The 72,089-nt window shown below is 34.6% G+C and overlaps 6 protein-coding genes across 7 annotated transcripts; 3 read left to right on the forward strand and 3 right to left on the reverse strand.

Annotated features, from left to right (window-relative positions):
- Positions 1–14,395: 14,395 nt before the first annotated feature.
- On the forward strand, positions 14,396–15,845 carry LOC136234854 (stearoyl-[acyl-carrier-protein] 9-desaturase 6, chloroplastic). The gene is made up of 2 exons (XM_066024343.1): positions 14,396–15,097; positions 15,164–15,845. The coding sequence occupies exons 1-2, from the start codon at positions 14,495–14,497 to the stop codon at positions 15,725–15,727; spliced, it is 1,167 nt and encodes a 388-aa protein (XP_065880415.1). The 5' UTR covers positions 14,396–14,494; the 3' UTR covers positions 15,728–15,845.
- Positions 15,846–22,206: 6,361 nt separating this feature from the next.
- LOC136236067 (cytochrome P450 87A3-like) lies at positions 22,207–24,126 on the forward strand. Its single transcript, XM_066026174.1, has 8 exons — positions 22,207–22,370; positions 22,452–22,782; positions 22,859–23,008; positions 23,079–23,417; positions 23,498–23,573; positions 23,643–23,749; positions 23,810–23,937; positions 24,015–24,126. The coding sequence occupies exons 1-8, from the start codon at positions 22,207–22,209 to the stop codon at positions 24,124–24,126; spliced, it is 1,407 nt and encodes a 468-aa protein (XP_065882246.1).
- Positions 24,127–28,303: 4,177 nt separating this feature from the next.
- On the reverse strand, positions 28,304–31,449 carry LOC136235112 (alcohol dehydrogenase class-P). The gene is made up of 10 exons (XM_066024626.1): positions 31,229–31,449; positions 30,746–30,882; positions 30,203–30,249; positions 29,766–30,091; positions 29,558–29,640; positions 29,396–29,471; positions 29,227–29,288; positions 28,908–29,003; positions 28,669–28,830; positions 28,304–28,580 (listed from the first exon to the last, which is right to left on the reverse strand). Exons 1-10 carry the CDS (start codon positions 31,263–31,265, stop codon positions 28,467–28,469), a joined length of 1,140 nt encoding a protein of 379 aa, XP_065880698.1. The 5' UTR covers positions 31,266–31,449; the 3' UTR covers positions 28,304–28,466.
- A 9,240-nt stretch (positions 31,450–40,689) lies between these two features.
- Positions 40,690–42,716, forward strand: LOC136235110 (pentatricopeptide repeat-containing protein At3g21470). The gene has a single exon (XM_066024624.1). It carries the CDS (start codon positions 40,881–40,883, stop codon positions 42,438–42,440), a length of 1,560 nt encoding a protein of 519 aa, XP_065880696.1. The 5' UTR covers positions 40,690–40,880; the 3' UTR covers positions 42,441–42,716.
- Positions 42,717–42,865: 149 nt separating this feature from the next.
- Positions 42,866–44,382, reverse strand: LOC136235114 (psbP domain-containing protein 4, chloroplastic). 2 transcript variants are annotated; one of them, XM_066024628.1, is made up of 5 exons: positions 43,912–44,379; positions 43,703–43,806; positions 43,490–43,601; positions 43,193–43,420; positions 42,866–43,105 (listed from the first exon to the last, which is right to left on the reverse strand). In XM_066024628.1, exons 1-5 carry the CDS (start codon positions 44,195–44,197, stop codon positions 43,041–43,043), a joined length of 795 nt encoding a protein of 264 aa, XP_065880700.1. In that variant the 5' UTR covers positions 44,198–44,379; the 3' UTR covers positions 42,866–43,040. The 2 variants fall into 2 exon arrangements, with proteins under 2 accessions (XP_065880700.1, XP_065880699.1); XM_066024627.1 differs by having other exon boundaries at positions 43,193–43,601; positions 43,912–44,382.
- Positions 44,383–44,676: 294 nt separating this feature from the next.
- On the reverse strand, positions 44,677–49,711 carry LOC136235111 (probable beta-1,4-xylosyltransferase IRX10). Its single transcript, XM_066024625.1, has 8 exons — positions 48,513–49,711; positions 48,274–48,420; positions 48,128–48,192; positions 47,471–47,540; positions 46,299–46,517; positions 45,470–45,613; positions 45,247–45,382; positions 44,677–45,173 (listed from the first exon to the last, which is right to left on the reverse strand). Exons 1-8 carry the CDS (start codon positions 48,885–48,887, stop codon positions 44,944–44,946), a joined length of 1,386 nt encoding a protein of 461 aa, XP_065880697.1. The 5' UTR covers positions 48,888–49,711; the 3' UTR covers positions 44,677–44,943.
- Positions 49,712–72,089: the final 22,378 nt, after the last annotated feature.

Consider the following 72,089-nt stretch of genomic DNA (forward strand, 5'->3'; position numbering starts at 1 on the left):
AAGAGGAAGGGGAATTTTCCCAATCCTAAACATCCCAAGAAAGGCAAGGGAGCCATACCCACTAGAGCTAAGGGAAAGGAAGTGAAGAAGCCCAAAGGAGAGTGCCACTTCTGTGGTAAAGACGGGCATTGGAGAAGGAACTGCAAGGAGTACCTAGCCTCCCTCAAGAAGGGAAAGGGCGGTGCTTCAACATCTGGTATGTTTTATATTGAAATAAATACAGTTTCACAGTCTGAATCTTGGGTACTTGATACCGGATGTGGATCTCATATTTGTACAAATATGCAGGAACTAAATCGGACTAGGGAATTGAAGAAATGGAGCATAAACTTGCGAGTAGGAAATGGAGCAAGAGTTGCCGCCCTCGCCATTGGAGATTATGCTTTGAGTTTGCCCTCTGGGCTTGTAATAGAATTAGGGAACTGTTTGTATGTTCCTGAAATGTCTCGTAACATTATTTCTATTAGCCATCTTGTTGACGACGGTTTTCATATTTCAATAAAAGACAAACATTACGATTTTTATAGAGATGAGATTTTCTATTTTTCAGGAATATCACAAAATGGGATTTATGTGCTAGATGACAAAATTTCTGTTTTCGCAATTGATACCAAAAGACATAAGCTAGATAATTCAACTTACTTGTGGCATTGTTGTTTAGTCCATATAAACAAAAGACGCATGCTTAAGCTACATCAAGATAGGCTTATAAATTCAATTGATCTTGAATCATTGGAAACATGTGAAACATGTTTAATAGGTAAAATGACAAAGACACCCTTTAGCAATAAAGGTGAGCGTGTATCAGACACTCTAGGATTAATACATTCCGATGTATGTGGTCCTATGTTAGTCCAAGCAAGAGGAGGATTCAGATACTTCATAAGCTTCATAGACGACCATATCCGATATGGTTATATCTACTTGATGAAGCACAAGTCCGAAGCTTTTGAGAAATTCAAATGCTTCAAAAATGAAGTAGAAAATCAATTAGGAAAGAAAATAAAGATACTTCGATCTGATCGAGGTGGCGAATATCTTTCAGATGATTTTCTGAATTATCTAACTGAATGTGGAATATGCTCACAATGGACACCTCCCTATACACCACAACACAATGGTGTATCCGAGAGGAGGAACCGTACCTTACTAGATATGGTACGATCCATGATGAGCATAGCATTACTTCCAAAGACATTCTGGGGCTATGCCTTAGAAACTGCCCTCTTCACCCTAAATCGAGTACCAACTAAATCCGCTAGTTCCACACCATATGAATTGTTCGTTGGTAGGAAACCCACATTCTCATTCATGAGAGTATGGGGTTGTTTAGCATTTGTCAAACGCATAGCGTCAGACAAACTAGATTCTAAATCTGATAAGTGTTTCTTCATTGGATACCCTAAGGAAACTGTGGGATGTTACTTCTATCATCCGGATGATCAGAAAGTAATAGTATCCAAGCACGCAACCTTCTTAGAGAAAGAGTTTCTCGAAGAAACAGAAAAGGGAAGCATGATTGAGCTTGATGAAGTTCAAGAATAAGAAACACCGACTGAAACAACAGAAGTGGTCGAGGAACCCGAAGCAGTCACATTAGATGAGACTCAAGTGCCACCCATTCGTAGATCACAAAGAGTTCGTGAACTCCTAATTCCCGTGTTAGACGACGAACCCGAAAACTACGAAGAGGCTCTTAACAGTCCAAATTCTAAAGCATGGCTCGTAGCCATGGATTCTGAGATGGATTCCATGTACACCAACCAAGTGTGGACTTTGGTTGATCCACCCGAAGGGATAAAACCCATTGGGTGCAGGTGGATCTTCAAAAAAAAGACTGACATGGATGGAAAGGTTAGCACCTACAAAGCTAGGTTAGTAGCGAAAGGATATCGCCAGAAACAAGGAATTGATTATGACGAAACTTTCTCTCCTGTGGCTATGTCCAAATCAATCAGAATAATGCTCGCTATTGTCGCTCACTACGATTACGAGATTTGGCAAATGGATGTGAAAACAGCTTTCCTAAATGGAAACCTGCTTGAGGATGTATATATGATGCAACCTGAAGGTTTCATATCAAAGGATGCAAACAAGGTTTGCAAAATTCAAAGATCCATTTATGGACTCAAGCAAGCATCAAGAAGCTGGAACAAGCGTTTTGACGAAACCATAAAACAATTTGGTTTCGAACAAAATTGCGAAGAAGCTTGCATTTACAAGAAAGCAAGTGGGAGCTCAGTTGCATTTCTGATATTATATGTGGATGATATATTATTAATGGGAAATAACATAGCTCTACTACAGTCGGTAAAAGTATGGTTATCAGGTAACTTCTCCATGAAAGACCTTGGTAAAGCAGCTTATATACTTAGTATAAAGATCTACAGAGATAGATCAAGAAGACTGCTTGGTCTTTCACAGGCTACATACATCGAAAAGGTGCTAAAGCGGTTTAGCATGCTTGAATCGAAACGAGGTAACTTACCCATGGTACATGGAGTAAAGTTAAACAATCATCAATGTCCTAAAATCGAAGATGATAAGAAGTGCATGGCTGTAATCTCGTACGCCAGCGCAATCGGTTCGATTATGTATGCTATGCTTTGCACTAGACCTGACGTAGCGTTCGCGTTAAGTATAACGAGTCGTTACCAAGGTAATATGGGAGACGAGCATTGGAATGCCGTCAAGAACATTCTTAAGTACTTGAGAAGAACTAAAGACATGTTCCTAGTGTACGGAGAAGGGGATCTGAAAATAGAAGGATTTTCAGATGCCAGTCATCTCACAGATGAGAACGATTTTAAATCCCAATCAGGATACCTATTTATCTTGAATGGGGGCGCGGTCAGCTGGAAGAGTTCCAAGCAAGGAAGCGTAGCTTTCTCTACGACCGAGTCAGGGTATATCGCTGCTGCGGAAGCAGCAAAGGAAGCGGTTTGGATTAAGAAGTTCATTACTGAACTTAGTGTGGTGCCTGACATTGTAAATCCCATTACACTGTACTGTGATAACAATGGAGCCATTGCGCAAGCAAAGGAACCACAGTCTCATAATGCATCCAAGTATTACCTGAAGCGATACCACATTATAAGAGAAATTATGGGAAGAGGAAATGTGAGAATAGAAAGAGTACCTACTGAGGACAACGTTGCAGATCCGTTGACAAAGCCCTTAACCCAGAAAGTACATGATCGTCATCTTAGTTATACTGGGATAAGTTGTAGAAACAATTGGCTTTAGTCCAAGTGGGAGTATATTGGGGTTTAGTGTCCTATAGACAATTTTTCTAGGATACAAACTTAATGTAAATGAAGTGTTCTTTATATCATTTGTTTTAATGAGATATGGTTTCATAACTATATAAAGGCAATCATTTTTAAGAACTAAATAAAGTCGAATAAAAGGAAATCCATAAGTTTGTTTAAAGTGATTATAAAGTGTTCATACAAGCATGAAGTGAGACGAAACTTTATAATAAACTAATAAACTTAAAACCACCCCAAGTCAAGTAATATGTTTAGGATTGACATATCACTACTGAGACTTGCATGTAACAATGTCTTCTGTCGAGACAGAAAGCTGATCTCACAAGCTTCATATATACAGATATCTGGACAGTTACGTGGATCCAATGAAAAGGAGTTCATTAGGATTGGGGACCCGACTTGAGATAACAGAATGGGTAGATTCATCCTTGTCACCTGTTCATCTCATTGGTATTAATAGGTATAAGTAATCCTCAGACTCAAAGGAATGTTAATTAGTGATTCTGGATTACGGAATGTGATGCTTTGATCCTGTTGTAACACGATCCATAACAGAGATGACTTTGGGGTGTGAACGGCAGACGTTGGGTATCACAGGAAGTAATTGCAGGATAATTATACATTGGATTGAGCATTTGTCACTCCCGATAAATGGGAGATACGTCCAAGGATCGCTTGTGGAAGACTCGACTCTAAATCCTTGCAAGGTGACTTGAAATACAGATTTCACTTAACCTGTCTAATTGGAGTTGACTCGGCCTGTACAAGTAAAACGAATGTCTCGCTATATGTGACTTGACATTATCCATAGTCATAAGATTCAGTTCAAGGATGTAGTTGATAAAGGATCGAATTATACTGTAACTAATACAGAAAGGTCAACGACAGAATCAACATGTCTTCTTATAGCTCTGGGGGAATGTTTCGGATTTGCTAATCACATTTCGCGTACTCATTCCGTTATGCAAAGATTAAATATAATTCTGTGAAAATTACTTTAATAGTTGCATACGGCTAGAAGCAATAAGAACCTAATGGGTCACACATAAGACTTGGAGCCCAAAAGAGAAACAGATGTTAATTAATTGATGGAAGCCCAACTGAGTCCACTAAGGCCCAGTGGAGAGAGGGGGGCGATTTTATGTATGAAAATACATAAATAATTTAATTTGATTTTAACAATTCTAATTAGATTATGATTGTGAATTAAATTAATAAAAGGATAAATAAGTTAGGAGGTTTAATGAGATTAAAATTACTCCTATTATTATCCTATAAGGTTATTATTATTATCTTTATATTTAGATATATTAATAGATAATAAATAAGAATTATATTCCGAATTAAATTCTTATTCAGTAACCTAATTCTATCTAACTAGGGTTTAGATATAAGAGAGTATTTATACCCCCTCCTATGTAAATTTCGGCCAACCCTAGCCAGAGAGAGAGAGAGAGAATTTCGACCCACAAGTTTGAGGACGAGATTGTCTACCGCTTCCTTCCGTTCAATTTATTTTCATCTCTTTCTTGTATTCCTTGATCTTGTGTTGATTGATTAGAGGCAATCTATTCTTGATTGCTTTTATACGGTTGATATCTAACTTGATTTTGGGTTGTGTTTGTTTTTTGCTCGTGAACTCGAAGTAAGAGTTGAGGGCACTTCCCTTGCAACGGTAGATAGTTCATCAAAAGGTATTTCCTTCTATCCCTCTTTATATGAAATAACGATTAACGGATCTTTGGTTAATGGAAAAAGGTTAAAAAATTTTTATATTTCCGCTGTCATACGTTAGCCTTATATTCCATCAGCGCGAGGTGTGGAGACCCCTATTTTTGAAGGAAAGCTCGGCAACTCAACCACGCGGGGCGTCTCAACTAATACGCGGGGCGCAGGTAGCAGCTTCGAGCGAGAATCCTATCAGGAGGTCAAGTACGCGGGGCGTGCGCCTATGACGTCACGTGTGGATTCCAACCCCCAGGGCTACCAAGTTCAGGAGCTCAACTACGCGGAGCGTAGTCCCGAAGACGCCACGCGTAGAGAACATCATCAAGCGTCCCCAATCCCAGAGACTCAATCACGTGGGGCGTAATCCCTGTGGCGCGGGGCGTACTCGACTGGGAGTATACTTCTCCTCCAAGTTCTTACTAAGGGGGGGACCAATACTGTTACTACTTATTTACTGTTCTGCCATCAACCATTTATTACTAAACTACCATGGACTTTTCCCTTTCCTATTCTATCCTTGCCTAAATGTTTTGCCAAAAACCCTATTCATGGGCTTTTGGTCTTTTATCCTCTTATTTGGGAGAGTATTTAAACTCTCTTCTTTGTAATGTTTGATAACTTTGAATGAATTAAAACTAAAAGCCTCCATTGGAGCTTGGATTATCAATCCTTGGGTTTACTCAACCTTCTAGTTTAGCTAGAGAAGTTTGTATTCTTTGTTGGTTTACGATTAAAACCTTCAGTCGATTTCAATCTACATCAGTTTGTTTCCCAAACAACTCTTTCAGGTGCATGATGATGGAATAGGCATCCATCTCCTCATGTTGCCTTTGCAATTCCGGTGTCATCGATGCAAGTATGATGCATCCCGCGTGATCGTCATCAGCCTTATGCTTCTGGTAAGCATCGATCTCTTCGATGGGAGCATCATCAGCCGGGGTAGGGGTGTATCGATGTATCAAGTACATACCTATCTTATCGAACTTCAAAACAATTTTGAGGTTGCGATACCAGTCGGTGAAGTTTGAACCGTTCAACTTGTTATCAGTAAGTATATTTTGCAGATTGGTTTTAGTCATGATTTTACGAGTGTTTTAATTTAACCTGAGAGTGAGAAAGAGTAAACGTATGTTATTCATTTGCTTTAAAGTATATCAATCTAAAATTATAGGTCTTTTAATTTCATTTTAAATTGTTCCCACTATTTTGCCAAATTAATAGCCCTCCATATTAATTCGAAGAATTTCACAAATCCTTTAGTGAGCTAGGATCCTAACTCCTGAAATTTGACCTTGAGTTTACTCAACAAGCTAGTCTCATTTGTTAGGTAGATTTGTACAATCAATCACATCAACAATGTGATTCCTAGGTTATTGGGTTACTAACCACATTAGTAACTAATATGTTATTCATATTAATCCCAACCATATTGCCCATTAGTTTATGACAACATGAGTTTACCCATCCAATTATCATAATCTAATTTAAGTATTACCCCATATTCATGAAAACGATTTTCGATAATTCAGGTGTTACCATAAGACCCCGAGCTTGAGTTTACTCAACAACCCAAAGGCCCCCAGCACTGTCGGCTGAATTATAATATTAGGGAGGGGCAACCGATTTTAATAACTTGCTTATTTACTTAACTTTTAATTAGTGAGGGATTTTTATTTTAAGTCTCATAATCTAACCTAGTCTTGATTTGCTTTAGCATACATCAGACACATACAATATACATTGGCGTTATGGACATATTATCTAAATTATTCCATTGAGCCAGAAATGGAATAAAAGGTCAAACCTATGGAAATACTAACTATTACATATTTCTCTTTTAGGTCATCCGTCTTCTCCATGGCGCCTTGAAATTACATCAATATTAATTTTTATACTACTAAAGAAAACTTCAATTAATTTGAAGGGAATTAGATGAGAGGAGAAATTACAATAGATAGTAGATAGGCAGGACACGCAGGTCATATTTCCAAAAATACCAAAAGACTAAATAGAGGGTCCAAATATGTCCATAACTCCAACCATGCATGGACTCAATTAAATAAATTTAATTGGTTGATTACATAAAATATTTATGTAATATTTAGGTTAATCACATTAACTTGTCAAATTAACTTTCACCAAATTTTAATTCTATCAGTTTTGTATCTTCTATATCTAATCTAATTAAAATGTAACAATTACATATTAGATTAATACAACTATACAAAATCTTTTGTTATGTATATCCCGGTTATTTTTGTTTTAATTCATTTAACATCTTTGATTTACAAATAAGTAAAACAAACTTTTAAATAAATTCTTTTATTCGATAATCAAAACAGAAAACTATTTATTTCTGAAACTTATATATACATAAATATATTTAAAACTAATTTTATTTTTAAAACAAATACACCATCTGGCAGCAGCTTTGCGTCTGGCCCGTCACTGCCTTGCGGCAGTGGCGGCCAGACGCCCCGGGTTGCTGCCTCGCGGCGCAACCCGAGCTACTGTTCGATATTTTTTTTGTTTTAAATATATATATATATATATATATATATATATATATATATATATATCAGTTTTAAAACGATTTTCAGAATATTAGAAAAACTTTTAAAGATTTTCTGTTTTATCTTTAGAATTAATAAAACTAACTTTTATTAATCTAACTATAAAGCAAATAGATTTTTGTTATAATGATTATCAACCAAAATAATTAGGAACATATGCATAATCAATTTTAATTAACAATTAATTAAAACTTATTTATCTTTAGAATTAATTAATCAAAACAGTTTTGTTAATTATCCTAACAATAAATATTTGTTCAATCTGATTGAAAACCCTTTTAATTTTTATATATGAAATAACGGATTTAACGCAGGCTCTAATACCACTGAAGGAAAATAGGCAAACGTTTAGCAGCGGAAATATAAAATTTTTAACCTATTTCCTTTAACCAAGATCCATTAATCTTTATTTCATATAAAAAGGGATAGAAGGAAATACCTTTTGATGAACTATCTACTGTTGCAAGCGTAGTGCCCTCAACTCTTATTCCGAGTTCACGAGCACAAAATAAAAACACAATTCAAACGAAGTTAGAACTCGACCGTATAATAGCAATCAAAGTAGATTGCCTCTAATTAATCAACACAAGATCAAGGAGTAAAGGAAAGAGATGAAATCAATTGATTCGGAAGCAAGCGGTGAAAGATGATCCACCACAGTAGGGGGTCGAAATTCTCTCTCTCCGGGATTGCCTGGGGTAGCCGAAATTTACAGCTAAGGGGGGTTTATATAGCCTCTTCCATCTAAACCCTAGTCAAATAGAATTAGGTTACTGAATAAGAATTTAATTCAGAATAAAACTCTTATTGTTATTATCTATAATTATATCTAAATATAAAGATAATAATAACTTATTAATAGGATAATAATTAGAAGCAATTTAATCTCATTAAACTTCCTGACTTATTTATCATATAATTAATTTAATCCATATTCATAATCTAATTATAATTGTTAAAATTAAATTAATTTCTTATGTGTCACAACACATAGAAATCGCCCCCCCCCCCCCTTGTTACTGGGCCTTAGTGGACTCAGTTGGGCTTCCGTCAATTAATTAACATTTGTTTCTCTTTTGGGTTCCAAGTCTTATGTGTGACCCATTAGCAATAGGGATTGACATAACACTGTTGAGACTTGCATGTAACAATGTTTTCTGTTGAGACAGAGAGCTGATCTCACCAGCTTCAGATATGGAGATATCTGGACAGTTACGTGAATCTAATGAAAGGGGTTCATTAGGATTAGGGACCCGACTTGAGATAACAGGATGGGTAGATTTATCCTTGTCACATGTTCATCTCATTGGTATTAATAGGTATAAGTAATCCTAAGACTCAAAGGAATGTTAATTAGTGATTCTGGATTATGGAATGTGATGTTTTGATCCTGTTGTAACATGATCCATAACAGGGATGACTCTAGGGTGTGTACGGCAGACGTTGGGTATCACAGGAAGTAATTGCAGGATAGTTAACATTGGATTGAGCATTTGTCACTCCTGATAAATGGGAGATACGTCCAAGGATCACTTGTGGAAGACTTAACTCTAAATCCTTGCAAGGTGATAGCTTAAGACTTGAAATATAGATTTCACTTAACCTATCTAATTGGAGTTAACTCGGCCTGTACAAGTAAAACGAACGTCTCGCTATATATGACTTGACATTATCCATAGTCATAAGATTCTGTTCAAGGATGTAGTTGATGAAGGATCGAATTATACTGTAACTAATACTGAAAGGTCAACGACAGAATCAACTTGTCTTCTTATAGCTCTGGGGGAATGTTTCGGATCTGCCAATCACAGTTCGCGTACTCATTCCGTTATACAAAGATTGAATGTAATTTTAAGAAATTAATTTAATAGTTGTATACGGCTAGAAGTAATAAGACAAAACATATCACTTGACTTGGGGTGGTTTTAAGTTTATTATTTTATTATAATGTTTCGTCTCACTTCATGCTTGTATGAACAGTTTATAATCACTTTAAATAAACTTAGGGATTTCCTTTTATTAGACTTATTTAGTTCTTTAAAAGAGGTTGTCTTTATACAGTTATGAAACCATATCTTATTAAAACAAATGACATAAAGAACAATTCATTTACATTAGGTTTATATCCTGGAACAATTGTCTATAGGACACTAAACCCCAACAATGAGTGTGTCCATCAGCAATTAGAGCAATATCATTTTCAGAGCTGGTGTCACCATCTGCTATAGCAGCAGAACCTGGTTGATTTTCTGATTTCTTCTTTTTCTTCTTTGGACAATCAATTTTCCAATGTCCTTTCTCTTTACAGTAATTACAGGTGTCGTCTAGCTTGGGACCCTTTGAGAACGGCTTCTTAGACATCTTCTTTCCACCGTTTCCCTTTCCCTTATTGTCGTTGGCAAACAGTCTAGAGGCCTGATTATCTGTACTGTATTTTTCGCCTTATAGCGCAACTCCCTGTTATGAAGAGACGACCTAACTTCTTCTAGAGTCACAGTATCTTTACCAACAATAAATGATTGAATAAAATTCTCATATGAAAGCGGTAAAGAGACCAATAAAATCAAAGCAACATCTTCATCTTCAATTTTCACATTAATATTACGTAATTCGAATAATAATGTGTTCAATTGATCTAAATGATCCCTGAGTTGCGTACCTTCCTGCATTCGCAAGCCAAACAGATGTTGTTTCAGAAGAAGTTTGTTTGTTAGAGATTTCGTCATGTATAAGCTATCTAACTTCATCCACAGACCAGCAGCAGTCTCTTCATCTGAGACCTCAGTGATGACATCATCTGTGAGGTACAACATAATTGTCGAATGTGCAGTTTCTTCCAGAATCGCCATCTCATCAGTGACCTCTCCCGTTGTCTTTTTCAACGGCATCCACAGACCTTGTTGTTTTAACAAAGCCCATATTTTAATCTGCCATAGATTGAAACTATTTCTCCCAGTAAACTTTTCGATTTTCATGTTCATAGCAGACATCTTTCTCTCCAGAAAACAAAACATCGATCGAAAACCAAAAGCTCTGATACCAGTTTGTTGTGCGAAATTAACGAAAGATAAATAAGTAAATAATCGAAACAAAGATTTACATGGTTCACCAACATTGTGTTGGGTAGTCCATGGGCAGAAGGAGAATAGTATTGATTAGGAGGCAGAAAAACAGATTACATGATTAGGTTTACATAATGGGGTATTTATAATACCCAATCTAACCTAATCCTACTTGGAACCCATGATCTTAATCCAACTAGGAACCCATGATCCTAATCCAACTAGGAACCTATGATCCCATAATGTCCCCATGATTCCGAATCCAAGTAGAAATCTGAAACACAATACTACTCCGAATAGGAAACAGGAAGTACTAATTCAAGGCATTATGACACTCACATTTATTTCTCAATGAGAAAAGCAAGTGTTTAGGTGGAGATTTTGCCTGGATGAAACTTGAATCCACAAAAAGGAAATTTCGAAGTGTTATATTATCATCAGGCTAAAAATGGTTAGTCCACAATGTTTCCAAAATTAGTTGCAATCCATGCTTGATATCTAACCATATGTAGTTAGCCGAACCTAGAGGTGGGTGGTCCTAGCGAAGTGGCTTTGCCAAGTTTCCCACTCTTGAATGTTTGAACTGTTTCCACCCAAGTTGTCTGAGTTATAAATGGTATATGTTCAGGTCTGTAGGTTCCCATACGAGGGCCACTGTCTACACCCTAAAGTCGAGGAGCTAGTGATTGTGTTGGGGGGGCATGTGCCCTTTGCCACTGGGGGTAGTGAATCACCAGGATGGTGAGGAAATTTGTATTAGTCATATCCTTCCTCTGGTTACATAATTCTTCAGCGAAGGCCGAGTAGGAACTGCTCTCCGGATGATTTGGAAGGAAATGGACCAACGTATGTATACCCCTTTGCAGCCACAAAGCATCGTCTCTAGAGAATTTTATTTTTGGGGGCTGATTGGGACTATGCCTCGTGATTAGAACCACCCGGTGACTCATGTGGGGAAGACATGTCTCTATCATTAATAGAATGACCATAATATTGATGTGTTAGAATTGGAGAGAGATGGATCAATCGATGATGGATCGAGGGATGATCCCGAATCCAAACTATTTTGGGTAAATGGTGGAGCTGTTACATGCTTGGCCTTATGAATTGACGTGTGGTTATGTGAACTGTGTTTGAATTTGTAATGGTTGTAACCATTTTTATTGTAAGGGTGACTATCCTCTTATCTTTTCTTAAAGTGATATGTCAGTTATATCTGTCTATATTATGTGGACTTTGGAGATTATGGATCTCATTTATTACGAGGTACCAAATAGATGTTGATACCATTTTGTATGCATGCTTAGGAGGTTATAATCAATTCAAATTTTACAAAATCTTTAAATATTATTTTATTCAATTAAATATATACTGATATTTTTCTTTACCTTTTATGTAGGGTATTGCTATATACCGCATCTAAATTCCTTATCACCGCACCCATTGGACCATTTTGCCCTTGGCATAAATTTTTTGTCAAAATTGGGAAAAAAAATTTGAGAGAAAATTTAAAATTTAGCCTGAACGGATGCCGCATCCGTTCCCACCATGGTGGGAATGGTATGCCGCATTCGTTTAGTCTAAATTTTGAAATATGAAAAATCGTAAAAATTTTAGTGATAAAAATACTAAATCATTTAATTTTTTGTGACGAAAAATTAAAAATTCTCCTATTTTTTGTGACGAAAAATGCAAAATCGTCATAAAAAATATGTATTATTTTCATGAGTTCTTTGATAAAAAGATGTAAATCTTAATGTTTCCGACTCGTAATCATCCATTTTCGGGGTTCGGATTGTCACATCAATTATTTTCATAATTTCAATTATTGTTGTTCGGGTTTATGCTTTTGGAGAGAGAATTTTCAGTTTTTGATCAAAATTATGAGAATGGCAAAAAAACTCAAAAGTGGCGGTGAAAAGGAATTTGATAGCGGTATTTAACAGCTCACTTTATGTATTAATAAAAATATTTTTGTATATTAATAAAGAATACAGTTCTTTTAGAATTTGATGAAACAACTGACATATTAAATTGTAGGTAAAAAGCAATATAATGTCCCTGATTTATTTGTGTGCATTAACTCTCTGATCTTTTATTTGGATACATTGAGCCTCTAATCTTTTATGTTATCACATTGAACCATTGCTTTATCAAATTGGTTAGTTGTGAATATGTAATGCAGTTAAAAAAGTGTTATTAATTTAATCTGCGTTTGAAATTATATTTTTTACAGCTCGAAATAAAGTTGTTACAATTTTTATATATTCACATTACACATATTAAAAACTATTAAAAATAAAAATCAATCGAGTTTTATATTCAAAACTAACTTTTAAAGAGGCTTAATGTGAGAGAAAATAAAAGATTAAACATTTAATGTATTTAAATAAAAGATCAGAGATCTCAATATGCTTTCTTCCTAAATACTAATTAATTGTTTGCAAGGTAAATATAAAAATTTCTATCTTGCATAAAATTATATTTATTTATTAGTAATTTGCTATTTAAATATTACATATGAATGATTAAAGAAGAAAAAAACATATAGTAAAAAAACTAATGTTATTATTTGTTATTTTACAAAAACAGTTATTAACAATCGGATAAATTTTACTAATTAGGGTAATTAATTTATTAGTCTTTATATTTTGATAAAATACTTTATTTAGAAGCCCTTGTATTTTCAAAAACACATGATAAAGTCTCTAACGTTTTCAGTGAACTGTTTAGTCCCTAACGTTTTTCTCGGTGAACTGTTTAGTCCCTGCCGTTAGACTCTCATGAAGATTCTGTTAGTCAATTTGGATTTGCGTTCTTCTTTTCCTTTATTTTCCTATTCTTTAAACTCTAATGCATCTGAAATCAACTTTGAGTGTTATTCTTCTTTATTTTCTTCTTAATCGTTCAAATTCGTAAGCATTGGGTCTGTTCTTTTTCTTGTTCTCCATACAAATAGCTTCTTCTTCTAATTTGGATTTCCTCTTCGGAAGTTTGAAGGTAAATAGTAAAGGGTAATTTAGTCATTTCCAAAGTCATAAATGGTAAAAAATCTAACAAACAGGAGAGCTGCTTTCGCATCCTCTGGTGATTCTTTTCACCCCTGTCAAAATATAAGGACCAATAAATTAATTACCCTGCTAATTAAGATTGATTTGAGTGATTAAAAACATTAAGTTGCTTAAACTAGATTTCGAGTTCGAGACCTACCATACACCAAAAGCTTTAATTGGGAGAGTATTCATCTAAAGAATATCTGACGAGTCTCAAATTGCTTAAACTAAATCTTAAATTCGAGTTCTACCATACTCTAATAACTAATCGCTAAACTTTATTTGTTAAAATAAACAATATATATTTTTTTGGTAATCGGAGGACCCAAACAAAACAAGGAAAAGAAACTAATTAATGATCTATCTTATGTGAGTGTCGGCCAAGCCGATCCTCATAAAGAATATCCTGGAGGCATACAAGAGACAATATATTATTAAATGGAGACAAAATATTATCTCCCTTTAGGAAAATTTCGATATTACCAAAGGTGTGCATTCAAAAAGTATCTAAAAGAAAAAACCTCTTCTCCAAAAACCCACAGGTTTATTTTTAGTTAAAAAAAACCACTGCACTTCACACCCCTTGTTTTCTACACATTATAAATACAAAAATTAGTAAATATGAAAAAAAGCAAGAGATATATTAAGAACAATTACTATAGTATGCATTCCAAAAAAAAAAATTACTATGGTGTGGAAAATGACATTAATGTAATTTCATATTAGTAGAATTTCTTATATAAATAACTCAGCTTCTCCACTTACAACACTTGTACTACAGAGGAAGCACTAAACCTTGCTCTACCATGCAAGCGTTACACCTGCTATCTAACCATCCATTCCAGTGGATGCCGCCGTCTTCCTTCCGCCGCTTCACACCACCGCCATTTTCCACCCGCCGATCATCATCCATCATGGCCGTAGCAGCTGCACCACATCAGTTAAAGCACCAAAAGACGCACTCAATGCCGCCGGAGAAAATTGAAATATTCAAATCCCTAGAAAATTGGGCAACAGAAAATGTGTTGCCGCTTCTGAAACCTGTAGATAAGTGCTGGCAGCCGCAGGATTTCCTGCCTGACCCGAAATTGCCGATGGAGGATTTCACCGATCAGGTGCGGGCCTTGCGTGATCGGACGGCGGAGCTTCCGGACGAATATTTCGTAGTTCTGGTGGGAGATATGATCACTGAGGATGCATTGCCTACATATCAAACCATGATCAACACGCTGGATGGTGTTAGGGACGAAACTGGGGCCAGCAGTAACCCGTGGGCCTTGTGGACTCGGGGCTGGACCGCTGAAGAGAACCGCCACGGAGATTTGCTCCGAAGTTACCTGTATTTGTCGGGTCGGGTTGATATGCGTATGATTGGGAGGACTGTACAATATTTGATCGGAGCCGGCATGGTAATCATTTTAATATATGGGATTATTGGGTGATCATTTTAATCATTTAAATATTTGATTTTGTAGGATCCGGGTACAGAAAACAATCCGTATTTGGGGTTTGTGTACACGTCATTTCAAGAGCGAGCCACATTTGTGTCACATGGGAATACGGCTCGTTTGGCTAAGGAGGGTGGTGATCCAGTGCTGGCGCGTATATGTGGAACAATAGCATCAGACGAGAAGCGGCACGAGAATGCTTACGGTAGGATCGTGGATAAGTTGCTGGAGGTGGACCCGACAGGTGGAATGGTGAGCATAGCAGATATGATGCGGAAGAAGATCAGGATGCCGGCACACTTGATGTATGATGGGCAGGATCCACACCTGTTTGAGCATTTCTCGGCGGTGGCTCAGAGAATGGGGGTGTACACGGCGGAAGATTATGCAGATATTTTGGAGTTCTTGATCGAACGGTGGAGATTAGAGAAGCTGAAAGGATTAACGGGTGAGGGGAGACGTGCACAGGAATATGTTTGTGGGTTAGCGCCCAGGATTAGGAAATTGCAAGAGCGGGCTGATGAAAGGGCTAAGAAAATGGAGGCGCAAGGTGTAAAGTTTAGTTGGATATTCAACAAGGAGGTCCTGTAAAATAAGTTTAATGAAACTTTTGTTTTCTGCTGAGGAATATTTCCTTCATTTAGCTCTTTGGTTACTTCATATGGCATGAGTTGGGTTGGGCTTCACTGGATACTATATCATTTTGTCTAGGTTCAGTACAGTCCTATTATATTTACAACGAGTTTGGACTGGGTTGGATCAAGTTTATGTCCAATCCATCCAACTAATATATAATATAACTACAACAACAAAAATACAACACAACAATTGATGATTTAGTTAATAAATTCATTAAACTCAATAAACATATTTTATATCAATAAAAAATATTTAACAAAGTAATATTTTAAATCCAAAAAAACAAAGTAATATATATATATATAAAGGACGGGTTGGATTGGGTAGGATTGGATTCGAGTTTTTAGAGGGCTTGCACAGACTAAGCTGGTCATGATCATATCTACTTCTTCGATATGAAATTACTCTAGTTAAATAAACCAAAGTGGTTCGTATACTAACTAAAGTTAATGTTAAACTTTTCGACTTAAAAAACATCAGAGTTGCACATTTTTTGAAATATATGCGCTAAAATGCTTATGTATATAAGGATATTTTTTTCCAAAATTAATTTTTTCATTTGCCTTTTCAACAATTAGAAATATATTTATATACGTACAATAGTGTTCACTATTAGACTAGACTGATTAAATTTAAGACTCATCTAAGTCTTATGATACTTTGAATCTCCATTTTATGATTTTAATCAGCTTAGATCTAACAGTGAATAACTAAATTCACGTGGTTATCAGAGTCCATGTGAACACTACTGTATATATATACACATATAATTCACACTTAAACTTATCAGCTTTTGTCTTTTGACACCTCAACCTTTTAGAGTGATCCTTCACACACTTTAATTTGAAATATATGTTATTCTAATATTCTTAGTTGAAATTTATATTACTCTAATATTCTACTTCGCAGTGCATAGGAGACGAGAGACCCATGAGGGAGCAGATCCTTATTGGCTGGGATACCCATCTCTTTACTGGGTAAAGCTTAATATAGATGGTGTTGTTGAAAGGGTCTTTTTTAAAGCTTATGTTGGAGGTCTGGTCAGGAACCATACTGGAGGATGGTGTTAGGGGATTGCCTTGAACCTGGGCATCTGTTGGATTATGCTGGAAGTTGATAACAAGATGTGTGTGGATCTCATCTCTTAAGACTACTCCCTGCCAAATGAAACCTCTTCCATGGTTACTAAAACTGTCAAGCTCATCCATAGGGATTGGATTGTCTTGCTTAAGCCTGTATATATATAGGGAAATAGAAGTATCGATTGGCTAACGAATTTTGGAAAGCAACTTCCTCTTGGTTTACGTATCTTGAACAACCCACCTTTTGGCTTATGTAAGATTATTGAGCAAGATATCCTATGAGTCTCTCCCCTAGGTTTTGTCAGCTGTAGCTCTTCTACTACATATTTTTCTTATAAAAAAAATAAGTTTAGAATCCTATTTTTTAGGAGTTTCAGTTTAATAAAGTTTACCTATTCTCAAGGGATTTGCAGTTGAGTTTTTTTTTTTTTTTTTGTGAGCCATCTACATGGATTGCTATTTTTTTTCTTTCCTGTTTTGTAAAGGCCATATATAGCCACAAATTGAAGTTCAATAAAAATGCAGACTTTCAGTCCATATCTATTTGTTTATCTTTGACTTACGTTTACATTTGGTATTAGAGCAAAATACCTGATTGTGTGAGGATGAAACACCTGTGAGAGTAGAGTGAAACACGAGAGGTTGTCAATGGAAGGAGAGAAGGACATAACATGTTAATAATTCCTAAATTATGAGCACTAGTCCATGCCCATAGAGATTTTTCTACGTTTAAAAGAGTGGTGGCAGCTGGTGGATACAAGCTACACTAAACCAGAGAGAGGCGGCATTCTGACTAGGCCTCAAAGAGCAGAACTAGTAGATATAAAGCTTAAAGATTTAAAGGTAAAAAATTACCTTTTCCAAGCAATTAACAAGACAACCTTGAAGACTATCACTTAGAAAGGGACGTCCAAACAACTTTGGGACTCTATGAAGACGAGGTTCCAAGGAGATGCGAGGTTCGCAATGCACAATTGCAGGCTATTAGAAGAGAGTTTGAGATCATTGATATGAAAAATGGCGATTCCATCTCTGATTATTTCTCAAGGGTGGTGATGGTATGAAATAATATGAGTAATCTAGGCGAAATCATGAAGGATGCTAGGATTATGGAGAAGATATTGTGTGCACTACCTGAAAGCTGGAATTTTGTTATATGTTCTATTGAAGAATCGAAAGATATTAGTAGTCTTTTGTTGAAGGAATACATGTCAACTGATAGATCTCTTGGTTCCAACTACTTCCATCGTGTCTTAGTTTATGGCGTATCTTTCACGGTTCGGTCCAGATGGTGTGGCATAGTGTTTGAAGGCTCCTTCTTTTTCTTCATTGTTGTATATTTACCCCTGCATTAATTATCATTTAATTCTATATTAATCATGTATTAATCTTCATTAATACTTCTTCTAGAAGGAATAACGATTTGTCATTATTTCTATTAATTTTCCCTTATTCCTCACTCTAGAAAGAATAATTTAGGATGTTACTAGAAGCCCCCCTTAAAAGTATAAAAAGCTTTTTAAGGTTGTCCAGAGCGTGATTTACATTTAATGTTTTTCTATTAAACATATTTCCCCAGACCAGTAGGAGTGGGACACGTCATTTAAGCTTTAAGCATCTTGCTTAACACGAAATGCCTTCTTGTGTTCCATAAGCTAATGAAAATGCTTGGGAGTCTAACTCAAAGAACTCTCCTTTCTCGACTTGTAAAAATATACCAATATATTTGGATTGAACTTGTTAATTTATTATTATCAAGCTTCCTATGTACCCCATCAATTATTTTGAGAATCAAAGCCACGTAGTTCTACCGCCATTCTAGACATGTGCAACTCTAGGCTTTGTTCACCATTTTAAGCTTTATTCGCCCTTCTAGGGCTTTGGCACTCTAGGCACTAGCCTATCTAGCCTTTACTCATTTTCCAAGGTGTCTTTAATTAATATCGTTTTCTACTTTTACTACTTTCCTCTGAATAGTGTTCTAGGCTTATTTTTGGGATTTTTCAACCTTTCCCTTCGCCTCGAAGGGCTTCTGGATCTGGAATACCTTATTGTTGTTGACGGGCTTCAGGTGTGTCACTTGGGCATTCGTGTTGATCGATGACTGGATTCTGTAGTATTATTGAGATGATTCTATATATTCTCCTCAAATTTTCTCAGTTACTCTTTAAACTCTGCCATCTATATCGCATGCGCAACACTTAGGCCATCCATCTCCTTTTTGCATCATTCTCAGATTTTTGCAAAACTGGCAAGAAACCTCATCCACCACCATTTGGTATTGAGGCCCCAGCTGCGGCTGGTGCCTATATTCTTGAGCGAATTCTTCTCTATCGTATCTGTGGACTTTTGACTGGACACAAATTGTTTCTTCCATCTATGAGTTTGCTAAATTTTACGTGTTTTGCTCGAGGTCTACACTCACCATACCAATGATAACCGTGTATCTGATCTTGTGACTGAGAGTCTGAATGTCCAGCTGAATCTTTCAGAATCAACCTGTAAAACAGAACCTAAGGTCAAAGAGAGGTCGGAGTCCGGTGAATCCTCTTCGATACCTCAGTCATAAGGTGCTAAGGAATGGTTGAAGAGTAAGGACTAGTTTGTGGGATAATAGTATTAACATACCCTAGGATATGGCTATATGTGTCTCTTTATATTAAGATTTCTTCTCCTACTAGGAATATGGCTTCAGCAGAAGTCCTCCATGATGTGGAGTCTTCGACCAAGTTGCATGGAGGTTTCCCTTAGAGAGGAAACGTTCCATGGATACTTCTTGACTGATCTGAAGGTTTAATGCCATGTGTCTGATTCTTTTTGTACGATATTAATTAACAGATACTCGAACAACTTATTCCTTAATTTAAGGCAGTAGACATATGATAAAATAAGACAACTAAGGTATAGAGGCATAATTAAAAGTGATTAAATTTAACAATTAGCTTTGATGGTTAAGGCGTTTATTATGCTTTTACTATTTTTCGCATTTTTACTGTTTTTCTCTTGTCATATTTTTTCCGTTTTTCCAATTTTCATATTTTTCTATTTTTCTCGTTTTTCACGTGAAATGTGAAACATATGATCAATAGATATGAGAATGGTAATTTTAAAATTGAAAAAATATATAATTATGGAATAATCTTTCCTAAATTAAATTAAGAAATCCTTATTCCACCAATTATGGAATAGAAATTCTATCTTAGCAGATTCCATGATACAAACGTAGCTAAATGTTCTGGAGCAACGGGTGAAGTAAATGTAAGGATGGAGCACTAATTAATAGCTTTAGGATGGATATGAGGAAGAGTCAAAGGCCTGCCTGGTTGGAAAGGCAGACACTATGGAATGGCCATTTTTAATTACAGGCTCTCTTCTTAGTTAATGCTTCAATGTCTATATAATATAAATGAGCGTTTACTTCCTTTCTTAACATGAATGCATTCATGACCCAAATCAAAATAGTACCTATAGTATGGTGTTAGATGTTAGATAACGATAAAAATAAATTATTCTTCAAGCTTATACTTCTCATCTTCATTTTTTTTTTTTTACTTTAATAATTTATTCAAATGGTTTTAGATTAAATTTCGATCATCTATTAATGAATTTCAACATATGATAGATTTGATATGTATTTTGTACATTAAGCCCAATTAAAATACATTTACTCGATAATAAAAAAAAAAGGAAAAATTATACAGAAATTCATCTTTCAAAAACTATTTACAACTATGTCAAGTCATAATTTTGGATTATGTCAAACTAGTAAAATTAGTACTTTTAATATATTTTAAGGATTAGAATTTGTAAATTAGAAGTCTAGAATATATTTTATGATTTATGAATTGGAGTCTAGATTTTTTAAATCATAGTATAAAATCATAATATATAGAGAATAATGACATATTAAGAATTAAGTTTGATGATATGACTTAGTTGTAATTTTGTACTTAATTATGATATTCATGTATTTGACCCAAAAAAATTATTGTCTATACTAGAATTCAAACTTCAGATGCTTTTAACCACTCAAATTATATCTTTATTTGGATCAAGCATACTTTTTTTTAGTGGTTAAAAGCATCTGAAGTTTGAATTCTAGTATAGACAATAAATTTTAATTGGGCGAGGATCTATACCTATACCTATATATATAACGTTATCAATTAGTTGGGGATCCCTCGTCTCGATGGAGACAGAGAATTCCTGTTTGGGATCCCTATGGGACGGGGATGGTTTGTATATTGTCCTCGACAGTCGGGGATGAGGCGGGAATGGTTATAAGTGTCTCATCTCTGTCCCCGTCCCCATCCCCATCCCCGAATGTCCCCAATGGGTATCCTCAACGGATTCCCGACTAAATACCCGAATATAGAAAAAAAAACTAAAAATATTAATTTATTTTGGACTTGTTTTATTTTATGCTTTGAATCTTAGTTTGTAATTGTTTAGTTAATTTCCTATGTCTAGTAGCTTATGATTTTATATGCCCCTCAAATAGTAGTTTATGACTTTAAAAAAAATTATATACTACAAATTGATGTTTTACAAGAAAAAAGTAAAAAAAATTAAAAACTTAAACGGGGATGGTAGCCAAATTTTTTCCATTTATAATTCGGGGACGATGACAGAAAATCCCCGATAGACCAATGGCCGGGGATGGTTAATGCAATTCCGGCCGCGTTTACAGCTCTGCCTATATACATTTATTAGTTTCATTTGAGAATAAAACTCTAATATAACAATTTCTTGTTGATAATCCATATTTATTAATTAAATTTCAGCACACATATAGAGTTGATATATGTATTGATACACATTTCAAGCTAAAAAAAAAGTATTTATATATATAGATGTTTTTTTTACGATTTGTTCGAGACTCGTCAGTCACTTTTTAGATGGATCATTTTTCAATTGAAGCTTTTTGCGTACATTATAACTTGTATTCGATCATTAATTATAAAATTAATGATTGAGATTTAATTGGAAAATTTTAATATTTAATTATTTTATTAAATAATAAAAAATCAGTCATTGATTTATAATTAATAGTTGAGATGAATGATGAACATGAGGTTGAAATCGTAAATATTTGAGGGTAAATGAGGGATTGAGATATAGTATTGAAAGTGAAATATGTGATGAGAGGAATTAATGTTGAAACTACACTTATCTATAGTCCCATAAATTTGGTAAAGTCCACTTGAGGTTGGCAGTTGGGTTCAATAATTTGTTTCCTTAGATTCTGACTCTTCCTTTACATGTAGTATATATAACTATTGATTTAGGTTCAATTCAGAATTCATAATCTAGAGTATCAAAATGTTGGATGTAGGGATATTTTTGTTTATGATATGTGTTGCGTTTTGGATTTATAAATGGAGGAATCCTATGTGTAAAGGAAGGCTTCCTCCTGGTTCCATGGGTTTACCACTCATTGGAGAGACTCTTCAATTTCTGAGTCCTAGCAATTCTCTAGATATGCCTCCTTTCTTGAAGAATAGAATCAAAAAGTAGGTCTCTGTCTCTATCTCTGTCTAATATATAATTTGATTTGATGAATGTAAACCTAATAGGTCCATATACGAATGCAGATACGGGAGGATATTCAAAACAAGCTTGGCAGGTCGACCTGTTGTGGTATCATCAGATGCAGAATTCAATCACTTTATTCTTCAACAAGAAGCCAAGTTGGTTGAGTTATGGTATCTAGATTCATTTGCTGAACTTCTTGGCCAAAATAGTTCCATTAAACAAGGATTGGCTGGTTATATCCACAAGAATCTTAAGAAATTGATTGCACAACACTTTGGTATCGAGAAACTTAAAGGAAATCTCCTTCCTCAACTTGAGAATATGGTGAATAATACTCTTCATGCTTGGTCATTGCAGGAAAGTGTTGAACTCAAACATCAATCTTCTACAGTAAGTCACTTGATTGCATCTAATATATTTGATTCTATTTGAATATATATGTTTAAGTTTGGATCTTTCTTTACAGATGATATTAGATTTCACATCAAAGCTGATGTTTGGTTATGATGCTGAAAAAGAAGGGAAAAGTTTAAGTGAAATATTTTCAAGTTTCATGGAAGGCCTATTTTCATTTCCATTGAACATACCTGGAACTTCCTTTCACAAGTGCATGCAGGTAGCTTCCTAAATCCTAATCCATTTCTTATTAGAATGATGTAATGTAAGTATATATTTATTAATCTCAGAATCAAAAGAATACAATGAAGATGATAAAGGCAGCAATGAAAGAGAGAGAAGCATATCCTGAAAGAAGAAGAGGAGATTTTCTTGATGGTTTGATTGAAGAAATGAAAACTGAGGAATTAGTAACAGAAGATCTTGTTTGTGGTGTTATTTTTGCACTTCTGATTGCAACATCTGAGACTATCCCTTCCACTTTAACTTTGGCCATTAAGCTTATAACTGATCATCCTCTTATCCTCCAACAATTAAAGATGGAAAATGAAGACCTCATTCGTACCAGAATAAATAAACAAGCTGGCATTACGTGGAAGGAATATAAATCCATGACTTTTACTATGCATGTCAGTTCTTATCTATCTCTTTTCATATTTATGTTTTGGGTTCAAACTTAAAAAAAGAATATGTATATATGTATATATAGGTTATCAATGAAGCCCTTAGACTGAGTGGTTCGGTAGGAATGTTAAGAAGAACAATTCAAGACATCCACATTGATGGTAAATCTCTATTATTATTATTATTTTGATTGGATTTTGAAAGAATGAATAAAATTGAATTGAATCCAGGATATACCATTCCGAAAGGCTGGACAGTTATGGTTGTTCCATCTTCTATTCATATGAATCCAGACACCTATGCAAATCCAATTGCTTTTAATCCATGGAGATGGAAGGTAATATATATTTTAATAAATATGAATATGAATATGAATATTAATATAAAAAATGAACAGGAATTGGAGGCTAATGTTGGTGCAAAGAATTTCATCCCATTTGGTGGGGGAATGAGATCTTGCGGTGGAGCTGAGTTCAGTAAAGTGTTGATGGCAGTATTTGTTCATGTTTTTGTAACTAAATACAGGTCAGATAAAATCATCTCAAAATGAATTGTATTGTATTGTTAGTGATTCTAATAAAAGGTAGGTTATTATTTATCAGGTGGAATAATGTTAAGGTAGGAGAAATTGCAAGAACACCAATGTTACAATTTGGAAAAGGTCATTACATTAAAGTCTTCAAAAATCCAGAGAGCGAGGACATTATATCATAATTAACTCCTTGGTTGCTGTTATTTATTATACAAGTTTTAAAAAAAAAAAAGAATGCAGCTGAAGTTAGCTGTTTTGTTCTTCTTGTAATATTTAAACTTTCAATTATGGAGTGCACTTTTTCTTTTGGATTGTTTTGTATCTAACTAATGTTTGCTTCTCATTCTCATGCATCCTATTATTATTGATACGTTTTTTTTCCCTAAAAATTCCATATAATAAACAAATCAACTCTCTTTACTAAAATAATCTAATTTTCTCAAATATCAATAAAATTATAAATGCAATATAGATTCACTTATAAGAGGTTCATAACATCCCAAATATTGTGTCCAGTTTGATGAAGCAATCTTTTTAGTAAAAAGGTATATTCAGAAGGAATTTTTAGAATTTATTCACCCTAAAGAATAGTTGAATCCTATTCTAATTAATTAGGAATCTTGGATGGATATCATCTTTAGCATTATTTCCTAATTAAATGACATAAAGATAACTCATATTCTGAATAGGATTCTTTGCTCCATGTATATAAGGGTTACTTTGTGTAAAAGTACATTTAGATGTTTCATAAATTTAACTTTTAAGTGCTCCAAAAATAAATATTAAATTTTAGGTGCTCAAAGTATTAAATGACATAAATACTAAAAATAAATATTCAATATAAAAATATTAGTTAAAACTTTCAATTAAATATTATGATTTATAAAAATAAGTAAGTTTTTTTTTTTTTTTTTAAATAATGATAAATTTTATTAACTTAATCAGATGAAAGAATATTGCTAAGAAATGGTAGTGGACATGCTCACGCACCCCGAACAAATACAGAATTGACCACTTTTGCTAAAGTATGGGCAACCGAATTCGTTGAACGCTTAATAAATGAGATAAAGCACATCTCTAAATCTCATAATAAATGAATACAATCAGAAATAATATCAACTAAGTACGAATGACCTTCTAAACTCATTTGAATTGCCTTGACTATGACGAGACAATCTCACTGCATTTAAATTTTCTCACTAGCGCGATACATCTTAATCCAACTTAAAGCTTCTTTGATAGCAATGGTTTCAGCTAGCTGAGGACTGAGATTTCCTTGAAAAGCTTCCATCTTAGCTAAAATGCATTCTCTAGAGTGGTTATTTGATGATGTCATAGATAGAAAAAGAACTTTTGATGCAAGATTTAAAAAGAAAAGAAAAACTTGTCAAAGGACAAGACAAAACCAAACTTGTTTGATGACAAGACTCATATCCGTTATCGGAGATGAAAGAACTCCAAATTCTCATTTTAATCAATATTGTTTAACTCATCTTCTTCTCTGTTAGGCATTATTCTGTTTTTCTCTCATCAACTTAATTCAAAATTTTAAGTTATTAAATCATTACATTTATCAAACACACGTAATGTAAATAAATGTTTAAACTATTAAATTAAATAGTTTTTTAGGTTATGAAATTAAGTATTTTTTTAAGGTGCCTTCTATGGTTACTTTGTTTTTGACAAAATACCATTACTTGGTGTGTTTTCACCATTAGATGATGGAGCATAAAATTAATCTAATGGTGAAAACACACAAAGTAAGACTTACTTTGTAAAAACCAAAGTAACAATAGCCTTTACTTTTTTTAAATATTTATATTATTTTCGAGTTAACATGTAATCTTAATCTTGATTAAGAATTGACAATAGAATATTTTGGAAAGTCCGAATATTGCAAAGCTATTACCTAAGAAATAGTGTTCACATTGATTCCAAATCATCAATTTATTAAGATCATAGGCTGAAAATTTAAACCATCTTAAAAGTTTAAATTTAATAACTCTAAATCTAATTTGTTAATTCACAATACAACTCAACACAAAACCAAAATCCTAATATCTCATCATTAAAATGAGCTCAAAAGTTAAAGGAAGACTAAAACCATCTCCAACCAGGACGGATACAGGGAGGAGCCCGTGAGACTTCGGCCGCCGGAACCACTATGACTACGAGTAATTTCGGCCCTCTCCATCTCCATAAAATTTGAGGATGTAGTTGTTTCGGCCTCCTGTTTTCAAGAAATTTAGGTCGGGTGCTAAATAGGCACCCCAAAATTGGTCCATGTCCTGTTAAGCTCTCTCTAAATCTAAAATTTTAATTTTTTTAGCCTGCTAGGTTCTCTCTAAATCTAAAATTTTAATTTTTTTTAGACTGTTAAGCTTTTTCTAAATCCAAATTTTTTTTTTTTTGCCTGTTAGACCATCTCTAAATCTAAAATTCTAAATTGTTTTTTTTGCATGTTAATCCCTTCTTGAACCAAAATTCTAAATTTTTTCGCCTATTATGCCTTTTTAAATCCAAATTTTTTTGGCCTATTAGACCTAAAACCGATTTTTTCTATTAGACAATTTTTTTACATGTAAGAATCTTATAATATAACTTAATTTTGTGAAGTTTTACATTGGTACTTAAAAATTGGTTTTTGACCACTTAGATTATAACACATATATAAAAAAAAATTGAACATGTTCGTATTAGTATATTTTTTTTTCACACCACGTGTAAATTCGGCCCTCTACCAAACAATCCTGTATTCACCACTGTTTCCAACTATCTACTCTATATTTTCTATTTTGTGTTTACATAAACTTTAACAACCAAATGATTTGATCATTCACTATCTAAACTTATTAAATCTAAGCCTTATGATGTTTTGAATCTTCAAATTAGAATTCTATTAAGCTTAAATGACCAAATACTACATTATTACTAAGGCTCTGTTTGATAACCCCTTTCAGCACTTAAAATTAATACATTAAGTGCTTATTGGATTTAAGTTTGTTTGATAACACAACTTAAATATTTCAGTTAAGTCACCGAATCACTTATTCTGGTAAGTCAAAAGATTTAACTTAAAATTTTAATTTGAACATTATTAATTAATATTTTTAAATTCAATACTTATTTTTAGTATTTATCAAACAATTATATCATTTAATACTTTCAGCATTTATAATATTCAGCGCTTAAAATTCAATACTTATTTTTTCAGCACTTAATTTTAAGTTTTATCAAACGCCACCTAAGATCTATATGATACATTATTACTAAACATGTGATGATTATTTTTTCAGCACTTAATTTTAAGTTTTATCAAACGCCACCTAAGATCTATATGATACATTATTACTAAACATGTGATAAAAATCTCTTTCGCTTTATTCATAACTCTAAAAAACATATTCCCTTTAAAAAATTAATATTTATCATATTTTATTTCATTGATAATAATTAAAATAATAATTTATCTCAATTAAAAAAAATTCAATTGATTGTTATTATTATGTTTTTATCTCCTTAGCAATAATTAAAGTCATAATTTTTAATAACACTAAATAATTAAAATTAAAAAGTTAGCTAAATAGTAGAAGTGGCGTCAATTAAAAACATACAAATAAAAAACACTCACAAATTAAAATACATCAAAGTAATATTTCTTTCTCAAAAAAAAATAAATAATAATATTTGTTTATTATTAAAAATTAATAAACTATTGGTGGGGTCATTCGTGACTGTCATGGGGATTGGGTGGCTGGTTTTTGTCAGAAGATTGGTAAAGGGTCCTCCTATGATGCGGAGCTTTGGGGCCTCTTCTCTGGTATCTCTCTTGCTTCAAATAAGGGCTACCGTTTGATTGAGATTGAATCTGATAATTATAAAATTGTGGATGCTCTTAATGGAGATGGCGTTACTAGTTGCATTGGTCGAAATCTCTTTAAAGATATTAAGCATCTTCTCATGAATTTTGAGGGTGTTCGGGTTCGTCATGTTTTACGGGAGCAGATTGCTGATTTTTTGGCTGGTCTGGCTCATGATTTTGACTTCGGAGTCTCTGTCCTTTCTTTCCCGCCACATGAGATTCGAAAGCTGCTCTTAGACGACCTTTTAGGTGTTAGCTTTCCGAGGATGATTATGCCTTAGTTTTTTTATGTGTTTTCTTTTCATGTTTACCAAAAAAAAATAATAATAATAATAATAAAATATTGGTAAACTTCACTCGAGTAATAAGCATTTTGGTACTTCAGTTCACATACCATCAACCATCAGAGTACTAAAAATGAATTTAGATCCTTTGAGACACATGGTGAACTTTGAAATGACCTTTTTCTTTATTTATTTTAAATAGCAATATTATCGGAAATTAAAATAAATAACTCATATTGCTCTTGGTGTTATTTGTTGAATCAGTCTGAGTCCCCATATAATTTGATTTCATTTCTGATGAATTAACAATCAAGGAAGAAACAAGCAAGAAACAGCACACTTTATTAGATTACAAAAATGAAATCAGAAGATGCAGTTACTCCATGCTTATAATGCACCTCAGAGACTCTCCTTTAAGCATGTACTCAAATGCTTTGTTTATCTCCGAGAAATGGATACTGTGAGTTATGAATTTCTCCACTTCCAGCTCCTGCACATGCACATATCCCATTGTTATTATATGTACTTTATACAATTTCATATCTATGAACACAGACTATCCTATCTATGGGATATACCTTGTTCATGTACTTTTCCACAACAGAAGGAAGATCTGTTCGAGGCTTGTAATTGCCAAAGAATGTTCCCTTAAGAGTTCTCTCATTCAGCAGATTCACTGGATGTGTTTTGAATGCATCATCCTTGTTAGGCACACCTACTAGTACTGCAACCCCCCATCCCTGCCAATTTAACTACATCAATTTACACCCATACTCACTACAATTCAATCACACTTTAATAATACCCAAGTAATTACATCATGAACGCATTCAAATGCTGACATCATGGCTTGGATGCTTCCAGTGCATTCCACACTCCTATCAACCCCTCCGTCCGTCATATCAGCAATCACCTGACCAAATGTAGTATTAAACACCTCCAACTAATTAACAGACTTTATCCTAATAATAAGAATTACACTCTTAAGACTTCTCAAGTCACACAAACAAAATGTAGGACTAATGCATACTTGAATAGGCACTGTTCAATCTCTATAAAGAACCAAACATGTGAAAATGTCAACAGGAAATAATCACATTAAGAACATAAGTATTGCAAGAAGCCTCAGAACCCACCTGTTGAACAGGCCTGTCATAATCTTTTGGATTAACAAACTCAGTAACACCAAATTGCTTCGCTGCATAACACAAGTATTTTAACCATCGTCAATACAATAATGTGCTGCTGGACTCAACATCTCAAAAAAAAAAAAAATACAGTATTCATCCAGCTACAATTTAGTACCTTGTTCAAATCGGCTGGGATTCAAATCCACACCAATGATTCTTGAAGCTCCTGCTATCCTGGCCCCTTCAGCAGCCTAAAAGTTAAAATAAAAAATAATTGTCAGAATAACTCCAGGCAAGTCTCATACACTTAAGAAACAAAACATGGAAACAAACTTACAGCAAGGCCAACAGCACCTAGCCCAAAAATTGCAACAGATTGACCCTTTTTCGGTTTTGCAACATTTAAAGTGGCACCAAGACCTTCAGGAAAAAAGCCCCAAATAGTTGTTAATTAGTAGAAATTCAATCAAGGAAATGCAACAGCACAGTTATTATTATCAATATTTTGTTGTACAGAAGAGGAAGTGTCAAAGTTTTGTTCAAACCTGTAGAGATTCCACAGCTGAGAACACAGACTTTGTCAAGAGGCGCTTCAGGGTTGATCTTGGCAACACAGCCGACATGGACTACAGTGTATTCGCTAAATGTAGAGGTTCCTAAGAAGTGGTAAATAGGCTTCCCATTGATAGAGAACCTTGACTTGCCATCAGTTAACATAACACCCCTATCAGTGTTGATCCTGAGAAGGTCACACATATTGCTCTCTTCTGACTTACAATGGCGGCAATCCCCACATTCCCCAGTAAAGACTGGGAGGACATGGTCACCTGGTCGGAGATCAGTCACTCCAGGACCAACACTCTCCACAATTCTATATTCCAAAAAAAAAAAAAAAAAAGGCCACAGAAATATGTCAATTTAATGAATCAGAAAGTGCAATGCAATTTCTTGTTCACTTCAGAGCTTGTAAAGATGTGCTTACCCACTAGCTTCATGCCCGAATATGCGAGGAAATAATGGTGCTTGTCCCTGAAAGGAAACAGAAGAGAAGATACTTAAATTCAAAGACAATCAGCCCCAGCTCCAACAATCCGATTGCAGAATACACTTGATGTACTAGACATTCAAGCCTGATAAAGGGCAAACTTGGCCCTTCAAATTGGCTCATAGTAACTTCTAATTTAGTTTATAGGCTCGGAAATGAAATGTGTCAGTTGTTTATTAATACATGGAAATTCTAGAGTCAACATGCGTCAATTTGAACTGATTTTATAAAAAAGATCAGACTGAAGAACCAAATTAATACTTCAATTGATTATGGAGCAAATTCAGAGGCTAAATTGACCCTTAATCATATTCAAACCAGTAAAAGTATATAGAATGAATGAATGAATGAAAACATATAATTCAGACCATGTTAGAAAATGCAACGCATTAAACATAATGTTGATCATACTTTTTTCTTTTTCTTTTTGGTGCATGAGTTACAGAAATGCTTTTACATGAGAAATGTGAAATGAGTCACCTTAGCTTCCCAAAAGTAAACGTCAGTGTGGCATAAAGAAGTGAAGAGGATCTTCAAACGAACTTCATTAACCTGCGGTGGTGCCACCTCTACTTGTTCAATGATTAAGGGTTTGCCTGCCTCCCATGCCACGGCAGCTGCAATCCCAGTTGCAACAATATATCAATTAGTCACAACAAGTCATGTATCAAATTAAATCAAGATTTATGTTAACAAATCCCCCCATCTATAAGAGTGCTACGTTTAACAACCATCTAAATTACTCAAAAGCAGAAACTGAGAGATGACCAAAAATATCTAAATTGAAAATAGTGTCTGAAAAAGAAAAGCAAAAATCGCAAGATCAGTTAAGATAGAAGACATAATTTGATCCATATAAAAGAAAAGCCGAAGAAAGTAAAGGAAGAGATTAACCAGAAAAAGAAGATATATCAAGGATGGGATCAAGACTAAAATGATGAAAGCAAGATAAAAGAGAAAGACCTTTGCAGCGAATGACCTGACCAACTGTATCAGACATGGCTTCTCCTCTATTGAGTAAAATGGTTGAATTCTGGAAGGAAGGAAGAAACCTTTGCTATATATTGAGCGAGCGTAGAATGGAAATGCAGTGCTTTTTGGTTACCAGTGGCGCATAAGGTTTTCCTATAAAAGCCACGTAGCTACATTCTACTTTCTTTCTCTGTTGTCGGTTTTCCGGATTCTAATTTCTAAGTTTTTCAACGGAAAATTAAAATTAAATATACAACTCAGAATTCGATTCTTCTCGAATTTTTAGAATTTTTTATTTTCATTTATTACAAGAATAAAACGACTGTAATGTAACTAATCTACAAAATCAAAAGATTAATTTTACCATAGTTTTGCACTACTACAACCGACCAATTAAAATTGTTGGGCGAGTCATTTTATAGAAAATGATTAATGTTTAAAAATTACATGCGATATTATTGTATTCATTAAATGTAATACTTTTAGAATATTTTAATTTTTTCTCAAATGTGATGTCGTTTTCGGAAGATATTTTGCATTGAGTAGGCCATTGTAGAAACTCCTTAATAAAATTGAAAATTGAGGGTGAAAAAAAAATACTGAATTTTAAATATTTAATAGGGTTAAGGGGCAAAAATATCCCTAACGTTTTGGGTCAGAAGCAATTTTACCCCTAACGTCTAAAATGGTGCAATTTTGCCCCTAACGTTGGTAATTTGGGTCAATTTTAGACACTATTATAAAACACAGATATTTTTATTCATTATTTTGCACCAATTGCATATCAATTCATTTAAAAAAAAAGATTTCATGTTTTTTATAATTTAATAATAGAATTGAAAATTAATATTTATAAATTCGGTGAACTTTTTGATTTTTTTTTTCTAATTCGTACCAAAGACAATATATTTTTTTATTTTATTATTATTTTTTCACATCCCAACATATGTTTATGATTTGTTACTGATAAAATGACGCATGTGTGAAGTGTAGATGATAAGATTCATGACCGAGAAGACAGTTTGATGAATTATTTCTGCAATTGACTCAATTTATCAACGTTAGGGGTAAAATTGCTCTTGGCTACAAACGTTAGGGGTAAAATTGCACCATTTTAGACGTTAGGGGTAAAATTGCTCCTGACCCAAAACGTTAGGGGTATTTTTGCACCTTAACCCTATTTAATATAAAAATATTAGTTTTTTTAATAGATAAAAATATTAGTTGATAGTGTTTAATTTTAAATGTTAAGTTAAATATTTTGACTTATTATAAGTGATTTTTAACTTAATTGACTAATTTAAGCGATGGAGAAATCATTCTTATCGAATATACTTAAATTAAATAAATGTTTAACATTTTAATTTAAATGATTAAATAAGTTATCAAACAAGATTTTAGAGTCGAACGCCCTTCATGTGGTTTTCGCCTGCTGCGCTAGGGTTCTACTTGCGAGCTAGGGTTTGGCCGCCTTGTGGTGCAAGTCCCTTTTGTTTTCGTTTTTACTTCAACTCTTTCACTCATTCGTGTTGTTGCCTATCATAGTATCTCATGGCTGAATCCATAGATGCCCTTCTCTGAAAACTTAAGCTTACGGAGGAGGAGGAGGATATTGTCATTGAAATCTCTGCGAATTCCACTTCTTCTGCTACACAACCTCTTAATCTGGCGGGGAAGTTAATTTCTGTGAAGCCTTTGAATATAAAATCCATGGCCAACGCTTTCAACAACATTTGGAAGACGAATAAAGGATTTCACTTTAGTGAATGTGATGATAATGTCTTTATAATTGAATTCCAATCTTTTCGTGACAGATAACGGGTGTTGAAGGACTCTCATTGGCACTATCATAAGAATCTGGTGATTATATGGCAATTGAGGGATTGGATTTACTTTCTGAGTTAGATTTCTCTCACTGATGCTTCTAAGTTTGTATGTATGATGTTCTGCTTTCTTGCCATACGGAGGAGATAGTTTTCAAAATTGTCGATTGTCTATGGGAAATTGTAGTGTCTGATGATAATAAGATGAACGGTTGTGCACATTTTCTACGCGTGAAGGTTAATATGGACATTACTCAGCCTCTTTTATGTAGGGTTAAATTGAGAACATGAAGTGGTCAGGATAAATGGGTTAGTTTCCGATATGAAAAACTGCCAAATTTTTGCTATGCTTGTGGGATCATTAATCATGTCCATAAGGACTGTGAAGCTGAGATTGATTAAAAGGAGGACTTTTTTCACTACGATCCATCTCTTGGTGCCACACCAGTGGAAGTGAGACAGGTTGAATGTGGCGTCAAAATTACAAAGGAGACAGGAAAAGAGGATAGGGAGGGGCAGTAGTGATTATACGGAGGATCGAGTGTTCGTCGTGGCCTATTCTTGGGGGATCGTCAGTGTGCTTCCACTGAGGAGTCAGCTTTAGTTAGTTGCATTCCGGCTACGGGGGAGGTAGGGTTCACCAGGGACATGCAATTATGAGTGAAAATATTTCGAATGGGGAAGTTGCACGATTGGTGCATAATCTACAAGGTACAAAATTATTCGTGGATGAGGTGGACTCTTCCCTTAAAGAGTTACCAGTTGAGAATCGTCTGAAACTACACAGGGTGAAATTGAAACCTCTGACACGAGCTTCTAATCGAGGGACTGTGGGTGTCTCGGCAATGGCAGTCACTCACCAAGCTGAACTAAGTACAAAACACCAATTTGCTGATATGGAGGGGCTTGAACTGGAAACTGGAGGGGACAAATGCATGAGATTTAGTACTTATGACCACCAGAGGATGGAGGCCTATGACAGGCCCTGTCCTATATTATGAAAATATTAAGCTAGAACGTCCAAGATTTGGACAATGCATGGATGTTCTGAGCCCTCAAAAATGTCTTGAGGGTTAATTGTCTGGAAGTGTTCTTTCTCATGGAAACAAGGATGCGAAAGAACGGCATTCATTATTTACAGAATGTTTTTACTGATTTTAATGTATTTTTTTATTGACACCGTCGAGGCAAATGGGGGGGCTTGGGATATATGGCTGGTCGGAAGCTCAATTAAAGAAACATACTTGGGAGCTAATTGGTCATATTGGCAACCTAAACTCTCAACCACTACTTGCTTTTGGGGACTTTAACGAAATTTTGTGGAGCTCGAAGAAATAATGAGGTCGAGTCTATGATAACAGTTCAATGGCTGGATTTCATGAATGTTTGGAGCATTGTATCTCACCATTTTTTACAATGCACAACAGACCTTTACATGGTATAACCGCCAGTCGGTTGACGATGCTATTTGGGAAATTTTGGACCGGTTTCTTAATACACTCGTTTGGCATTAGTTGTACCCAACCACGATAAGAAGTACCCTCTCTCATTTTTGTTTTGATCATAACCCGCTTCTCCTAAATACGAATGAGCCACATTCGAGTATAAATAAATGAAAATCGCATTATCGGTTCGAGAATCTGTGGGTTGGTGACCCAGGATGTCGAAGAATTATTTTGGAAGAGTGGAACTCGACTGCTTCTGTAGGCAAATCTTTCTGCGATAGATAGACAGCGGTGGCTCGGGATTTAGCGGGTTAGAATTGGACGAAGTTTTGATATATTGGGAGGCAGATCAAATTGATCACCAAGTGGCTAGAAGGTTTGCAGCGACAGGCTGACCCGTCAAAGTGTGAGCTAGAATCTGAGTTAGGTATACAATTAAGCAGTCTTTTCGAAAAGGAAAAAATAATATGGAGTCAACGGACGCGGACCGACTGGTTAAAATCAGGTGATCGGAATACCACTTATTTTCATGTTAAAGACTCTACTCGGCACTGTTATAATGTTATTAAACAGATTAAAAATTCAGATGGTGAATGGGTATCTAGCCAAGTAGATATTGCGGCAGTTATTTTCGGTTATTTTGAGGAAATATTCACTCTTCAGGTCCGAATGTGGGTACCGAGTTTATCCAGGCTATTGACGCAGTGCTCTTTTCTGATCAATATAATCTATTATGTAAATCGTTTACCCGTGAGGAGGTGGTCAAGGCACTGCAACATATAAACCTGCCAAAAGCCCTGGGCCCAAATGGTATGTCCTCTTGCTTTTATCAATCTTATTGGGATATTATTGGAGATGATGTTACACAGGTTGTGCTTAATTGCCTTAATTCTAGAATTATGCATGAATTGGTGAATCATAGGATGATTGCATTAATGCCTAAAATTAAGAATCTGGAAGCTGTGAAAGATCTTCATCCAATTGCTCTTTATAATGTGCTTTATAAGTTAATTTCCAAAACATTGGCAAATCGGTTAAAGCGGGTCTTACCAAGTATTAGTCATGGGTCACAATCTGCCTTTGTTCTAAGGAGACTCATTACTAACAATGTTATTATTGCCTTTGAAGCTTTTCATAGTATGAAAGGGCAATTAAAGGGAAAGAAAGGTAATTTTGCTATAAAGCTTGATATGAGCAAAGCATACGATAGGGTTGAGTGGAGTTTTCTTCGACTTATGATGGAACGAATTGGATTCCCTACCAAATTTATTGAGTTAATTATGCTTTGTGCAGTAGTGTTCACATGAACCTTAATGACCACTGTGGATTTGGTCATTCACCGTTAGATGTAGGTTGATTAAAATCCTAAGGTTGAAATTCAAAGCATCCTAAGGCTTAGATTTAATCAGCCAACATCTAATGGTGAATGACCAAATTGACATGGTCATCAAGGTCCATGTGAAAAATACCGATGCTTTTGTGTATCCTCTATTGCAATGTCTATTCGAATTAATGGTTTGCTCTTGAAGATTTTTTGTAGCCAACTCGAGGTCTTAGACGGGGAGATCTTATTTCTCCATATTTATTCCTCATATGTGTAGAAGGTCTTTCTGTTACTATTCGACATGCTGAATTTCAAGGAAAGCTTCATGGCATTAGGCTCGGTCGTAATAACTCTCCAAGTATTTCTCATTTGGTCTTCATTCATGATTCTCTTATTTTTGGCAAAGCTAACCTAGAGGAGGCATAAACAATAGCTACAATCTTACATGACTATGAGAAATCTTTGGGGCAAATGGTTAATTTTGATAAATCAAAAATTTTTTTCAGTAGTGGAGTGCCTGAAGCAATAAGATACCAACTTTTATCAATGCTTCGTGTGAAGGAGACTAGAGGTCTGCCCCGATATCTTGGTCTTCCAACTATTGTGAGGAGGTCTAAGAAGGTTGTTTTTACGACAATTAAGGAAAGGATTTTACGATGTCTTGCAGGTTGGAAGGAGCAACTTTTATCTATTGGTGGTAAGGAGATTCTAATCAAAATAGTGGTCCAAGCTATCCCGCAATATGTGATGTCATGTTTCCTTCTTCCCGATTCTTTTTGCTTGAATATTCAATACCTAATTAGTCGTTTCTGGTGGGGTGGTAACAAAGAAAAATGCCCTTTTGTATTGGCTATCATGGGAAGCAATGTGTCACTCTAAGGAAGATAGATGATTGGGTTTTCGTTGGCTTAAGTGTTTTGATTTGGTCCTAGTTGCTAAGCAATATTGGTGGCTTTTGAAATTTCCTGAGTCTATTTGTGCCTGTGTGATAAAGGCCAAATATTTTCCTCGTTCCTCTTTTTTGGATACACCGCTTAGTGCTAATCCTAGTTTCTTTTGGCGTGGTGTGTGTGCGTCTCATGCTCTATTGTGTAAGGGGATGATGCAGAGGGTGGGAGGCGGTACTCAGATATGGATTTGGGAAGATAACTAGGTGTTCGGACTTAATGCCAAACGTCTACTGATTAATTTGCAGACTCTGTGTTCGACAATGGTAAGTGAGTTAATCCAAACGGACAGATGCAAGTGGAGCTTTGAGGTGTTGGCTAGGTATTTTGTGCTGTCAGAACAGGTGGAGATCAGGAACTGAGTTTTCGACGTCCGATGGACGACCGCTACTGGGGATTGACAAGGACTAGGGAATTCTTGGTTAAATCGACATACTGCCTAGCAAAACAGACCCGTTCTAGCATCGTGGGCAGCGTTTCATCTTCAGGGACAGGTGACAAATCTGTTTGGAAGCATATGTGGGCTTCAAAAATTCCACTGAAGATCCGCCATTTTCTGTGGAAATTGATTAAGAATATATTTCCTACAAATGCCTCGATTGTGAAACGGGGAGTGCGGTGCTTGGAAGCATGTGTATGGTGTCTTTCGTCTTTTAAAGACGGACTCCATACAATTAAGTTATGCAAGGCGAATAAACTTGTATCGAAGAATATTGGTCTGCCATACCTGATTGACAAGTTCGAGGCTCTAGATACATTTTCCTAGGTGCAGATGTGCTTGGAGCGGCTTACTAAGTAGGATTTTGTTCTGGCAGCTTTGTCAGGGAGTGGCAATTGAGCCTTGCTAGTAATCCATGCTGGCCTCCTGACACTTTGATCCTTGACCCTTATAAGATTTGGTATCCATCCCTGCAAGGCATTACTAAAATTAATTGTGATGCCTCGTTATAGGAGAATGGTCTTGTCTCAGGGGTCAGATTAATAGCTTTGGACGGGGAGAGAAAAGTGATAGCATTGGTTGGTATCCCGTTAGTGCCTTGTTTTTTGGTTCAGGCATCGAAACTTTAAGCAATAATGGTGGGGCTAAAGTTGGCTTGGGACTATTTTTTCACTCATATCTATATTGAGTTTGGCGTCCAAATCGTCATTGATACTTTATTGCAGAAATGTATTCCACAAGCATCATTGTGTTTTCTGTATGATGATGTTCTTAATTTTAGTTCGGGTTTTGAATCTTGTACGATTAATTTCACACATAGGGAAGGAAATGTACCGACTCATAGGATGGCAATTTGGGCCAGAGACTTCAATTCTCCTTTTGTGTTAACGGAGGATTGCTCGTCTACTATTTGGGACCTATTTGTAATAATGTTGCGAGGTTTTGATCTATGATAGTTTACATTTTTATTAAAAAAAATATCTTAAAGTCAATAAGAGATGGTGTATAAAATGATGTAAAGGAACTTGAGTGATTATATCATGTGAGGAATCAGGGGATCAAAATCATCATTAAAGTTTATAATCATGATGAATTTAAGTCAATTGAACTTTATGTTGGGAATAAAGTGAAAATATTCCATGAAAATGAGGACGAGCAAAATAATCGATACAAATGATACTGATAATTTAATGTGGTTCACTCTTATGGGATACATCCACGGCCAAGCTCGAGATTAAATTCTTCCACTATAAAATAGTAGGCGTTCTCTAGACAAAAAAAGTTTATAGAGTTACAATAAAATAGTAGCAGTCGGGTGTTTCCCAGAAATGACTCCAAATAATTAGACTACCCTCTCAAGACTCTAAACTCTCCTAATTGGAGACCCTCAAAAACTCACAATAATAAAGATATGATTTCTTTCACTCTATTTTATTTGATTTATATAACCCATTGGGGTTTTATACTACCAAAGAGTCACAACTAACAAGAACAATTATTGTTCTTGTTGATTTAAGTGGGGTGACACTGATAAGTTTTTAATTTTTTAAAAAAATATTTACAAATTAAATAAATGGTCTTTTATTAATTGGGACTATAAACTAACAATTCTCCTCCTTCTGATTACTTGAGGGTCTTTGTTTCCCCTGCAGTTATTCGACAGTATTCGAACTTCTCCCTTGGTAAGATCTTCGTTAACATGTCTGATCCATTTTCATCTGTATGAATCTTATCAAACTGTAATAGCTTCATTTCCAACACATCCCTGATCTAATGATATCTCACATCAATATGCTTTGATCTGGAATAGAAAGAGGGATTCATTCCAAGATTAATAGCACCCCGACTGTCAGAAAATAGCCGGTACTTTTCTTTGTGAAAGGGAAGTTCATTGAAGAATTTTTTCATCTATAACAACTTTTTGCACGCTTCCATTGCTGCGATGAATTCTGCTTCAGTTGTGGAAATTGCTATACACTTATGTAGTCTCGACTGCCATGATACAACTCCTCTTGTAAATGTAATCATGTAACCTAATGTAGACTTCCTTATGTCAGTATCGCTAGCCATATATGCATCTATGTAGCCAACTAGCACATGCTTGGTATCTCCAAAATATAAGCACATTTTGGAAGTACTGTGAAGATAACTGAATATCCATTTGACAGCTTCCCATTGTTCATTTCCTGTATTTGAAAGGAATCTACTCACGACACCAAATGCATGTGCAATATCTAGTCGTATGCATACCATGGCGTACGTTAGACTTCCAATTGCCATATGAAACTTTTCTCATTTCTTCCTTCTCTTTCTCAATAAAAGGGCTCTGTTTGAAACTGAGTTTAAAATGATTAGCAAGATGACAACTAACCATTTTAGTTTTATCCATATTGAACCATTGAAGTACTTTCTCAATGTACTTCTCCTACGATAACTATATCTTCTTGGCGCTTCTGTCTCGAATGGTTCTCATGCCAAGAATCTGTTTTGATGGCCCCAAGTCTTTCATGGAAAAAGACTTGCTCAATTGTTTCTTCAGATTGTTAATTCTGGAAATATTCTTGCCAACAATCAACATGTCGTCCATATAGAGCAATAAAACCATAAAATCATCATCAAAGAATTTTTATGGGGATTAGTGAAGCATGCGAATGTAAATGTGCAGGAAAAATGATGATTTTACTTCGCGAATCGATGTTTTCGCGAAGTCTGCGAGGTCTGAAACGTGACGATCTACGTCGCATATCGATGCTTTCGCGAAGTCTACGAGTGAAATCATGAACTTTTCTACTCGCAGACTTCGCGAACTAATCGATTCGCGAAGTAGATCGACACGTTTCAAGCTCTTTCTCTTCGCAGATCTTCGCGAAATCATCGACTACGCGAAGTGATTTCCTGGAAAAACGCAGAAGAAACAGCAGCTACTTACATTTTTCACGCCTTTCACCCTTAAAAGCAATAATAACAATATGATAAACTGGAAAAAAACGATGGAAATAACGTAGAATAACCATTTCATTGATGGTAATAATAAGAAAGAAACCAAGTAACGAGCAGGAACAGGAAGATGAAGAACCATGGCTTTGTTTTCTAGGATTAGGAAGTTGCAGAATCAAGAGATGAAAAGAGGAAAAAGAGAAATACATTGTGATTTGGAGAAATGGTGCAGATTTCGTGTAATTTAAAGGAAGATAGGAAGATCAAAAGTCTTGGAATCATTAATGGAGGAGCCAACTGTTTTGCGTAACCAAGGAGAAGAGGTGAGCGACCGTTCGCGTTGGAGGAAGTGGGAAGGTTAGGATTATTATGGGAAAGTCATACAAAAACATTTTAGATATGTAGTAGGTTGGGTAAATGGACCTTCCATTTGACCTAGTTTTGTAATTTACCCTTCTCCAAGTGGGATTTGATATCTTTCATTTTCATACCGAGGGTTTCAGATATTTCAATTGTTTGGTGAGTTCAATTTTTTCCTTCAGTTAACAATTTTCACTTGGATTATATTTTGGCATGATAATTACTCTGAAGAGTTGTCAATTTAACTTATTATATTTAGGAAAATTCAAATTGAAAGAGTCGAAATGTTATAAAAAAATCCAATGAACATCTGAAAAAACATTTTATAAAAGAAGTTGGGATAGTAGGGAGTTGTTTGCGAAATTGAGATGAGACCAAATGAACCAAATTGGTATTGGCTTATAAAGAAACATATCTTCCAAGGATCAGTGACAGATGCCTTTCTTGTATATAAGCAAATTCGCTTCAATGGAGTTTACATACTGGGTTTAGTCCCTCTTCTTCTCAAGGCCTGTGCCTCTGCCTCTATTGTTAAACATGGCAACTCTTTGCATGGTGAGGCAATCAAGAATGGGGTTGATTTTGATTTAATCATCGGAACTTCGTTGGTTGACATGTACGCTAAATTCGGGGCTTTGTCTGATTCGCGTAAAATGTTTGATTATATGCCTGAAAGAAATGTTGTTACTTGGAATGCCATGATTCTTGGATGCATTAGAAATGGAGATATGAAATGTGCCTCATTCTTGTTCGACCAAATGCCTCAAAGAACAGAGGTCACTTGGAATCAGATGATTCATGGGTTCGCCAGGACTGGAGATTTCATTTCTGCTAGGTGTATGTTCGACCATGTACCGCCTGACTTGAAGAATGTGGTGACATGGACTGTAATGGTTGATGGCTATGCAACCAAAGGACGCATGTCAGATGCAAGGTTAATTTTTGAAGATATGTCAGAGAGGAACTTCTTTGCTTGGTCATCCATGATTTCTGGCTATTGTAGGATAGGCGATGTGAAGGAGGCCAAGGCCATTTTTGATCGAATTCCAGTTAAAAATTTAGTAAATTGGAATTCTTTGATTTGTGGGTATGCACAAAATGGATTTTGTGAGGAAGCCCTGGAAACATTTGGAAACATGCAAGAAGATGGCTTTGAACCAGATGAAATTACAGCTGTGGGTGTTTTATCTGCTTGTGCTCAACTGGGTCAGTTGAATGTTGGTAAAGATATTCACCAAATGCTGTGTCGTAAAGGGATCAAACTTAATCAGTTCATTGTGAATGCGTTGGTTGACATGTATGCAAAATGTGGTGATTTAACTAGAGCACAATCAATCTTTGATGGGATCACCTGTAAGAACAGTGCTTGTTGGAATTCAATCATATCAGGTTTTGGCATTCATGGGAAGTGCAAACAAGCTCTTGAGTTTTTCAGGAGGATGGAACACTCAAATCAGAAACCTAATGAGATAACATTTCTATCTCTTCTCTCAGCTTGTGCACATGGTGGATTTGTAGATGAAGGTTTAGAGATTTTCTTCAAGATGCAGAAATGCGGTTTAGCAGCAAGCATTAAGCATTATGGCTGCGTGGTTGATCTTCTTGGACGTGCTGGAAGATTGCAAGATGCTTATGATCTGATTCAAAATATGCCAATGACACCAAATGATGCAGTTTGGGGTTCATTACTCGGAGCTTGTCGACTTCATTCTGATATGAATATGGTAAATAAGGTGCTGGAAGAGATTAACAGACAACCTTGCACTATAGATTCCGACAATGATTCACATTGTGTGCTGCTGTCAAATATATATGCTGCTTCTGATAGTTGGGAGAAAGCTGAAAGAATGAGGATGGTAATGATGAATCAAGGGCTTCCAAAGACTCCCGGACGAAGTTCACTCATGCTTATCAATGCAGAACAATAGTTTCATACAGGTATGGATGCATTAAGTCAAGTAATAGCCATTTTTCAGTGAAATGACACTGAACCGAGTTATATAACTGAAAGACAGTGGTGAAGGATGTGATTCAGCCTCTATTTTTCCCAGAACAACAAAGAAAATTGAGGAATCTAGGGCTTTAAAATTTTAGGCCTCTCCTTGATATATGCCATTATGTGAAAGAGAAGTATGAACAAGATAGGGAAACACATAATCAAACGCAGAAACCAACTCTGGAACTGTGACGAACCATTGATGATTGCTTAAGAGTTCCCTTGGTTCTTTAGGCTTCCAAATTTCAGGCTTTGGTGAGACCCAGATGTTCTGCAACTGACTATGAGATGAAGATGGAATGATCAAGCAGCTAGAACTAGAAATGTAACAAGCCACTGCACATAGTCTCGGGAGAGTTCATCTGAAGTATTGATTATATATTTTGTAAATATGATTCTGATACATTATAAATACACTTTGTTCAGTCTGAAAGGAGATATTAAATAAGTAGTTTTGTAGTCAGGGCATTCTCCCTATCTATTCATTGTTTTGCCTGAATATTACATAAATGAGTTGCATACTAATTCAGAATTAGACCACACGGAATGACTCGGCTATTTTCTTCAAGTCCTTGTAGTGCCTTTTCCACTGAAGACCTGCAATTATTTTAGAAAGTATGGTTAATTCATATAGCCAACAAAACAATTCATGGCTAATGACAAGAAGATTTATAACTCGTTTACCATTCCCAGTTACAGCGAATAAGTAGAGGCGATTTCCAGCAGCAGTTGCAGTGATTAGTACATGAGGTGGTTCTAGCTCAAACTGGTAATACATTCTTCCAGAATGTTGTGTTACATCAGTACTCAGAACCTTCCCTTCAACATTTTCTCCTATCACTTCTGGCCCAAATGCATTGATCACTTTCTCCGGAGGTCCAATGCGTTCAATTGTGGCATTGTCACCCAGATCTGCAAAACAAATAAATAGCAACATAATAAAGAGGAATTTGAGGAGGCAATCAAAGAATTGAAACTCACTATCTGCAAATCTTAGAACAGGTGCAACAATAACAAATAAGCGTCCTTCCTTGGCGCTGGCAAATCTCAAATCAATCTCTGTGCCACCAAGATCAGCTATTGATACTGGAACCTTTTCGTGACAAAGACAGACAGACAGACAGACAGAGAATTAATTTAGGGAGTTGAAAAGAGGTGCAAAGAGATTTGAAGGGATAATGGCAATGGGATTACCTCTTCCCAATCTTGAGGAAGTTTGAAGGAGTAAGGGATTATTGGACTCCATCCCACACCATGGCCCCCTGATTTTTCATCTGGCCTGCGATATGTCCTCCACCCTGTCTGAGCATGTTTTGCATAATCAACTTCTTAAATGAAGAAATACACCTCTCAAAGGTATTAAAGGACGGAACTATATTATAAGTTGAAAAATGAAAACTAACCTTGTTCGTCTGGTTCAGATAAACCAGGGATCCTTCCAGCTAGAGGGCCTTGTTTCACAGCTGCCATTGCCAATCCCTCTATTGGAAATCTCAAAACTGCAGATGAAACCAATGAAATACCAGAAACCAAAACCCATCTTCTCTCTGAAAATTTCTCATTTTCTCCCTCCACAAGGCCAGTTGATTTAGCTCTGCATATACCACTTTCTGTTGAAGAATAAGCAAGTATTTGATGATGATGGTATATCCTTGGAAAGCTACAGCTACTGAACAAGCTAGTTCCCATCTCCTACACCTTTGACACGAGTTAGAGATGAGAGTATAGTATATACTCACTTTCCAGCACAAGAATTCGTGAGAAGATCTGAGATTAACAAGCGCTGGTTTTGTTTTGTGGATGTGATGTGCGATAACTGTGCTCTCTTTTTTGTATGAAAATATGTGATTCTGACTTCACGCGTGGCATTCTTATATCTTTTATGACGGGTATTCTTCTTATTTAAACAATTGAGGATGATTTAGTAATTTAGTAATGGAATTCGAGATAAAAAAAAAAAAAGTATAAATTAGTAATTTGACTTGGTTCGTCAGCATGAGTTACGATTTAGAAGAAAATACAAGGCAGCCCCCATCTCACAATTTGCTTTTCATTCGATCTTTTGTCAAAAGCCCAAAAACAAATTCTCTAAAACTGCAGCTATAGTATAGCATATTAGGCTTCCACCATATATGGAAATCAAAGACAGCTCCAAAGATGAAAAAGGCAAAGGCATAACTGAAGTTCATAAAAAAGATCAGAAGAATGAATCAATAAACCTGTGTAATTCCGTATAATACAATTTGCCATTATGATCATACAGTTTCTCTACGTTGGTGTGTCAAGAACCCTACACATTGCATATAAATTTAACTCCCTACAAAAACGTTCTACAGCCTGACTTAGTGGCATTGACAAAAATATAGAAATTTTACAGCCGCAGTAAGCACCCAGATATACAAGTACTCATAAGTGATTCCAATAGGCACTAGTTTTCATGGAAAATGAATGGGAGGCTTCCAGCTTGAGAATTCAACCAAATTTCGGTTCACAGTGGTTTGGTTGTGCAGCCAGAAAGTCTCAGTAGATTGGTGGAATTGCCTTACTTTTCTCTGAAGTTCCCACATTATTCCTTGCATAGCAGAACACTGCTCTGATTCAGGAGCATATACCCATAAACACCTTACTTGTCTTCCATTGGCTATCATTCTTTCTACATCTTCATCTGGGACACAAACAACATAACTTTCATGACTTCATTCTTGAGAAGATTGTTTAATATGTTTGCTGATTTTTACCTGGTATTGATTGCAGGTATTCCAAAAGTTCAAGGCCTATTCGGGTAGATGGCCATTTAATTGAAACCTGGCTGTAGTCAATAACATTTTGGAAAGGTAACTCTGCTTGATCTGATAATATAACTGGGACGCACTCCTGTTTAACAGACATATAACATTAATCAACTAGCTTTCATCATCACTAGTGTGCAAAAACAGACAAGAAAATGGGAGAGAAAGAGACCACAAAAAATGACTCGTAAAACCGAAGTGTCCAAGAAGACTCTCCGCGTGGTGCAAGGCAGAATTTGGCATTCCTTAAGTGTTGAAAATATTCCAACCTCCCAAGTTTGTCAGGGCCACTGAACTTCAACTCCGGAGATTCCAACTGTTCACAATGTAAAAATACATAATGTTATTATCACTTCATAAACAAGCATGAGGAATTAAAATGATCATCATTGACAGTTTGCATGGCTATAACAGTAATTTTCATTTGTTCTGACTACACATGAACATCTAGCGATGTTCCCTAAGATGCCAGCTTAAGGAACACATGAGCACCGTGTGGTCTTGCCAATTTAATCACAGCTTTAATAACTGCCAGTGCATATGATGAAGAAATGTACTGCAAATTAAAAATCTTCTTTGGAAAGCCAGAATAGAAAATTAGAAGATAACCATCAGAGTTATTGTATAAAACCTAATTTAGATTCCAACAGGTTAAAAATTTCTTTGGAAAGCCAAAATAGAAAATGAGAAGATAAGCATCAGAGTTATTGTAGAGAACCTAATTTCGATTCCAACAGGCAGGTGAAAGTTTAAACTCTTTTATATGCATCCAACCAAGTACACTTCATAAGTGGGAAATAAAGGATCGGAGAAGAAGACTTCTGAAGTGGACAATGTCGGATGCATAAAAAATAGTTACTTTCACCTGCCAGTTGGCTTTCAAAGAAATAAGCACTTAATGTATTAATTTTAAGTGCTGCATTTAAGTTAACATTAGTCAACTTTAATTTCTGCACATGGAGATAGAGATGATCAAGAATGACTCAATGAATATAATATACCTTATCTGGATATTGCTTTGAAAGCTCTATTAATTTAAGACGACCAATTTTCCCTTGTGCTCGACCTAAATAATTTGCCAAGTACTTCCTTTCTGATAATGGCAAAGGTTGAACCACAGTACTTCCTCTTCTTGTCATCCCATCCTCAACATTGCCAGGAATTATGATATCTTTCCATGTATTAAAAGCAGTGGTGTCTTTCTTATCAGTTCGATCCCCCTATACTAACACAGAAAGCAACATTCTTCAAGTCACACAAATACATGAATCAGTATTTTTAAGACTAGATGGCTTAATGAACTGGTCGGCCATCAGTGAAAACCAGACCAATCAGCTTCAACTGAACATCAAATTGGAGAGCATAGTTGTTAAAGGCGCACTAAGGCGCTAGTGGGTCCTGGATGGAGCCTAGGTGCAAGGCTCAGGCGAGCGCCTGATGAACAGAAGGCACAGAAAAAGAACCAAAAAAAAATAGATACAAAATATAATTATCAATATTTGATACTAATGTCACTAATACTCTATTATTAATTAAGACACAAGTTATGATGAACTAAAAAAACACACTTGTAACCACATAAAAATATAATATTAAACGTCAAAAACACGAAGTTAAGTGTTGACAACAGAGACCAAGATACTAGAATTGCAGCAGACTTCTGTTGGTTTCTTGCGTCGCACTGCAGAAGGAGCTCCTCTCCTGTACGTCTCTTACTCAAAACGCAGTAAAAAAAATTAAAAACCCAATAATTAATCAAAACGCAGAAGAGTCGCGCTTGAGGAGAGCCTGTGAAGCTCAGGCGAGAGAGCCTTTTAAACAGAGCCTTGCCTAGGACTTATTAGGCGCAGGACCTTGAGCCTTGCCTGAGGTGCGCCTTTAACAATTATGCTGGAGAGGATAGAAACACTTATTTTCTAATAGGTCCTAAATGATTTTCATAAGAACAAAAAATATGGAAAACTACCAAAAGAAATTCCAATTCAAGGATGCACGACGCAACACAAAGATGATATTTTATTTCTCTCAAAAAAAAGTGATGATATTTTATTTTGTATGCGTATGTGAGAGATAAAGTAGAGCTACTTTGCAAAGATAACTGAGTTCCTGATTTCACAAAACCGAATCATTTAAAGTCTTATTTTGGCCTAATACAAAAACCAAATATTAATACCTCGGGGGTAAGAATAATAGAACGATTTATGTACACTGCCCAAGATCTGAATAAATGAGCTCCAGCACCACTGCAAAGCAAAAAACACATACAAACAAAGTAAACTTATAATATTGGTCTAAATCATACATACAAAACAACTTGTCAGCACAAATTTACAATTATTCATGTTTGGGAAAACCATTGAAGCATGTGAACAATAAATGATAAAGAAACCTTCCTCCTTTCTAATAATTATTCTTAGGAAATAATGAAGAGCAAATCGACAGTCATGCTAATTGAGCATCTATGCACATACCACCTACATCTTTCCATAAGCAAAACCCTCTATGTTTAAATACAAAACTGGCAGAAGAAAATAAACGCAAGCAACAAGCATGTGTGTAAAATGACAGTAACTAAATATGAGCCTACTATGCCAGTAAATATCACAATTTTCCTCTCCTAAGAATGCCAACTACAACTCACTTTCCTTCCATCATGAAGTAGTTTATATTAATCTTGAATCTTAAAGGAAAGCAATTATACTTCATATCTCCATTCAGTATATATTAACGTTATATAACAAACAATGTAGATCAATCATCCAATGAACTCCACCACAATGCAACCATTCAGCCATTTCATTCATAAAATAGTCAACAAGGAATGACATACCTGGGGAATACAAAAATGTGGTCACGGCCTCCAGATCGCCTAAAGTACGGCATTTGATTTAGGACCTGATGGAAACAACATTTACAAAACAAAATAAGAAAACAATTCAGTAAATTATGAAAAAAAAAAGGGCGGGGGATATTCACCTTGACGTAAGTCTGGTTAATTTCTTTATCATTAAGACCTCCCATCATTCGAACACATTTAACATATGCTGGCACGAAGAACAAATCAGCATCTTCTTTCTTTCTTGTTCTAAATCTCGAATTAAGAAGCAGCTTATGTATCTTAACCTAAAATTATAGTGCACAATTGAAACAGCCGTAATAATTACATGCATTACTCTACAATTAGCATCAATTACAATGACCTGCAACTAAATTACCTGAGTACCCCACTGGCCTTTAACGCAAGCATCGGCAGAGATTTTTCCCTCTCTGCCGCGAAGCAGCTCTTTCAATCCGTCAATCTCGTGCTCTTCGTAGACATAGATCTTAATAGCGAGATGGATTCCGTACCCTCTTTGAGGCCACATAAGAGATCCATCGCTGGTAACATGGACAAGGCTCTTCGACTGTGATGACAAGTCGTAGTTGGAGGAGGAGTAAGGAGTGCAGGTGGAAAATGACTGGTCGAAGAGACGAGTGAGAAGGAAGGTGGCGGCGACAAGAAGGAGGGCGCCGATCTGGTGAGTGCGCGTGCAAGGCGGAGTCTGGTGGTGAGCTGTGAAGATTCTAGCTCTGTTGTTCAAGCTGCCCATGAGGGAGGTGCTTTTCTGGAGCCACAACTGATATGTATCCGTAACTGCCGATTACCATATGCTGACTGATGAACAATTATTTTTTTGGTGAACACTGATGAACAATTATTACTTAGCCATTTCTTTTCCTATGGATTGAGGAAATAACTACAGCGGCGAGTAAAAACCAACGCTAGGAAGGAAGAGCTTCACAAATTAGCCGAAACAATAGGGTAATAGAAAATAGGTTAATTACAAATCTAGTAGGCATAAAGCCCACTTGACACCTTAAACTATGTAATCAAACTCAATTAGCTCCTCATACTCCTCAAATCACCAAATGAGTCCCTGTACTACTTCTAGATTGTTAATCAATCTCTTCTTTTAACTTCTCTGTTCTGCCTTCTTTCCCGTTGGCTTCTCCGACTGTCTTTATACTTGCCCTTCTAGACATTTTCTCTATTTTCCCCATCTCGAATCCAAAAATCAAAGTAACAACTGCAATGATTTTCAAAATCATTTCTCTTAGCTATATATTAGTTGATTAACACGAAATTTTTTAGTCAGAACAAAGGCAGAGAGATGGAAGGTACTGCCAATGGAAAATAACTTAAGGTTCGAATTTTGCATACTCGTTTGGTTTCTTGAGTTTAATAAAAATGAAAATTAAAAACCAAATTAAAATTTAGACAAGTATGAGGGTGCCAATTGTTATTCCCAAAAAATGAAAATGCAAGGTCTTCATCTTTATCTACATATAAAGAGGTTGTACTTATATTCCAGAAAATAATAAAGAGAAAAGGAAGGTTGGGTTTAGATAGAAATCAAAGGCAGGATTACAAGTTGGAGAAGCTTAGGGAGAAGAAGACAGAACAGAGGAGCTAAGACAAGGGGTTGATTAACCATCCACAAGTAGTATAGGGACCTATTTGGTGATTTGAAGAGTATGAGGTGATAATTGATTTTAGTTGTAAAGTTTAGGGGGCAAATGGGCTTTATGCCAATCTAATATCTAGGCAAAGGATAATTGTACACTTTTTATTTTTTTATTTTTTTTTTATCAGTAACAGATGCATTATATTAAGAAGAACAGGGAACTACATCAACTTGAATACATTCAGAGATAAAAGAAGGGAAATCATTTATAAAGATTTCCGGTTGAACTAAATTTAATCCCCAAGCAGCCAGTTTGTGTGTTGGGATGTTTGCAGATCTTTGTTCATGAACTATCCTAAAACCCAAAAAACAGCAGCTGATCTGCAGAATATTACCAACCAAAGCTCCCAGCCAATTTGGACCCGTGAACTTTGATTCAACTAACTTGACAGCTTCTAATGAATCAGTAGCCACCGTAATAGACTGGAAACCTGCATCTCGGGTAAACCTCAAGCTAACAGCAATGGCTTCGAGTTCAGCATGAAGTACAGATAGCGAGGAACCTATCAGACCTCCTCCCGACAGCATCACCACCCCTTCGTGATTTCGAATGACGAATCCAAAGGCACTCCTACTGCCGTTTGGTAAAAAAGCTGCATCAGTATTCAATTTAAATGGACGCCACAAGATATTAGAATTCTTCCCGCCTTCAGTCCCTGCATTAACCTGATCCAGTCTTGTAGCAGCAACTCTTGACGTAGCCTCCATACCGCGCACCATTTCATTGACAATCGCCAAGCCCCGAGCTGTACCAATTGGTTGTTGCTGGTGAGCCAATCGGTTGCGTTCAGTCCAAATTATCCAGAGGATACCACAAACAGTTGCAAATTCCTGCATTGTGGTCATTGAGGATATCTGCCACAGCCAATCCGCGCAATTCTGAGGATATCTGCATTGCAGTTTTGCAATCCCTGAATAAATGGATAATTGATTCACCAGGCAAACCACATAGCCAACAACTATCAAACTGAATTACACCCTTTCTACAGAGGATAGAGTTGCAAGGAATATACTGAGTTGCAAGGAATATACTCTTTACATACACACCATACCATATGGATAACCTTTGGTGGCAGATTTAGGCTCCAGAGTTTCCGCCAGAAAGGAGAGGAATTCATAGAGGATGTAGCTTGTTCCGTCCAGCAAGGTAAGCCTGAAATTGCAATCCTGTAACCCGTCTTCACCGAGTACCTACCTGATTTGGTGTCTCTCCAGTAGATTCTGTCAGCCCCAACAGAACGGCTCAACGGTAATCTTAAAATTGCAGCTGTAACTTCCGGGGCAAAGCACTGTGCTATTAATTCTGACTTCCACTGAAACTCATCGAAGTTTATCAGGCACGATACCTTACGGGATGGCAAGTCATGAAAGAGAGTTAGTGGCCTGTTGCAAGGCACCCCTTCAACCCAACGATGCTGAAAGATATCCACCAGGTGACCATTCCCAATCCGCCAAGAAGATCCCTCAAGTACAATTTGTCTAGCGTTCAGTAAACTGCGCCATAACTGACTAGGACAAAACCCTACGTTAGCCTCCAGAATCTTGTGCCTAGGGTGATATTTGTGTTTTAGGACTTGGGCACACAGGGAGCTAGGATTCTCAATAAGTCTCCAAACTTGTTTTGCAAGGAGTGCCATGTTGAACGCATATAAGTTTCGGAAACCCAGGCCCCCGCACAGTTTAGACATACAGAGTTTGTCCCATTTACTCCAGTGAATTCTATTCCTCCTAGGATCGTTGCTCCACCAGAACTTAGCAATTTGTTGTTGGAGATCATCACAAAATGTCTTCAGTAGCAAGAAGCAACTCATAACATACACCGGGATCGCTTGAGCAATAGATTTTATAAGGACCTCCCGACCACCTCTAGAGAGCAGCTTCTCATGCCAACCCCCAATTCGTTTCATCAATCTTTCCTTGAGGTATTTGAACATTATTTTCTTTGATCGACCAATCATCGCCGGAAGGCCTAGGTACTTGGTAAACCGTTCAACTGCTTGAATATTAAGAATGGAGAGGAGGCTTTCCTTGCTCTCACGGCTTACCCCCTTACTAAAAGTGGCTTCCGTCTTATCAAAGTTTATTTTCTGACCCGAGGCTTCTTCATACAGGAGAAGAATTTGCTTGACCTTGACACACTCCGTTACAGTAGCTCTGAAAAAGATTACTGAGTCATCTGCAAAAAATAGGTGTGAGATTGAGGGACTAGACCCGTGTACTCGGATACCATGTAGATGTCTGTTCAGTTCAGCTTTCCTAATCAGTGCTGAGAGCCCTTCCGCGCATATAATAAACAAATAGGGAGAGATCGGGTCTCCTTGTCGGAGACCCCTCGTCGGCTGGACGAAACCTTTTGGAACCCCATTTATAAATATAGATGTTTTCATACCCTAATATTTCTCTTTCTCATCTCTTCCAAAACATAGGATACATATTCTCCTTCTTCCATTCTTTTCTTTCTTTTTCATTTCAGACAACAATCAAGAGAAACTCCATATATATCAGACAACAATCAAGAAAAACTCTGCATATATCAGATAACAATCAAGAGAAACTCTACATATATCAGATGAGTTTTACCTACATTTAAATTTCAATTTCATTACAATATCAAATATGTAAAATGATGTATATGAGATGTATATGTCAAATTCAAATGAAAATAGTTTAGTTTTATACATTTCAAAACTCTGCATCTCATTGAGACTCTGCATTTTGTTTGAAATCTCGTAATACATCACTTTTCTGCAATTCCCAGCATTTTTCACTGATATATGCAGAGTTTCTCTTGATTGTTGTCTGATATATGCAGAGTTTCTCTTGATTATTGTCTAAATTATTGTAAAAAATGAAAAGAAAGAAAAGAATGGAATAAAGAGAAGATGTCTGTTATCGTTTCGGGAAGAGATGGGTAAGAGAAAGGTTAGGGTATTTTTGTCCAAATCAAGTGAAACTGTCAATATTGGTAAAAAGTGTGGTGTCACACCCGACCCTAAACGACATCGGGTATGAAAGGAAGATAGGATAACGAATGCCTAACGGTCTGAAAGCCAAACTATTTTCTAATAGATAAACAGTTATTTGGACTACCTAAAGTTTAATTAATTATTTGGCTTGGACTTGATAATTCTATCAAGCTTCCTACGTATCCCGAACGTCTTTTAATCTTTAAACCGGGAATCAAAGCCACGTAGTTCTACCTATTTTAGGTAGTTCTCCTAAATTTTGTAGTTCTCTTCATTAATTGATACGTTGATTGACACGCTAATCATTTAATTGTACAATTTACTTTATTACTATCTAATTATATAGATAAATCATTTTATCAAAACAAATCACATCGAATAAACATTTTATCAAACTCGCTCATGAACAAATAACCGTTTTATCAAACCAACTCGTAATCAAATACACGTAAAATATCAAATCATCCAGCATTTTAATAACATAATATAAAATTTGTGTATGTGCATCCATCCTCGAATTCCACTCGTGTAGATTATCATAACATCAATCATATCAATAATCGAGATATCTCATTCATATCTCGTTTCTTGCCTAACGTTAGGACTACCAGCCGTGCACTCTGGCCATACCGCCATTAGATATGGTCTTACAAATACAACTCCTACCCCGGACAATCCTAGATGGGGCAATCCTAGATGGACAAAACCATTTTTCTATCTTTCAAAATATCGTAACATAAAAATCACATTTGGACTTCAATCCAAATAAAAAATATTAACAACAACTGAATCAGCTTTCTCAATCCAAAAACAATTCATATAAGATTGTCAAATTCATTTTCCAACCCAAATTTCCAAAATACCATGATAATAAAGAATTATTTTTCAAATAATCAAAATCATAAGTATACAAATATTTTACACACTTTAATAAAATTTAAAGCCACTTGAATAATTTAAAACTGAAACTTATTTTTATCTGTCACTGGAATAGTTTCGTATAACCATAAATTGATATAGTTAATTTAGACCGAATATACCGTTAGACCCATTATATTGTCATAAGTCTATTCCATACTAATTTTTATCCTCAACTAATCAAAATCAAAAATATATAAATATTTTAAACAATTTAATAAAACGTATTCAAAACTACTTAAACAATTTAAAACTTGTCACCGGAATAGCTATTTTAGACCGAATATAGCGTTAGACTCGTTATCAATGTTATCAGGCTCGGACCAGGCCGGCCGGTTCAACCGGGAACCGGCGAGGAATCCGGTCCGAGCCTGGCCGGTTATTTCAATGTTGAAATAACCGACGAGACCCGGGATTGGACCGGGACCCGGCGGTTGGCCCGGGAACCGGTGCGACCCCGGGTCTCTGGAAGGAGGAAAAAAGCCGCTGTAATAAAGGGGGCGGGTTGAATTTGAAGGGGTGGGCTGTGTGTGAAATTTTGGGCAGGATGGAATTAAACAGAAATTGTGCTGAAAAAAAATTGAAATTAACAATTTAGAAAAAAATAAATTGTGCTGAAAAAAAATTGGAATTAACAATTTGGAAAAAAATAAATTGTGCTGAAAAAATTTAAAAGGGGTCGGAGCCTGGCCGGTTATTTCAATGTTGAAATAACCGACGAGACCCGGGATTGGACCGGGACCCGGTGCGACCCCGGGTCTCTGGAAGGAGGAAAAAAGCCGCTGTAATAAAGGGGGGCGGGTTGAATTTGAAGGGGTGGGCTGTGTGTGAAATTTTGGGCAGGATGGAATTAAACAGAAATTGTGCTGAAAAAAAATTGAAATTAACAATTTAGAAAAAAATAAATTGTGCTGAAAAAAAATTGGAATTAACAATTTGGAAAAAAATAAATTGTGCTGAAAAAATTTAAAAGGGGGGTCAAGTTACGGAACCATATTTTGGAGCGGCATTCGCGTCGTCCACGTCGTGCGGATGCGCCCCTAACCCGATAGCACCCCCCTGCGCGTGAGAGAGCATTTTCCCTAGTAATTGGTTAAAGGCTTGTAAAGCCCATTTACTTATAAACTAATTAAGTTTCTCATTTCTTTCCTATGTGGGATGTAAGTGTTTAATTTCATTTTATCTTCTTCCAAACCATTTCAAGTAGTTCATTTTGAGCATTAATTTCTCATTCATAATTTGTCCGTTTTGAGTTTATAATATATTTTCAAAAAGATCTTATGGCATAGAATACGTTGATATATTTCAATTTAGTCTGAATTTAATTTATTCGTTATATATTTAAGACTCAAATTAACAAAAAATAACAAACCAAAAGTTGTTTATAATTTATTTTGGATATATATAATGTATAAAAATATTTTTAAATTAATTATATATATTTAATATATATAAATATTATTTATTTATTTATTACGTCATCCGGTTCGACCAATCCGAGCCATCCGGTCCGACCAAGTGACCCGTGACCCAGTCATCAATCCGGTTTGATGTCCGGTCCGGTTCTGATAACATTGCTCGTTATATTATCATAAGTCTATTTGAACTAATTTTATGTTCAAATTTTTGTAGAAATTTTATATTCGACTTTATACCGACTTTAATTGGCAAACATCAGTATTAGTCCTTCTATTTTCAACATATTTAAACTCTAACTATTAAAGTTGCTTAAAATATTTTATTGATAGAATTTAGAATTATCGAAATATTCTTATTGGATTATTTTCGGTCACTGAGATAGTAATTTTAAATCGGCCGACGTAGTTATTTTGGACCGAATGTACCTTTAAACTCATTACTCGGCTAAAATCTCATTAATGTTGATATTATCTTCAAGCTCCGAACAATTTTCTCAATATCTAAAACTTAACTTTTAACAGTTTAACAATAAACTAATGTCAATTCCTTCCGTAACCGAACCTTCTAAGAATCGTCTATTTTAATATATAGTTATAAAACTGTCTAATTAGAATCTTAGTAAAGAGAAAATAGAAAATAATATTATCTCTTGTAGACTGTCAAAAAGCTTGACACGTTATTACAACTTCTAACCCGTTCACACAAAGTGTTACGCTATAGAAAGTCTCTGTTATTCTTGCTCTTTAAAAATTATACCATTTTAATGAAAATCTCCATCATTTTATTTGCAAAAAGAAAACCAGTACGTTTTAAATTTTCTTTTAAAACATTGATGAATATAAAGCCTTTTTTTTCCTCTCATTTCTTACACAATCAAAACCATTCATTTTTTTTCATTTATAACCAAAAGAAGCTAATTTCTATTGCAAGGTGTCATTATGTAGATAAATATTAATTAATCCTTAGACAAGTGTTTGTACTATATTTCAACAACTGTTCTATTATTTCTTTAGATAGATGCCACGTTTGTTTCTTAATTAGTTTTAATAGTAATAATGATAATAATAATATAAAATGTAATTATTTTAACAATAATAATAATAATTCAAATAATAATATAAAATGTAATTAGACTTCAATGTATATGACTTTGCATTTGAATAAAAAAAATATTCATTGTGGTCCTTCGTGTTTCTAATTTCTTTTAAAACTAACTCTAAACTTTTAATTTACACCGAAAAATATTAAATTAAACTCAAAAATACATTTAAAATAATAATTAATTAATGCTTTAAAATCTATATCGTCTAATTTTAGACACGGACGTGACATGTGGAAACTATACTAAATATGTAAATGAGCTTTCAAAAAGGCCTAGATTTGTAATTAATCCAATAGAAAATTGACTAAATCGATAGTTAATCCCGATTAAACATATGGTAAATTATAAAACCAGTCTCATTGAGAGATTCATTTACATATTTAGACGCATTACATTACCCATTATAAGATTATACGCTTTTAAATTAGAATTTCCACAACACCCTTAGTATATATATAACAATTTAATCAATCATTTCACTCCACTTCTCGTCATTTGCAATCTGTGACGAATACTAGATTGTTCGGTTGGGAGGAGGCGATTTTACACGTGGTGTGTAAAAAAAATATTTTCTTGCTAAATCGAACTTGTTCAATTTTTTTGTATATATACGTATTATAATCTAAGTGGTCCATAACCAATTTTTAAGTATCAATGTAAAAAAAAATTCAAAATTAAGCTACATTGTGTTTAAGATTCTTAACATATCAAAAAAATTGTTTAATAGAAAAAAATCAAAAAAAATAGAATCTTGGATTTAAGGAGGCCTAACATGCCAAAAAAAATTAGAATTTTGGATTTAGAGAACGCCTAACATGACTTGGGTCAATTTTGGAGGTGCTAATTCAGCACATGGTCTAAATTTCTTGGAGATAAAAGACCGAAACCACCATAGCCTCAATTTTTATTGAGACATGAGACGAAACTACTCGTGGTCATGGTAGTTCCGAACGGCCGGAGGGGGTCCGGGCCCCCTGTATCCACTCTTGTTTGCAATCCAACTTCAATTGCATACAGCAATCCAAGATTCAAACTCTTCATGTAAGTATTTTATTGATTTTACATACATAAATTCTTTTGTATAAATTAGTATTGTATTTTAAGTTAGTTTGCACCTCTATATAATGATATTTGGATATTTATCTTATCTGATCGCTTCATAGTTTACGATTTTGCTTCGTAGGATCGTAAACTGTGAAGCTATTGTCTTATAGAATAAAGTTCACAGTTCACATGACTGCGAAGGACTACGACTATCGCAGTTGTATACCATGTTTCGCAGTTGTTGGAACTATGAAACACATTTCTTTTGAGTTTGTTTCTTTAATGTTGTTTTGACAATCTATTTGTTTCTCAATAGTAGTAGTATGTTAACTGGCCATTTTTTGTGTGTGATTATGTGGAACGGCCAATAGAAAACAGATGGAAACCTCCGAAATCAACCAAATAGGTTATAGGTCTTCGAGAGGTAGGCTTATAAGCTGTTTAGCTTAATCTATTGATGTAATACTTATGTATTCTTTTTTAATACACTTCTGAAATGCCTATGATATGTTGACATGCTTTGATAGATAATTAAGAAACATTTCAAAAGAACTTTAAAACTCTGACTTATATCAAGCTTTGATATTCATCTCTGATTCTTTTCTACCCTTATATATAATTTTGGCTCTGATACTATATCATTTTTGCTATTCAATCTTTTAACATTCTGAATGTTATCATTAGTAGCTCAACTCTTATGGGGGGAGTATCCAGAACCTGAGTAAGTTCATCAATTCTAGGGGAGTAAGTAAAGTCTATTCCATCCTCTGAATATTTTTGTCATTATCAAAATGGGGAAGATTGTTGAAACTCAATTTTGATGAAGTTTTTTATTATAACAAAAATTACAACTAAGGAATTAGATCCCGAATGTATTAAAATTCAGAAGTAAATTAATGTGTTTTATTGCTAACAAGTTTGTTCAAGTGTCTAAATTAACTAGAAGCAGTATATACCAGTAAGCAAATAGGCCATAATGAAATTAAAGGCCAAACCCGAAAGAAGCCCAAGGATCCAGAAGCAGAAGCCCATGTAAAAACCAACAGAATACTTTCCCTTTCTGGCAAAACATCATAAGACAGAATCTATCGGTCACCCATCTCTCTTTGTCACCCAAATAAGGGAAGGCACAGTTTGCAAGTCTACGGAGTCAGAATTCAAAAGAAGATCATTGGACGTGCTTCTCAACGGTCAAAAGTCTCCTGAATTATGAAACAGTTATTTCCTTAAATGGTTAGAAGCTCTGGAGAAGACCAGAAGTTGTTTCTTCATAACGGCTACCTTTTGATTAAAAGGACAAGTTTGAATGTTCCACCTACAAAAGCCAAGTCCAAGCTCCATTTTCAACTGATCAAAATGCGAAAAAGAGATATATTACAAAAGTGAAAAACAAAAGCAAAGAACAAATACGCAAGCAATTTTCATATTCGTGTAATCACATAGAGAGATTAGTTCATATCCATTTCCTATCATAACTTTTTCTATTGTAAAATCAAAAGTTATGTTGTGCTTCGGTTATAGGCATCAAAGAGTAAGATACAGTTGAGTGTTGTAATAAATGACGGTACTTTACTCAAGTTTAGTCTATTGTGTAAAAGGTTTTGTGCTCTACCTTTGAAAGAGTTCTTTTGTCGATTAAAACTCAAAAGAATATATTATGAGGATTGAACGTGTGCAGAAAGTTGAACAAATATAAATCTGTCGACTAACTTATTTCCCTTATACTCCATTTACTTCTTCCGATATTGCATGCTCTAAATATTTATCTAATATATATATATATATATATATATATAGAGGAGGGCTCTTGTGAGAACCCTTTCTTAGATGAGAACCCTTTCTTAGGTGAGAACCACTAAAACTACGTAGTTTTGAGTCTAAAAATAACAAAAAAAATGCTACTGCCAAGGGGGTTTGAACCTAAGACCTTTAGTTTACACTCCATGCTACTTACCACTAAGCTAATTATTTTGCTTGTGTAATGTATGCCGCGCGGATTAATATACCACACTATAGCTTTCATTGTTTAATATTTTACACATGCACTTATTAATATTGATTAAATATGCATAATAATGAATTATTAATAGAAAAAAAGAAATGTGCATTATAATGAATTATTAATAAAAAAAAAAAGAAACGTGCATAATAATTAATTATTAATAGAAAAAAAATCCAAGAACATGCTCTAATTTCTTATTTATTTAATTCCTCCATATTTTTGTAATTTATGTTTTAAAATGTTAAGGACGATGTTCTAAATATTGTTTAATATTTGACGCATGCACTTATTAATATCGATTAAATATGCATAATAATGAATTATTAATAGAAAAAAAAAGAAATATTCATAATAATGAATTATTAATAGAAAAAAAAGAAATATGCATAATAATGAATTATTAATAGAAAAAAATACAAGAACATGCTCTAATTTTTTATTTAATTTCTCTATATTTTGTAATTTATGTTATATAAGAAAATATACGTTATGTTTTTTCGAACATGAGTTATAAATTATATTATAGAACAAACACGAACTATAAAGTTTAGAACGTACGATATATTTTTTAGAACATACGTCATGCTTTTTTAGAACATGTGTTATGTTTTTTCGAACATGAGTTATAAATTATATTATAGAACAAATGAAAAAACGATCCAGATATCTACTGATTTTTTTCAAACATTATACTGAATTTTTGGAACATAAACTATAAACTTTAGAACATGTGTTATGTTTTTTAGAACATGTGTTACGTTTTTTCGAACATGAGTTATAAATTATATTATAAAACAAATGCAAAAATGATCGAGATATTTACTGATTTTTTTAAACATTATACTTAATTTGGAGAACATAAATTATAAAGTTTAGAATTATGTAACATTATTTAGAACATCGTCCTTAACATTTAAAAACATAAATTACAAAAAATATAGAGGAATTAAATAAATAAAAAATTGGAGCATGTTTTTGGATTTTTTTGTTTTATTAATAATTCGTTATTATGCACATTTCTTTTTTTTCTATTAATAATTTATTATTATGCACATTTAATCGATATTTAATAAGTGCATATGTCTAATATTAAACAACAGAAGCTACATGGATAATGGTATATTAATCAGCGCGCTCCATAATGGATAAGGAAAACAATTGTTGTTTAAAAAAACAGTAAATATATGAACCATTTTTGCATTTGTTCTGTAATATAATTTATAACTCATATTCTAAATAACATAACGTATGTTTTAAAGTTTATAGTTTGTGCTCCAAAAATTAAGTATAATGTTCTAAAAAAATCAGTAGATATCTGGATTGTTTTTTCATTTGTTCCAAAAATATAATTTATAACTCATGTTCGAAAAAAAATAACACATGTTATAAAAAACATAACGTATGTTCTAAAGTTTGTAGTTTGTGTTCCAAAAATTAAGTATAATGTTCTAAAAAAATCAGTAGATATTTGGATCGTTTTTTCATTTTTTCCAAAAATATAATTTATAACTCATGTTCGAAAAAACATAACACATGTTCTAAAAAACATAACGTATGTTCTAAAAAATATGTCGTACGTTCTAAACTTCATAGTTCGCGTTTTAAAAGTTAAAATATATGTTGTTTCAAAAAAAAAGTTAAATTATATGTTATAACGTATGTTTAAAAAAATATATTTTCTTATATAACATAAATTACAAAATATAAAGGAATTAAATAAATAAGAAATTGGAGCATGTTCTTGAATTTTTTTTATTAATAATTCATTATTATCCACATTTTTTTTTCTATTAATAATTCATTATTATGCACATTTCTTTTTTTTCTATTAATAATTCATTATTATGCATATTTAATCAATATTAATAAGTGCATGTGTCAAATATTAAACAATGAAAGCTACAGTGCGATGGTATATTAATCAGCGCGACACATATTACATAAGGAAAGGAATTAAATAAATAAGAAATTGGAGCATGTTTTTGAATTTTTTTTTTAATAATTCATTATTATGCACATTTCTTTTTTTTCTATTAATAATTCATTATTATGCATATTTAATCAATATTAATAAGTGCATGCATCAAATATTAACAATGAAAGCTATAGTGCGATAATATATTAATCAGCACGGCACATATTAGACAAGAAAAGTAGTTAGCTCAGTGGTAAGTAAGATGGAGTGTAAATTAAGGGTCCAAGGTTTTTTTCTATTAGTAATTCATTATTATATGCATTTTTTTTCTATTAATAATTCATATTATGCAAATTTATTTTTTTTCTATTAATAATTCATTATTTTGCATATTTAATCGATATTAATAAGTGCATGCATCAAATATTAAACAATAGAAGCTAAAAGGCACTAGTATATTAAACAGCGCGTGACAATATATATAAGGAAGGCAAATGGTTTAGTGGTAAGCCATGTGAATTGTAGTTGAAGGGTGCCAGGTTCGAATCCCCTAGGCAACAGCATTTTTTTAAATTTCTCCACTCAAAACTACGTAGTTTTGAGTGGTTCTCACCTAAGGTAAGTTCTCACCAAGGGGAGGGTTCTCACTTGATCCCTCCCCTATATATATATATATATATATATAGTTCTCAATGGTGAGTCTCCATCCATGGGGACTATTATATTTTGAATAGATGACCTGCTATAGCAGGTTAGCAATAAGTTATCAGGTTACCTAAAGACATAATTCTCCTCTATAATAAATGATTGTCCATATTTTTTTAAAATACTCTCTCTCCATAATAAATCCATAAAAATGATTGGTACTACAATCATACATGAAAATCATTAAAAAATAAATAAATAAAATCGTCCAAAATTTTTGATGGTGGATAATTTTTTATTTTTTGGTAAAAGATCCAATTTAGCCCTTGTACTATATCTTAAAAATCAATTGGTTCCCTAATCTCTTCGAATAATCAATCAGGTCCTTACTTTATCCTGAAAGTAGACCAGTTTATGAACCAACTGGCATGCCCGACCTGCCCAAGCCAACTTCTCATGGGTTGGACTTGGACATGTGTATTTTAGAATTAGTCCTACCCAGTTCGGACCCGCTCAAACCCGCACATAAAATGAACTTGACTTGGGATTTGTCTTTAAAGCTCAAACCCGGCCCAACCCGACCCGTCCTTATATTGTCTACTTTTGTATATGTATATATATGTTACTTTGTTAAATATTTTATATGAAATTATTTTTATTGAATTAATTGAATAAATTTTAAATTTGTTGCCATTTTTACTACTCATGTATGCATCATGTGTTCATTCATACATGCATAAAATTCATTGCATTTTTTCATTATTCATACATGCATGAGAGTTTGTGGAAACGTTATTATTGATATTAGCAGTTATTATTGATATTAGCAGCAACAACAAGACTTAGTTAACCAAAAAAAACGGAATTGCTGTAATTTAATTTTAATTTTAATTTTAATTAAAAAATTTAATATAAATATATATTCATTGTACGGGTTGGGTTGGACTGGGTTTGAACCAGTCCAGTTCAAGCCCGATGTAGATATAATGCGGGTTGGACTGCGCTTAAACAAGATAGTTTAGTGTAAAACTCGACCCGACCAGTGTTCTAACGATCGGACCAGACAGACGTCTAGATGGAGATTTCTATAACACTGCTCCGATTGTCGATAATCGAGTGGTTCAAATCGGTCTGCCGATTTATTACGCCTAGACGGAGCAAAACGGTATTAGCCGTAAATGGTTTCTGTATATACATTTTTTTGTTTAAATTATCTAACCAATTAAAATCAAGTTTTAACTTAAAATGAGGAGCTAAACTTTTTACTCTATTTATATGTGTGTATATATATATTTTTATTTAAATTATCTAACCAATTAAAACCAAGTTTTAATCTAAAATCTGAACCCAAACTTTTTACACCGTTTTTAATTATATATATATATATAAATCCTGAGTTACCTAACCAATTAAATCTAAAACATATTATCAAAAACTAAATCTAAGCTATTATCCTTAAAAAAAAAAAAACTAATCTCAAATATTTATTTTATTTATTTTGTTCTATTTTTATTTTTAAAGATATTAATATAACAAATATTAAAATATTTATTTTTTATCTTAAATATTTATTATTATTATTATTTAGATAGTATAATTCAATATTTTAATTATATTTATTTAAAAAAATTTAAAAATTCAAAACCGATTAATCTCCAAGACCCATGTCCGCCCGACTAGCGACTAGCGCTTTTTACAACCTTGGACCCGATCCGAACCCGACCCAGCTCAATCCATGAACATGTCTAACTATAATCAACAATCAGGACCAGTTGCTAAACGGTTGTTAAAAAAAATTGACAGTGAAATATTTTATTTATTTTTATCAATGCATGGCCTACTCCTCCTTAATGTCATAATCTTTCCTTAATGTCATAATCTTTCTTATATTGTGGCTCTTTTTTTTCCAGTTCCTTCATCCAGATGTCCATAGCATCATCACAAGGCGAGGGGGACTCCTCCTCCGATCATTGAATTTTCTTTATTAATTATTAAACCTCGGCCGTATATTCTTGACGTCCTTACCAAAACATTGTTTTCTTGATCTCATTTTTTGCCTCTTTCAGGGGTCGGTCGTTCCTGAAGGGAAATCGGCCATTTGAACCAGGATTTTTAGCAATGATCGTAGTTTCAATATAAGGCTTTTTTTTCCAGTTCCTTCATCCAGATGTCCATAGCATCATCACTTCTGATTTTGTATTTTATATGATTCTCATAATTTGTGCTAAAAAATCATTAACTAAATTACCATTTTTTTCTCATAATTTGTCTATACCATCATGACTTATATCCATATGCAGGAATTTTCACATGCACCTTATGTCACACCCGATCCAAAACGGCAACGGGCATGAAAAAAAAAAGGATAATGAACACCTAACAGCCTAAAAGTCGAACCTATATTCTAATATATAAAAATTTATTTGGACTACCTAAAATTTTATTAATTATTTGGCTTGGATTCGATAATTCTATCAAGCTTCCTACCGAGAATCAAAGCCACGTAGTTCTACCTATTTTAGGTAGTTCTCTTAAGTTAGGTAGTTCTCTTAACTTAAATAGTTCTCTTAACTTATTGACACATTGATTAACTCGCTAATGATTTAACCGTATACTTCACTTTATTAGTATAAGATCATATATATAAATCACTTTATCAAAATGAATCAAAATAAATAAACGTTTTATCAAATCAGTTTATGAACAAATAAACGTTTTATCACACCAACTCGTAATCAAATAAATCGCTTTAACAAACCAACTTGTAATTAAATAAATCGCTTTAACAAACCAACTCGTAATCAAATAAATCTCTTTAACAAACCCAACTCGTAATCAAACAAACGTCAAACATTATATTTCAAATCATCAAGCATTTTCAAAATGTAATACGAAAGTTGCGCGTGTGTATCCATCCTCGAATTCCACATGTGTAGTTTCTCATATCTCCAACAGTATCAATCATATCAATAATCGAGATATCTCATTCACATCTCGCCTTGCCTAACGTTAGGACTACCAGTCGTGCACTCTGGCTATACCGCCCTTATGTATGGTCTTACAATTACAATCCCTACCCCGGACAATCCTAGATGGACAAAACCATTTTATCTTTCTTTCAAAATATCACAACATAAAAATCATACCTGGACTTCAATCCAAATCACAGAAATAATAACAATAACAACCGCAACAGTTTTCTCAATCCAAAACCAATTTGCATAAAGTAGTCAAATTCATTTTCCTCGATCACAATTCGAAAGTGTCGAAATCATAAATTATAAAAATATTATAGCTTAATAATTCACCAAACTGTAAGAATTAAATTCAAATATTATATAAATAAAGTTTTAAATCAAATACTTTTATGACTTATTTTTATCCGGAATAGTTACGTGTAATACTAAACCGGTATCGTTAGTTTCGACCGAAGGTTCAGTTAGACTCGTTACGGATCATAAGTCTACTTATACTAATTTATATTCATACTTGTACAAATTTTATATTCGACTCTATACCGATTCTACTAAAAAAATATCAATATTAATCCTTCTATTTTTAACTTATTTTCACTCCAACTGTTAAAGTTGCTTAAAATATTTTACTGATCGAAATATTCTTATTGGATTATTTTCGGTCACTGAGAGAGTAATTTTAAACCGACATAGTTAATTTGGACCATTATACTTTTAAACTCGTCACGCGGCTAAAAGTCTTAATACGGAATTTTACTTCGATAAATCTAAGAGACGGCTAGTAATTCATAGATGCTAAATTATTAATCATAAATCTATTAAAATTTGATGAAATTATCGAAACCAAACTTACTCAAAACCATACCTACAACATTTTAACAATAACTTGGGTATAAAATTTCGTTACCGAAATGTCGTCGTCGGTCAACGAAAGTACTACAACATTTTAACAATAACTTGGATATAAAATTTCGTTACCGAAATGTCGTCGTCGGTCACCGAAAGTACTATCATTGTGATCCGTTGACAGCTGTTAATTCACGCCGCTATCAGAAACTCAATATTAATGGTTTTACCTCCAAAACAAGACCATATTTATTACAAATCTATATATAATATAAAACAGTAACGATGGAACTGATGTGTCACTTCCTCCTTTTTTACTGATAAAAAATATAATATAAAATATATTAACTTTAGTTATATTATTATATTTATTTATAAAAAGATTATTTTATCCGTACTATATCTAAGAGTTCTACAGAATTTAAATTAATCCCTAAAATCTCTCTAATTCTCTGCATATCTATATCTAAAAGTTCTACATAATTTAAATTAATCTCTAAAATCTCTCTAATTCTTTACATATCTATCTATATATAATATAAAACAGTAACGATGAAGTTGATGTGTCACTTCCTCCTTTTTTACTGATAAAAAATATAATATAACATATAATATATTAACTTTAGTTATATTATTATATTTATTTATAAAAAGATTATTTTATCCGTACTATATCTAAGAGTTCTACAGAATTTAAATTAATTCTTAAAATCTCTCTAATTCTCTGCATATCTATCTATATATAATATAAAACAGTAACGATGGAGCTGAGATGTCACTTCATTATTTTTTACTAATAAAAAATATAATATAATAATATATAATATATTAATTATATCATTATATTTATCTATAAAAAGATTATTTAAATTAAATGTGAAAATAAAATAATAATATTTAATTTATATACTATATCTAAGAGTTCTACAGAATTTAAATTAATCCATAAAATCTCTCTAATTCTCTTCATATCTATATCTAAAAGTTCTACAGAATCTAAAATAATCCCTGAAATCTCTCTAATTCTCTGCATATCTATATTATTATATAATATAAAACAGTAACGATGGAGCTGAAGTGTCACTTTCTCATTTTTTACTGATAAAAAATATAATATAATATATTAACTTTAGTTATATTATTATATTTATTTATAAAAAGCTTATTTTCTCCGTTTATATCTAAGAGTTCTACAGAATTTAAATTAATTCCTAAAATCTCTCTAATTCTCTGTATATCTATATCTAAAAGTTCTACAGAATCTAAAATAATCCCTGAAATCTCTCTAATTCTTTGCATATCTATATTATATAATATAAAACAGTAACGATGGAGCTGAAGTGTCACTTTCTTCTTTTTTACTGATAAAAAATATAATATAAAATATAATATATTAACTTTAGTTATATTATTATATTTATTTATAAAAAGATTATTTTATCCGTTTATATCTAAAAGTTCTACAAAATTTAAATTAATCCCTAAAATCTCTCTAATTCTCTGCATATCTATATCTAAAAGTTCTACATAATTTAAATCAATCCCTAAAATCTCTCTAATTCTTTGCATATTTATATATAATATAAAACAGTAACGATGGAGTTGAGATGTCATTTCCTCCTTTTTACTGATAAAAAATATAATATAGTATATAATATAATAATTTTAATTATATTATTATATTTATCTATAAAAAGATTATTTAAATTAAATATGAAAATAAAATAATAATATTTAATTTATATAGCACCTTTATATCATTAATTGTAATTATTAAATTAGATTTTTATTAATATTTATATATTAAGATAAATCCGTGTATCGCACGGGTCAAAAACTAGTATACTATATATGAAAACACACTTAAAATACATTTTTATTCTCAAAAACCCTCTTTTTCTTTCCTTCCATAATATATATGTCCAATTGCTTTATATTTTGTTAGTAAAAATAAAACCACTTCATCGTTCAATTTTTTTTTTTTTTTAAACATACATAAATATAAAACATTTTCCTTTCATTTCTTACAAAACCAAAACTTTTTTTTAGGCTTAATACATCATTTGCCCCCTGAACTTGTCCAAAATGGTTGATTGGCCCCCTTAACTTTCAAAGTATCTCGATAGCCCCCTGAACTTGCATAAAATGTTTAGTTAGCCCCCTGAACTTGCATAAAATGAAATCAATTAATCACTCGGTTGTAAAAAAGTAAGTTAAATGCGGAAGATATGTTGCACGCATCTTAAAAAAGTAAAACGACCAAGATCGGAGTATGCGATTATAATATTAGAGAAGAAAATGTTTTATAATTGAATAAGTAAGAAATTCTTTTTAAACATGTTTTAATTTATTTTGTGAAATATGTAATAACATTCTAAGGCACGTGTAACATATCTTCCGCATTTGACTTGCTTTTTTACAACCGAATGATTAATTGATTACATTTTACGCAAGTTCAGGAGGCTAACTGAACATTTTATGCAAGTTCATGGAACTATCGAGACACTTTAAAAGTTTAGGGGACCAATCAACAATTTTGGACAAATTCAGGGACAAATGTTGTATTAAGCCTTTTTTTTATAAATAAAGTATCATATTTATATAAAATCCACTTAATAGAACATTTTAAGCACAAGAAACCAAACCGATTCACCATATGTATATTAAAATTTATTTTTATTTTTTTAAAATAATTTATACAGCATTTATTTTTTTTAAATAATAGAAAACCAAAACCTTGATCATTTTCGGTCATCTCTTTACCCCTCTCTATATATATATCATCTTTTTTTTTTCCATGTGGTCAATAATATAAAACTAAGCTTATACGATGTACAACTATTTAAATGACACCTGCTTCCATGTGTCACAAAACTTATATATGTTGGCTATTTAAATGACACCTCCACATTTTCATGACACGTTTTTAAAATACATAAAATCCACCATAAAATTTCTTAATTTTTTTTTTAACCAGAGACATCAATTAATTCAAAATTTCCAGGTCCTTACACACAAGTGGCCAAACCAAATGTGGAACATCATTATTTAAAACAAGAGATAAAGTAAGATTAGACGCCCATTTTGCTAAACTATGAGCTACTCGGTTCCCTTCTCGTCGGGTGTAGTTAAAAGAGCATTCCTCAAATGCTTCTGACAGTTGTATCACGTCCTGGTATAGGAAGTGAAGAGCTGAGAGCGGTAGCTTCCCAGACCTGAGATTGTCAACAACCCCCTTTGCGTCCGACTCAATTACGATGTGTGCGAATCTCCTACTTTGTGCGAGGTTCAGGCTCTCCCAGATTGCAGCCAGTTCTGCTGCTTCAACTGACGAACTAGGCGGAAGTGGAATACCTGCCGACAGAAGGGCTTGCCCCTGTGCGTTGCGAGCAATAACCCCAACACTCGCGGAGAGGTCGTTATCCCCCCATGCAGCGTCACAATTAATTTTTGTGATGCCTTCGGGAGGAGGATACCAAACCTTTTGAGTGTCAAGGGGTTGATTACTAGCAATCGTATGTTCAGTTTCTTGGGCCTGCTTCTAGTCATTTAGATACATCTTAGCCTTGGATATTACCTTATCCATCGAGATGAGCTTTCCGTCATGTACGAACACATTGCGTCTGAACCAAATCCACCATAGTAGGATAATTCCCATTTTGCATTCCTCTGTTTCAGACGACTGTATGCACTCGTCTAGCCATGAGCTGCTATCTGTAGCGGTAATCCGATCCCATCGTACTGTCTATCTCGCTTCCTTCCAGACTGCAATGGCTGCTGGGCAGCAGATAAATATGTGGCGCTGATCTTCGTCGTTTGCAGAGCAGAGCTTGCAGCTAGGGTCGACAGAAATCCCTTTGTATCTTAGCGCCTTCGCCCACGGCATCAGATTTCTCGCAATCTTCCAGGCAAAATGTTTGAGCTTTGGAGGTAGCTCAAGGTTCCATATCTTCCGCCATAATTCATTCGCACCATTAGATGATGACAGTGTTGCTTGCAGTTCCCGACGTCTTTTCTCAATCGCATGATAGCAGCTTTTCACAGTAAATTTGCCATTTGCCGTATGTCCCCAATAGTTTGCATCAGCTCGAATGGTGGTGCTGATTCTGATTCGTTCGATCTCCAGAACATCTGAACACATAAACAAAGAATTAAGCAAAGCAGAATTCCAGGTTGTACCTGCGGGGTTGATCAATTCACTAACATACTCGGGACGATTTGAGGAAAGGCAGCATAGCGGATGTTTAGCATTGAGAGAGGGTACCCAACTGTCTGTCCATATTTTAATTGTCTTCCCATCTCCGACTCGCCACTCCAAGCCGTTTATAATAGCTTGACGCGCCTCTCCAAGGCTGCGCCATATGTAGCTCGGGTTCCGAGATGGTGCATTATCCAGGATATCCGAATTTGGGTAGTACTTCGCTTTTAGGATCTTCGCACAAAGCGAGTCAGGGTGCTTCAGTAAACGCCACAATTGCTTTGCTAGAAGAGCCTTGTTGAAAGAGCGGAGCCACCTGAACCCAATTCCTCCATCCCTTTTTGCGTTACACATAGCATCCCAAGCCAGCCAGTAAATTGGACGTTTGGCTTCAGAACCTCAAAACCTCCCCACCAGTATCTGCTGATCATTCCCTGAATCTGTTCACACAAACTATCAGGCAAGCTGAAGCAAGACATGATATAAGTTGGAATTGACTGTACCACTGACTTTATCAAGACCTCTTTCCCTCCAACTGACAAAAACCGTTCTTCCCATCTCTTAAGTCTGCGTTGTATTCTTTCTTTTAAACTGTTGAATACAGCTTTCTTGCTACGCCTGATCAGCGTAGGCATCCCTAAATACTTAGGGAAAGCACCCGTGATTCTGACATTAAGCGCATTTGAGATTAAAACTCTTCTCTCATCCGCCACCCCTATGGCTAAAGAATATTTCTGATTTCTCAAAATTAATCATTTGGTCTTAACAAGCCTCATACTCACCCAGAACTTCTTTCAGATTCATAATTTCTGTCATTGTGGCTCTTCCAAAAATAAGGGAGTCATCTGCAAAAAAACAAGTGAGATATGCTTGGACTATGTCGACTGATTTTTAGACCATGTAATTTTCCTGTGATTTCGGCTTTTCTAATATTGGCAGATAACGCTTCAGCACATATCAAGAACAAATATGGGGATATGGGGTCCCCTTGTCGGAGGCCTTTAGACGGTTTTAGCCAACCCTTGGGTTGTCCATTGACAAAGAAAGACATAGTCACAGTTGAGACACACATCATAACCAGGTTCACAAAAACCGTAGGGAATTTGAGCTGTAACATCACTCTTTTAAGAAAATTCCACTCAACTCGGTCATAGGCCTTGCTCATATCCAATTTTAAAGCAAAATTGCCTCACTGGCCTTTAATTCTCATTTTCATGCTTTGAAAAGCTTCAAAGGCCAGAATAGCATTATCAGTTATTAGACGTCCAGGGACAAAAGCAGATTGTGTGTCTGCAATAATACTAGGGAGAACCTCTTTCAGTCTGTTGGCTATCACCTTTGACAAGATCTTATATAAGACATTACATAATGCAATAGGCCTTAAGTCTTTCATGGCCTTAGGATCTTTAACTTTTGGTATTAAGGTAATGAAAGTGTGATTAAGATCACCTGGCATTTTACAATCTCGTAAACAGTTCAAGACCATAGTCGTCACATCCTCCCCAATAAAAGACCAACAATATTGAAAGAATATAGGGGGCATACCGTCAGGTCCTGGGGCCTTTGTTGGGTGCATTTGGCTGATTTCACGGTCAACTTCCTCCCTTTGGTAAGGTGCCAGAAGAGATTGTTGTTGCTGTTCATTCAGACAAGCCTCAACCGCCGCGATATACTCTTCTCCAGGATTGGGATTTGAGCTATTGAATAGGTTGGAGAAGTATTCAATAACAACTGAACTGATACCCGTTTCCCCTTCCTCCCACTCGCCATCTGAGTTCTGTAATTTCCGGAGCTTGTTCATACGCCTGTGTGCTGAACATTTAACATGGAAATAACCGGTGTTACGACCGCCCGAGCGCAGCCAATTTGCTTTTGCTCGCTATTTCCACTTATCTTCCTCCCTGTTATGTAATTCCTCAATCTGATTAATCAGTTCCTGTTCACGTGCTCTCAGTCCCGGGATTGCTGATCTTTGAATCTCCTCTAGTTCTCGTGTTAACCGTCTGCCCTTATTCAGCAGTTAATCGAAGGAATTTCTGCACCAATAACGCAGCGTCTTAGCCACCACCGCGATTTTATTTGGGACAGTATCACGCGGTTGTCTCCAGCAGGTCTCAATCGTATCTTTGCAACTGTTATCACGGAGCCACATGGCTTCGAAGCGGAAAATACCCCACCACCGAGATCGTGTCTGCCCTTGCTCATCAAACTGAATTATGAGTGGATTATGATCGGATGAAACGCGAGCAAGCACATT

Source organism: Euphorbia lathyris, chromosome 7, assembly GCF_963576675.1.
Source record: "Euphorbia lathyris chromosome 7, ddEupLath1.1, whole genome shotgun sequence".
NCBI classification, from domain to species: domain Eukaryota; kingdom Viridiplantae; phylum Streptophyta; class Magnoliopsida; order Malpighiales; family Euphorbiaceae; genus Euphorbia; species Euphorbia lathyris.

Excerpts from the sequence above, each read along its gene's own strand:
- LOC136235114 (XM_066024627.1), bottom strand. The coding sequence starts at position 44,197 with ATGGGAACTAGCTTGTTCAGTAGCTGTAGCTTTCCAAGGATATACCAT. Across the intron at positions 43,807-43,911 it reads ATCTGAACCAGACGAACAAG|GGTGGAGGACATATCGCAGG; the intron begins GTTAGTTTTCAT and ends ATGCTCAGACAG. Across the intron at positions 43,106-43,192 it reads ATTCGCTGTAACTGGGAATG|GTCTTCAGTGGAAAAGGCAC; the intron begins GTAAACGAGTTA and ends AAATAATTGCAG.
- LOC136235111 (XM_066024625.1), bottom strand. The coding sequence starts at position 48,887 with ATGGGCAGCTTGAACAACAGAGCTAGAATCTTCACAGCTCACCACCAG. Across the intron at positions 48,421-48,512 it reads AAGGCCAGTGGGGTACTCAG|GTTAAGATACATAAGCTGCT; the intron begins GTAATTTAGTTG and ends CTATAATTTTAG. Across the intron at positions 45,614-46,298 it reads CAAAGCAATATCCAGATAAG|TTGGAATCTCCGGAGTTGAA; the intron begins GTATATTATATT and ends CATTGTGAACAG.
- LOC136236067 (XM_066026174.1), top strand. The coding sequence starts at position 22,207 with ATGATATGTGTTGCGTTTTGGATTTATAAATGGAGGAATCCTATGTGT. Across the intron at positions 23,418-23,497 it reads CCATGACTTTTACTATGCAT|GTTATCAATGAAGCCCTTAG; the intron begins GTCAGTTCTTAT and ends ATGTATATATAG. Across the intron at positions 23,574-23,642 it reads TCAAGACATCCACATTGATG|GATATACCATTCCGAAAGGC; the intron begins GTAAATCTCTAT and ends AATTGAATCCAG.
- LOC136235112 (XM_066024626.1), bottom strand. The coding sequence starts at position 31,265 with ATGTCTGATACAGTTGGTCAGGTCATTCGCTGCAAAG. Across the intron at positions 30,250-30,745 it reads TTTACTTTTGGGAAGCTAAG|GGACAAGCACCATTATTTCC; the intron begins GTGACTCATTTC and ends GTTTCCTTTCAG. Across the intron at positions 30,092-30,202 it reads TTCGGGCATGAAGCTAGTGG|AATTGTGGAGAGTGTTGGTC; the intron begins GTAAGCACATCT and ends TTTGGAATATAG.
- LOC136235110 (XM_066024624.1), top strand. The coding sequence starts at position 40,881 with ATGAGACCAAATGAACCAAATTGGTATTGGCTTATAAAGAAACATATC.
- LOC136234854 (XM_066024343.1), top strand. The coding sequence starts at position 14,495 with ATGCAAGCGTTACACCTGCTATCTAACCATCCATTCCAGTGGATGCCG. Across the intron at positions 15,098-15,163 it reads ATTTGATCGGAGCCGGCATG|GATCCGGGTACAGAAAACAA; the intron begins GTAATCATTTTA and ends TTGATTTTGTAG.